The sequence below is a fragment of the Mesocricetus auratus genome, unplaced genomic scaffold (genome assembly GCF_017639785.1).
Source record: "Mesocricetus auratus isolate SY011 unplaced genomic scaffold, BCM_Maur_2.0 Super-Scaffold_100006, whole genome shotgun sequence".
In the NCBI taxonomy this organism is placed as follows: Eukaryota; Metazoa; Chordata; class Mammalia; order Rodentia; family Cricetidae; genus Mesocricetus; species Mesocricetus auratus.
The window spans coordinates 13,854,252-13,923,984 of NW_024429190.1; the positions used below are offsets into that span (position 1 = coordinate 13,854,252).

Below are 69,733 nucleotides of genomic sequence, written 5' to 3' on the forward strand. Positions count from 1 at the left end.
CACAGATACGGAAGCCGCTGCTCCACCAAGGAGCTGTGTCCCTTCCCATGACATCAAGCAGCAATTTCACCAGCCTGTTTTCTTCAATGTCTGACTTCAACTCCCTCTGAGAATGTTACATATAGCAATCTGGAAGAAGTCAAGTCCTCACTGGGCCGCGCTACCTAGGTTGAAGCCCTGCTGAGGGGAAGGACGGTGCTGGCCTAACCTCACACCTCCACTATCAGTAGCATACTGATAAAGTGTTGGGACAGCCCAGACCGTTCCAGTCTATAGGTTTGCTGACACAGCTTCAAGGATGGCTGGGTGCCAGAGGAGCACACCTGGATTATCATAGCCCACCTCAGCTCACCCCAACAAGCCCTAGCTCACCTTAGTCTACTTCAGCTCACCCCAGAACACCTCAGCAACCCCAATACATTAGACACCTTAATATGCCCCAGCACATCAGTCAAGCACATCCTGACATATGCCAGGACATCTCAAATCACCCCAATAGACTCCAGCATGCCCTAACATACTTAAGCACAGTGTAGGGTCTAGATGCCACAGAGCTTAGGATAAGATGGGTAGTCTAAAAGGCCTCAGGCTGCTGGACATTGCCCTTAGTGCCTCCTATCCTATCCTATCCTATCCTATCCTATCCTATCCTATCCTATCCTATCCAAGGCTGATCAAACCAGAGGGGGCATTAGAGAGCTGACAGGTACCCCAGATGTCTGGCATCTCGGAGTCAAACCAGCTAATCAATTGCTGTCATGGAGCATGATTACTGTCGTGCAGACTCCTGTCCAAAGGTGCTGAATACTCTACATGACAATAACTTTACTATTTTTCTGTGTTTGCCACATAATCTGCTACAAGTAGGTGTCTCTCAACAATAGAAACAATCACCAATGTGACGGTGACTTGGATTCCCTGCCTTCTAGAGGCTGAGGAAAGGGATAAGTTCAAGGCCAGCCTTAGCTATGGAACAAGATCCAATCTCAAAAAATTAAAACCTACAAAACTTCCAGAAACCTATTCTCCCATACTTCTGAGGTCAAGATTGTGAAATGTGGTGTCACCAGCTGTAAGGAGAAGCCTTCCCGCCAGCCTGGTTCCAGAGCAGCATCAGTCCCAAATTAATTATGAAGCTGTTGGCCTTGCTTGTTTCTTACTGGCTAGCTCTGACTTAAGTAATTACCCCATAATTGTTAATATAAGTATTTCTCTTACCGGAGAAGTTTCTGGGCTTCCTACCCCATGGCATTATATCTTGACTTCCTGTGTTTCTCCTACCCAGAGTCCTCCTAGATTCCTAGTCCCACCTATCTTGGTTCCCTATTGGCCAACAGTGCTCTATTGACATATACACAGGACTTCCCCCATCAACCAGCCCGCACTCCCTCCAAAGGTTCTGAGGAGGGTCCTTCTGTCCTTCCTGTTTCTTGAGTCCATGTCACACTCCAGGCTCTGGCTCCTTCCCTCTGTGACTCTGCTCCTCCTCTTTGGTATTGATTTCTTACTTTTGGGATATTTTTACTTTTTTAATTTATTATGTGCATGAGTGTTTTGCCTGCATGTATGTCTGTACACCCATGCATACAATGATCCTGCAAAGACCAGAAGAGGGTGTCAGAGCCTCTGGAACTGGAGTTACAGATGGTGGTGAGCCATCAAAATCTTATCTGGGTCCTCTGAAATAGAAACAAGTATTCTTAACTGTTGAGCCAACTCTCCAGTCCCTTTGGTATTTTTTAAAATAGTTTATTTATTTATGATTTTTTTTTGAGACAGGGTTTCTCTGTGTAGCTTTGGAGCCTATCCTGGCACTCGCTGTGTAGATCAGGCTGATCCTCCTGCCTCTGCCTCCCGAGTACTGGGATTAAAGGTGTGCGCCATCAACGCTTGGCATAAATTATTTTTAATTGGTGTTTTGCCTGCATGTATGTCTCTGTGAGGATGTCAGGTCTTGGAGTTACAGACAGTAGTTAGCTGCCATGTGGTGCTGGGAATTGAACCAGGGTCCTCTGGAAGAGCAGCCAGTGCTCTTAACCACTGAGAACTCTTTCCAGCCCCTCTTTGGTATTTTTTTTAAGGATACTGGTTATGAGATTTAGAGACCATTTGAGTAACTCAAGCTCCTTAACTACAGCTGCAGAATCCTCTTCCCCAAACACAATATGAATTTTAAAATGAGCCCTATAGGATTGTGTTTAGCATGTGATTCCCCAACTGATAATGCTATGTTGGGAGGCTGTGGAACCTTCAAAACATATGGCCCAGCTGGCAGATGTAGGCAATACTTGAAGAGTATACAGCCCAACTTCTAACCATAGTATCTTCTTCATGATCTGCAGAGACGTGAACATGCTGTTGCAAGTTCCAACTGACAGAGAGAGAACTAATTCAGTCACCATATCTACCCTGTCATCAAAGATTTTTTTTTTTTTTTTGGTTTTTCGAGACAGGGTTTCTCTGTGGCTTTGGAGGCTGTCCTGGAACTAGCTCTTGTAGACCAGGCTGGCCTTGAACTCACAGAGATCCACCTGCCTCTGCCTCCCAAGTGCTGGGATTAAAGGCATGCGTCACCAACGCCCGGCTGTCATCAAAGATTAACCTCTGAAATTGTGAGCCAAGATAAATCTTTCCCTTTTTTAAAGATTTATTTATGTGTTTCGCAGGTTGTGATGGCTATTCTTAGTTGTCAACTTGACTACATCTGTTATTAACTAAAACCCAAACAGCCGGGTATACCTATGAGGGAATTTAATCCAGATCTTTTAAGGTGAGAAGATCCACCATTAATCTGGGCCACACCTTCTTCTGGCAGCCTATATAAAGGACATGCCTGCTTACTTTCAATGGCAAGTCCATTCCTTCATGGGCATTAGAGCCTACTTCTTCTGGATTCTGGTGAATACCGACCAATTGAGTCATCCAGCCTCATGGACTGAACAGCACTGGATTCTACACCTTTCATTGATAAACAGCCATTTTTGAACTAGCTGAACTACAGCCTGTAAGCCATTCTAGTAAACCCCAGATAGAGAAACTGATGATATGGATTCATTCATTCACTCATTCATTCATTCTATCGGTTCTGTTCCTCTAGAGAACCCTGACTAATACAACGGTTATAAAACAGTTATGAGCCACCATGTGGAGGCTGGGAATTGAACTCCAGTTCTCTGCAAGAACAGCCAGTGTTTTTAACCATTGAGCTATCTCTCCTCCTTTAAATTGTTTCTGTCAGGTATTTTGTCACAGTGACCAGAGGAGTATCATACCAAATAAGGCCTCAGTTACAAGATTCAGAGACTTTTGGATATCTTTTAGCATTTAACTAAAATTCTGAATATCCAAGAAAATCCAGGAGATAGGTCAGGCAGGGGTTATAGAGGCAGGCTCAGGGGATAGATAGAGCCCTCAGGACAGTTCACACAACATTCTCAACTGCAGGAGAAACCACAGGAGAGGCTCTGTGTCAGCTTGTTATTACCAGTTCCAAAGGGACTAGAGGCAAAATAGTTACCAGGCCCTGGTGAGAGACACCACCTCCACAGGAGGCCCTGCTTAGCCTTCCTCTCCTTCTTCCTTTAATATTCATTCCAGACCATTTAGGGATCAAAGAGACCCCTCATGCAGTCCCCAGGCTTCAGTAGAAGATTGATAAAGGTTAGCACAGAGCCGGGCATTGGTGGCGCACGACTTTAATCCCAGCACTCGGGAGGCAGAGACAGGCGGATCACTGTGAGTTCAAGACCAGCCTGGTCTACCGAGTGAGTTCCAGGACAGGCTCCAAAAAAATACAGAGAAACCCTGTCTCGAGTGAGTTCCAGGACAGGCTCCAAAACAATACAGAGAAACCCTGTCTCGAAAAACCAAAAAAAGAAAAAGGTTAGCACAGACCCACAGTAGTACAGGAAGGACTAGCACCCAGGACAGACATCACAGGTATGTCTGCTTCTTTAACATGAATAGAGAAAAGCTGAAATATGATCACCGAAATGTTTTGTTTTGAGAAAAGGACCTCACCATGTAGCCCCGCTGGCCTGGAACTTACTAGGTAGACCAGGCTGCCTTCAGGCTCAAGAGTCCAGCTGCCTTTGTTACCCAGTCTCACTCAGACACCTCTTTCTTTCTTTTTAACTTTTACTATGAATTTTCATCTGCACGTATGCATGTGCACTACATGCATGCCTGGTGTTCACGGTGGTCAGCAGAGGGCAACAGATCTTCTGGAACTGGAGTTAAGATGGTTGTGAGCCCTCATGTACACATGCTGGCTTTCTTCAAGCACCTGGAGATGGAGAAGTGGCCATGTGGTCCAGATCCCTGGTCTGGATGAAAACAGATGATTTGGGAGATTTAGGGTTCACAAGGCCTATTTACCCCCAACAAGGTGCTATCTGCTGGCAACAGGCCCAGGAAAAGCCTGTGTAGTGTCTTATGTGGCCTTCTGGGGCAACATCCTGGCAGTAGACTGGTGAGAAGTCAACCTGTCCCAGGGATTACTGGAGATGCTAGTCACCTCTCTATGAAGTCTTCCGTGGCAGACTTCATTGAGCTGTACTCTGGGTGTGAGCAGAAAAGTAGGGAGATTTCTAGAAAGCCAATGCATCTGACAACCAGCCCAGGGGGCTCTGGTGTAGGCTGACTTCTAGAGACACCTAACACCCTACCTCCTAGGACTCACAACTAGTCCATCCTTTTGGTGAACTACAAATGGTTTGCTACTAACTATAGAGATAACAGGCCACACAACATGTCTATCTTTTGGCATATTCTCTCCCCTACCTATGTGAGGATTGAAAGGGACCTCAGGCTGAAACAGTGAAGTTGAAGTAGTTCTTACTGTGGAACAGTCCTTTTCTACACTATGAATATGGACCACTCTCGGTGGTTAATAAAGAGCTGACAGGCCAGTAGCTGGGCAGGAAGTTAGGCAAGACAGACAGACAGAATGATGAGAAGGAGGGTGGAGTAGAGAGATTCTGGCCAGCTGCAAGGGAAGTAAGACATGCTAGAGGATAGGTAAAGCCAATAGGCATGTGGCAGTACATAGATTAATAGAAATGAGTTAATTTAAATGTAAGAGGTGGCTAGTAACAAGCCTGAGCTATTATAAGTACTATTAAGCCTCAGTGTCAGTTACTTGGGAGCAGGCAGTTGGGACAGGAAACATCCAATTACAGGTTCTCCCTTCAGACAAGAGTGTAGTCTCAGTCAACACCTGCACACAACCCAAGAAGCTACGAGAGACTCCTGACACAAATACTGAGAGGACCAATATTCCTGCAGGTCATTATGTATTATAATTTGCTACCCAAAGGTAGGTGGTTAATAGTCTCACACACTAGTTAGGTAACTTCTAGGCCAGATTTCATGCAGCACCACTGGAGGACATGTGTGTGCCCCAATATAGGCAGGAGATCATGTGAGGAAGCTGACAGTCTGGGTGGCCAGGTGCTCTCTGTGCAGACCTAGTCACTGCCCAGTCTCCACAAAGCAACTGAGATGTCTCTGCAATCAATTTCTCTCACTCTTTGCTGCTGTTACCCCTGGAGACCACCCTTATCCAGCTCTGCATGGGGCTGGGTGCTGGCTACAGGGGCATCCCCGACAATACAGCAATGCCGTGGTCCATAAAGGGTGTGGAGATAAACCACTCCAGAGACAGTTTCAGGGAACAGGCGTCTGTCTGCTGTATTGCACCTGAGCAACCCCTTATATCAACTGTGATTGGTTAGCACATTACCTCAGATTGGGCAGTGGAGTGCTCATACCTCTAGGGTCACTGTGAGGAACAGCACTTTAAAGGAGACATGGAGAGTGCAGACTCATCCATGGCCAGCTACCAGCATGCTACTTCAGAATTTAGGAGTACAGTGTGCCATGCTTCTTATTTAGACAAGCAGTGTGCCAAGTAGAATGGCCTCCAGGTCATGCCTGTATTCTTTCCTATATCTGGAGAATCAGGCTACACACAGGGTTTTCAGAGGCACCAATGTGCCTTTCTGGGTATTATCACCCCCTGGAGCCTCCCAGGAGAGTGGGATGTTATATTATCTTGATTTTATAAATATAGATCTGAAAGCAAGCCATGCAGTCACAAGGACACAGGGCTGGAAGGGAAAGAAAGGTCTCGCCACACTGAAAGCTCCCTTGTATGACAGGCCTAGGACACCAATTACAGCACAGTCAGCCAGTGTTGGAACCTCAGCCATCAAGTCCTTACAGACCCTATTTGAAGCTTGCCTTCTGAACTCAATCCTACCTAAAGGAAGCTTTTCCCCCTTGAAAATATCAAGGCATCTTTGTTGTTTTATTCAGATAGGGTCTCATGTATCTGAAACTGACCCAGACCTCTTGATCTCCTCCAGGTTCTCCTGCTGCCACCTCCCAAGTGCTGGGATTCCAGATATAAACCACTATGCCAGCTCTCTTATGCATCTTTGAAATATGACTTTTTGTAGCATGAGTTCTAATAGGTCTCAATAATAAAATCCCAGAGTCAGATATAGGGGTAAATGTTGAAAGATCAGAAAGACAAAAAAGCAAACCACAGCCACACCTTACCTCTATTTCCCAGCCATAAAGAGACTGAGCTCCAGTCTCCACCCCCCCCACACACACCTTATATCACTTCCTGTCTGTACAGACCTCCAGATCTCTATGGTTAGCTAGTGGCTAGCTCTGCCCTCTGATCTCAGGCAAGCTTTGTTAGAGCACAAACAAAATATCACAACTTTTTTTTTTTTTTTTGGTTTTTCGAGACAGGGTTTCTCTATGGCTTTGGATGCTGTCCTGGAACTAGCTCTTGTAGACCAGGCTGGCCTCGAACTCACAGAGATCCGCCTTCCTCTGCCTCCCAAGTGCTGGGATTAAAGGCGTGCGCCACCAACGCCCGGCTCACAACTTTTATAAAGTGACTTATGTCTGAAGTCTACATATTAAAAATGACAGTGGGGGCTAGGAAGATGGCTCAAGTTAAGAGCAGTGGCTGCTCTTGCAGAAGATCCTAGTTCCCAGCACCCACATGGCCCCTCACAACCATCTCTAGCTCCAGTTCCAGGGGGTCAATGTGTCTTCTGGCCTACACACACATTGCATCCACTTGGTACACATACATGCAGGCAAAACACCCATACACACGAAGTAATAAAAGTTTAAAACAAGCCGGGCGTTGGTGGCACACGCCTTTAATCCCAGCACTTGGGAGGCAGAGGCAGGCGGATCTCTGTGAGTTCGAGGCCAGCCTGGTCTACAAGAGCTAGTTCCAGGACAGCCTCCAAAGCCACAGAGAAACCCTGTCTCGAAAAACCAAAAAAAAAAAAGTTTAAAACAACAACAAAAATTTTTCTTTTATTTTTATTTTTATTTTTTTTTGGCAGGGTTTCTTTGTCTGTCCTGTAACTCACTCTGCAGACCAGGCTGGCCTAAACTCAGAGATCCACCTGCCTCTGCCTCCCAAGTGCTGGGATTAAAGGTGTGCACCACCACTGACCAGCTTCAACACTGTTAAATATAGAGTTATGCAAATTGCACCAGTGCATATTCAAAATATGATGGGGGAATGTTCTTCTGTATGTATGTTTCCTTTATTCGTTGATGAATAAAACAGATTGACCAATAGAGGCAGGCCTAGGAGACCAGAATTCTGGGGAGGGAAGGCAGAGAGAGGCTGCAGAAAGAGATGCCATGTAGCAGAGGAAGGACTAACAGGTCTAGACCCTTCTCCAGTAAGATAATACCAAGTGGAAATACTTAGATTAATAGAAATGGGTTAATAATTAAGACAGAACTAGACAATAAGGAGCCCTAGACATTGGCCAACAGTTTTATAATTAATGTAGCACCCGTGTGTTTATTTGAGGCAAAGCAGCTGTGGGACTGGGCTGGAAAGCAACTCCAGCAACAAAAGTAGACAAGTCCAAAAGCCAATTTACAAGGGATTTCATTTGCCCAGTAGTAATAATATGACTGTCTTGTAGACCAGTTAGATCCACTGATGATGTGGAGGACCCTGGATTCCATGACTAGCTAATCAGAAGAACTGCCCAGAGCTCAAAAACTCCTTAGGTTCCAGCAGAGTTGAGGACTCACCCAGGAGTCTGGACTGACAGCTTCCCACCAGAGACAAAGAGACAAAGACGTTAGCAACTCAGCAGCTGCTAAAAAGGCCGATCCTGACAGCAGTCAGAAACAAGAACAGCTTCACAACAAAGAAAGCCAGCCAGAGGCTGTGGGATGACAACCCCGATAAGCTGACCCATCTACCCCAGACACGAGAGAGACAAGATAGCAATCAGCCTGGGATTGTGAAGAACTAATCATGCTGGGACCAACTTAATTTAGTTCTGACACTTCTTGGCTCTGTGTTGAATTGTCAAGACAACTAGGGCCAGGGAGATGACTCAGCTGGTAATAGCACTTGCTGCTCAGGCCTGATGACCCCAGTTCTATCCCCAGAATCCAGAGTGGAAGGAGAGAACCAACTCCTGAAGTATTTCTCTGACCTCTACATACACACAATGGCACATGTTTTTGGAATACACACACACAAATAAATTAAAAACATAACTCAGGCCAAGCATTGGTAGTGCATGCCTTTAATCCTAGCACTTGGGAGGCAGAGGCAGTCAAATCTCTGTGAGTTTGAGTCCAGTCTGGTCTACAGAGCGAGTGCCAGGAGAGGCTTCAAAGCTACACAGAGAAACCCTGTCTGGAAAAAAACAAACAAACAAACAAATAAAAAATAATTCAGTCTCTAGTTTACTAGTTTTTTTTTTTTTGGTTTTTTTTTTTTTTTTTTGGTTTTTCGAGACAGGATTTCTCTGTAGCTTTGGAGGCTGTCCTGGAACTCACTTTGTAGACCAGGCTGGCCTCGAACTCACAGAGATCCGCCTGCCTCTGCCTCCCGAGTGCTGGGATTAAAGGCGTGCACCACCAACGCCCGGCTTAGTTTACTAGTTTTTCAAATAGAAAGTCATATAGAAAATACTAGACTATATTACCAGCATTGAAAGGCAAGACCTAAAGTCTAAAGATTGCTTTTTTTGAGACAGGGTTTCTTTGTAGCTTTGGAGCCCATCCTGGAACTCACTCTGTAGATCAGGCTGAACTCAAACTCACGAGAGATTGCCTGCCTCTGCTTCCCAAGTGCTGGCATTAAAGGTGTGTACCACCACTGCTGGGCATGAAGATTGATTTTCTTGCTGTGTAGGAGCATTCAAATAATTTAGAGTCAAATGTAGAGCCCCCAATGCCCTTTATGGAGTGGATTGCTGTGAGTTTGAGTAAGATCCAGACCAGCCAGAACTACTTAGGGAGATCCTGTCTCAGAAAAAAAAAAGGCATTTTTAGTCAGAACTACTTAGGGAGATCCTGTCTCAGAAAAAAAAGGCATTTTTAGTATCTAGTAGCTTCAGGCACTGCTAAACTTGAGTCTGAATCCGGCCCAGGCTCTAGCCTTCCCTGGCTGCCTATCCCACTTACAACAAACCAACTGTCGCACACAGGTATGAACTGATGTGCTCCTCTGCCAAGTAGGAAGGTCACAGCCTACCTGCTTCCACCTGCAGCTTGAATACTAGAAGAGGACATGCTGCAGTCATCCCAGGCATGCTACTGGATTCTTGAGCCTGCTTCTTGTTTGCAAGACCCCACTGGCCCAAAAGGCTGATTTCACTTCCACCGCCCATTCCTGTTCAGTCTATCATGTTTCTGCCTAACTCTCAAAAAAAAAAAAAAAAAAAAAGTATTTACCTCCGTGAGTACATGTATGTGCTCTTGAAAAGATGCCCTTTTTTGGGCTTCTGCTGGGGAACAAACAGGTTTGTATGATCAGTAGCACTACGGTTTAGAGAGTTCTCATCTTCCTAAATCTTTTTTTTTTGTTTTTTGTTTTTTCGAGACAGGGTTTCTCTATGGCTTTGGAGGCTGTCCTGGAACTCGCTCTGTAGACCAGGCTGGCCTCGAACTCACAGAGATCCACCTGCCTCTGCCTCCCGAGTGCTGGGATTAAAGGCGTGCACCACCAACGCCCGGCCATCTTCCTAAATCTTTTTTTTTTTTTTTTTTTTATTTATTGTGCATATAGCCTTTTGTCTGCAGGCCAGAAGAGGGCACCAGATCTCATTATGGATGGTTGTGAGCCACCATGTGGTTGCCGGGAATTGAACTCAGGTCCTCTGGAAGAACAGTCAGTGCTCTTAACCTCTGAGCCATCTCTCCAGCCCCATCTTCCTAAATCTTAAAGCCATAATCCTTGCCGATAATAGAAAATCTGTATTCTGGAATATATTTAACTTTAGTACCGTTGGCTATCAGGAAAGGAAGTTCCTCAAATCCCTCCTACCTTGAATGTATCTATCAGTAGCCATTCTGTCCAGAGCAGAAGCCAGGAGGTACTGTCCCCACACAACGCAGACAGCTTATCTATATCAGCCAGCACAAGGGAAGTAGGTATAAGGGCAGCTCTCTGGGTTTCCTCCAGCTTTCACTAATTGTTCCATGTTCTCCAAGCCTCCACATTTCAGGTTTAAGTCAGCTTATCCTCAGGGTCTTTGTACTTGCTGCCCTTCAAAGCATGACTCAAATGCCACCTATCAGGCCATCTCTAGACTCCCTGAAAGAGTAGCAATTCCCACATTCTTTTTTTTTTTTTTTTTTTTTTTTGGTTTTTCGAGACAGGGTTTCTCTGTATTGTTTTGGAGGCTGTCCTGGAACTCACTCTGTAGACCAGGCTGGCCTCGAACTCACAGAGATCCGCCTGCCTCTGCCTCCCAATTCCCACATTCTTTTTTTTTTTAATGCCTTCTTTATTTTTTTAAAGATTTACTTATTTATTACATATACAATGTTCTGCCTACATGCCAGAAGAGGCACCAGATTGAATTGTAGGTGGTTGTGAGCCATCATGTAGTTGCTGGGAATTGAACTCAGGACCCCTGGAAGAACAGTCAGTGCTCTTAACCTCCGAGCCATCTCTCCAGCCCAATTCCCACATTCTTAACCTCACCCTACTCATTTATCTCAACCTGACCATTAAACAGATGGTAACACACCCACTATAGAAAGGATACAGCCTTCAGGACCATCTACCATGGCTGTCATAGAACCTACAGGTAGGCAGATGTCAAGCATGCAAAGGAAGCTGCCAGAGTTACCCCTCTTGCTGTGTCAAGCCCATCATCATTTCCAATAAAGTTTAGGACATGGGGCTTTGAGCTAATGGCTATCAACAGAGATGCCAGGGTCGTGTTTAGTTTGTCCAGAGTTTAACACAGGAGACATGGAAGAGCCCTTGTGGTTTGAAAGCAAATGACTCTTAAAGGGAGCTGCACTATTAAGAAATGTGGCTTTGTTGGAGTAGGTATAGCCATGATGAAGTGTCATTGTGGGGGTGGGCCTTAGGTCTCCTTTGCTCAAGCTATGCTCAGTATGATAGTTTACACCCTGTTGCCTGCAGATCCAGATGCAGAACTCTTAGCCCCTTCTCCAGTACCATGCCTACCTATATGCCACCATGATGATAATGGACTAAATCTCTGAAACTGTAAGCCACCCCAATGAAATGGTTTCCTTCATAAGAGCTGTCATGGTCATGATGACTCTTCACAGCAACTGAAACCCTAAGACAGTCCTAACACCCCAAGTGCAGATGAGTAAGGTCAGATAGCATACTGGCTTCTTGGGTTTCATTGTGCTTAGGCACACGAGAATGGTGGGGATCTACACTGACATGTAACCAGGTCCCATGCCAGAGGATCATACCTATCAAGGGATAGGTGGGGACTTAACATATTAGTAGTGCCTGTACTTGGCAACTACTCACCAGATCTAGGCATGGGTCTCTCAAAGGGAGATGCCATTACCATGTCATGCAAATGCTTCAGGTACAAAAGAAAAGCTTACCCTGACCCTCCCAACACACAGTATAGGGCAACATTACAAATCAGTTAAAACATCTTTATTTTTGTAATTATCATTCCATACAAAAGCAATAGAAATGCAAATATTGACAAGTTTACAATTGAATACATGAACAGAATATCTGTACACATTATCATTTACAGAAATATTACATGGTAAATTAACGATCATTAAAAAAAGTTCTAAATCCCTCTCTTCTGCCTCAATTCCCAGAGCACATGCTAAGATACTACCTCACACTAGTGCTATTCCAAATTCCAAATTAACACTATATAACTTACATAAAGCCCATTAATATAACAGCCTAACATTTTTGTTCAGAGCTCTGTATCAGAGAAAACTACATTCACATTGATAAAGACCAGAAAATAAGTTTTTACAAAGTCACTGGAGCTGCTTGACTTAGAAGACATTATCAGTTACCTGTAAAGACAGCTGACTCTAGATTGATCCCATAAACACATGGTTAAAATTACTGTCAACCCATCTGAAAAAAGGCAACTGAAATCTCAAGTTCTTGTGGAAAACCACAAGTATCCTGTTGTCTAACTTGGGGCAGGTATATGGTTCAGTCTTCAGATTTTAGCTTCATTTACAATTCCAAACGTGTGTAACACTCACCGTACATAAAATAAGGCAAGAAAAACAATTTATCATGAGAAAATAAACTCTTAAAGGAAAAAACAAATACAAATGCACAGCAGCTCACGCTTAGCCAGCCTTCCTTCCAGATGGCCAGGCAGAGCCAAATATTTCCAACAGTTGCCACCAGGTGGCATTTAGCTCATGGCAGAGAAGTCTTTCAAGGGTTCAGTTAAACAAGCATCCAAATCAAACTCATCCTCCACTTGGCAGTCTACATGTCTGACTTTGGTGGGTGTGCCGGCATACATGTCCTAGGAAAAACAGAGGCAGTCACACCTACATCAACTGATCACAGTTACCCCCAGCACAAGTGGGCTTGCCAAGAAAACCAGCATCATTTTGCCATTTCTGTAGTGCACATTCATATTATGTCCAGCTTATCACTACCACAATGTATGGTGTAAAAAAGATCAATAAACCCGAGTGTACCTGGGATGACACAGCTGGGAACTAGGCTAAGGCAATGAATCTTTGTTTACAGATTCAAGTAAGAGCAGTTTATAACTGGGCGATGGTGGCACACACCTTTAATCCCAGGACTCGGGAGGCAGGTGGGCAGATCTCTTATGAGTTTGAGACCAGTCTGGTCTACAGGGTGAATTCTAGGACACTCAGGGTTGTTACACAGAGACACCTTGTCATAAAAAATAAAAACAAACAGCTTATAATAGCTTATATCTGAGTCTTTCATATTTTGCCACTTCAGAGCCTAAGTATTTACACTTGAACAATGGAAAGTGTCCACAAAAATAAAGGGATCTTTTTATTGTAAATTGTATAAATACAGACAAATCTGAATAAATGTATCAGGTCATTAGCTACTGAATCTGAGATAAGGCAAAGAGAGAACCAAAGGAAGCACTTACAAAGTTATCCTGTGAACTTGTCTGGGACTCAGAGCTGCTTTCTGTGAACTCTGTCTCCATTTCTCCAAGGTCTACAGGCTGTCTGAGAAATGAAATTTAACAAGCATGTCAATCACCTGCTACCATCAGAAAACGAGAATTCTAAGTTTGTTCACTAAAACCAAACACCACCCACATCACAGTATGTATGCTGTCCCCAAGGTCAGCCTTTAGTCACATTTACCAAAACCCGACCTCTCGCTCAACATAGAAAGCTGACAGCAACTACAAGTGAAAATCATGCCCGACTCACAGAAAACCAGAATCTGACAATCTGTGCTGTCATTCATACACATCTGTAAATGTCCTGTTTAGATGAAGTTTCTCTATGGAGCCCTGGTTGTCCTGGAACTCACTCCTGGTCCTGTAAACATTCTTGCTAGCAAGACCAATTTTCTTCTGGGGTGAGCAGAATGGAACCCTACTAAGCCAAGTATGGTAGTACCTCAATACCTTCTGAGGCAGCACTTCAAGTTGAGCCTATGCTACAGAGTTAAGACCCTGGTTAAGGGGCTGGAGAGATGGCTCAGAGGTTAAGAGCACTGACTGCTCTTCCAGAGGTCCTGAGTTCAATCCCCAGCAACCACATGGTGGCTCACAACCATCTATAATGAGATCTGGTGCCCTGTCTGACCTGCAGGCATATATGCTGTATACATAGTAAATAAATCTTAAAAAAAAAAAAAAAAGACCCTGGTTAAAACAGCAAAAATGCAGCTAAGGACATGTCTCAGTCTGTAGAGTGCTTACACAGCATGCATTAGGAACCTAGACTACCCAAGAACCTTTCAGAATCAAATAGGGGGCAGGCCATGGTGGCACACACCTTTAATCCCAGCAATCAGAAGAACCTGTAAGTTCAAGACCTGCCTGGTCTAACCTCAAGCTTGACAGAAGTACACAGAAAACCTACCTCAAAAATCCAAACCAAACCCCCTCAAATAGGGTTGGGGAGATGGCTCAGTGGGAAATGCCTATGTGGCACAAGGTCCTAATTATGGATTCCCAAAACCTACATCAAAGAAAGCTCATAAGACACCTGGTCCGCAAAGTGACAAATATAAACACGAGACCCTGTCTCAAACAATGTAGAAAGGACTGACACCCTAGATTGTCCTCTGACCTGCACATACAGACAGCTGTCCTAGACTGTTTTCTAGCTCCAAAAGACTAAACCCAGCACGGGGAGTGAGCTCTTCCTTGGCATCCACAACCCTGTGCAATATAACAAAGCCTGAACGCTAGTACGCATGTTCTCTTGACAATTTCCAGAATAATCTGTCACTGTGACAGAGAAAAAGAAAGCAAAAAAAGACATACATTTCTTGCAAATCACATCCTTCTTCAGCAGGAGGATCCCAAAAATGTAGAGCCACCTTCCAGAGTTTGATCTGTTGATCCCATGACCGCCGACTATACTTCTTAAATTTGTTTGGAGTCCTGGGATGGATTCCAGGTTGTCGAAGGTGTCTGTAGGACATAAGATTACTTCAGTACAAGGCATTCATACCTGCACCTTAGATAAGACTAAGCATACTTTGAGGTTAACATTTAATAACTAAGATTCTTTTTGTTTGTTTGTTTTAGAGACAGGGTCTCTCTATGTAGGCCTGGCACTCACTATGTAGACCAGACTGGTATCAAACTCAGAGATCCTCCTGTCTCTGCATCCTGAGTGCTGTGATTAAAGGCATGGACCACAACACCCAGTAGTAACTGAGATTCTATAAGATGAGCACAGAAATGCATTAAAAGCAGTATCTCAGTCAGGCATGAACCTGTATTCCCAGCACTTGGAAGGTGGGGGCAAAAGAATGGTAAATGAGGCCACCCAGAAAGACCCTTTCTTCAAATCTTACTATTCCTTTGGAGTCCACACTTTACATATTTATCTATTTATTTACTTATTTTGTTTTTTATGAGACAGGGTTTCTCTGTGGCTTTGGAGGCTGTCCTGGAACTCGCTCTTGTAGACCAGGCTGGTCTTGAACTCACAGAGATCCGCCTGCTTCTGCTTCCCAAGGGCTGGGATTAAAGATGTGAGTCACCAAAGCCCAGCTGGAGTCCACACTTTAGAAAAAGCATGTTTTGCCGGGCACACGTAGGCCTTTAATCCCAGCACTTGGGAGGCGGAGGCACGTGGATCTCAGTGACTTCAAGGACAGCCAGGACTACTACACAGAGAAACCCTGTTTTGAAAAAACAAAGAAAGAAAAATTATGTTTGAATCCTAATGCTGCCCAAATGACTCCAGAAGATAAAATAAAACTTTATCAGTATGTGCTGCTTACATTAAACAGAGTAATGGCATTTTTTTTTCTCCAATTAGGAACTGAAAGAGATGGCTCAATGGTTAAGAGCACTTGTTACTCTTGCAGAAGACCCTCTCAGTACCCACATGGTGGCTCAAAACCATCAAACTATAGTTCCAGGGGATCCAACAACCTCATCTGGCTTCTGCAGGGACCAGGTATGCACATGGTATATATACTGTACATACATGCAGATAAAACATTCATACACACCATCTTTTTCTTTTTCCTTCCCCAGACAGAATTTCTCTGTGTAACCCTGGCTGGCCTATAACTCAAGAGATCTGCCTATCTCTACCCGCCCTCCAAGTACTGGGATTAAAAGCATGAACCAAGCACTACCTGACCTCATACACATAATCTTAGTTTAAAAAGATGAAAACAAACAAAAAAACCCACCACATCCAGCCCGTCCAATTGAATACTTACACATTCTTTAATTTGACTTTTATTTTTCTATTGTGTATTTTAATAACTACTACTTATAAAAACCATGTACTTTATAAGTCCTGAGGATAAAATGCTGTCTAATAGTCAAAGCCATGAAAACGATTACTTGTTAATCTTCCTGTTCCCAGCCTTTCAAATGACAATCTATCCTTGTACTTAAGTTCTTATGAGCTGCTAATCTAATAAACACTTCCTAGACGGTATATCTAATGAGCAACAGGCACACAGTTGTTGGGCAGGATAAGACAGGCCTATGTGACAACACTACCTGGGGACCTCTTTAATATATCGATCATAGGCAATAGTGTTCTTCCCATAGTTGATCTGCTTCTGTCTTCTCATCAAGACACTTTCATCCGTCTCCACATCAGCGGGCACTGAATACATAGACTCCTTTGAATCAGAGCTGAAAAGAATGAAAGATTAACTAAACAAACCTTGGATTTTAAGATCGCTGTGTGCCAAGAAAACACTGTAGTAGTCCCCCTCTTCACTCAAATGATGAGTCCTACAAAAACAATCTATACTATAGGAATTTCCAGTACACACAATGAAGAACAAATCATCAATAAATGCTACTGGGACAACAAGCCCCTCAAAATTTTTCATTATAACAAATTAGAAATGTTTCAGCATGTACCTTCCTGATGATGATTTTCTCTCTCTTCCAAAGTCATTTATGAGTAGTTTTCTCTTGTATCTGAGAACAAAATAAAATACCGTTTTCAAAAGCATAAAACAAAAAACAATTCAGGAACAGGAGAATCTTGAGTCTCAGAGGTTAGCCTGAACTTATTACATTAGCCCTTGACTAAAATTTTAAGAGGGTCGGGTAGGAACAGGAGATGAACTTTTTTTTGGCTCAGCAGTTAGGATTACCCAGCACCCACATGGTGGCGAACTCCAGTACAAGGGAGATTTGATGCCCTCCTCTAGCTTCTATGGACACCAGGCACACACACAGACACACACACACAGGCAAAACATCCACATACGAAAGATTTATGAGCTACATGCAGCTGTTGAGTCTCCATGTGGGTGTTAGAAACTAAACCTAGTTCCTCTGCAACAACAGTAAGTACTCAGTAACCACTGAGCCATCACGTTAGCCCTGTTTAAAAAATTTTTTCTTTTAAATTGTGAGAGCCAAACTTAGGGCATCAGGTTTAGACACATTTTACCTACTGAACCATCTCACTGGTCTGGCATTATTTCTCTTGGGTCTATTCCCTTGCAATTCATGTTCCAAGTAATTTTTAACCCTAGCCCTCAAAAAAAAAAAAAAAAAAAGCTTTAAAAATTTGTCTTTCCTTTCCTATGTTTAATTAAGTTCCTGCTCATGGGCCGGGTGGTGGTGGCACACACCTTCAATCCCAGCACTCGGGAGGCAGAGGCAGGTGGATCTCTGTGAATTCGAGACCAGCCTGGTCTACAAGAGCTAGTTCCAGGACAGTCTCCAAAGCCACAGAGAAACCCTGGCTGGAAAAAACAAAACAAAACAAAAAACAACAAAAGTTCCTGCTCATGTATGTGTATGCTCATAAAGGTCATTCAAGCTTTATCAGGCTGGAGAAAAGGCTCAGTGGTTAACAGCACTATCGGCTCTTCCAGAGGACTGGGGGGGTTCAACTCCCAGCACCCACATGACAGCTCATAGCTGTCTGTAACTCCAGTTCCTGCGGATCTGACACCACCACACCAATGCACATAAAAAAGTTAAAATAAAATTTAAAAGAAATAAAAATAAATGTAACTAAAAAAAAATCTTTATCATTCCTCAGAGCCAATCCCACTTTGTCTTGGCATAAGGTCTATGTCGTAGCCCTTGTTCGTGCCCAAGAGGAGGGAGAATGGATTAAGAAATGACAGATCAAAAAATTATAGATACTAAAGACAGAGACACTGGATGAGAGTCAGGAGGGTACACCAGCGAATACTGGGGGAAAATGCCCCAAGATTATTACACACAGACTTTATATATCCCTATCAAAAGTGGGGGAAGGCAAACAGACTTCCTTGCCAAGATACAAGCAATTGTAATTTCCTTCTCAATACCAAAACAAACAACCACACCCTAAATCAAGTATTCTATTATCAAGACAAGACAATGGCCACACCTTAGGCTAAATATCCTGTTGCTAAAGACAACCATTAGTTACTCCTTAGGCCAAATATTCTGTAGTTGAACCTTGAGAGAACAATAGTGAGTTTGAACTCTCTGACTTTAAGTCAAGATGAAGAGAATTCATCTCTGTGGGCCCCAAGAGGCCTAGGGCTTGCCAACTCAGCTAGACTTCTGGGATTTTCCTACCTCTGCCTCCTAAGTACTGGATTACAAGACATACCACCTCACATGGCTTCTTTACATGGGTTCTGGGAACCTAATTCATGCCCTACGCACAAGGCAAGCACTTTATTAAACTCTTAGTCCTGCCTTTTTTCTTTTTTTTAAAGGTAATGTCTAAATTGCCTAGACTGACTTCGATGCCAGCTGGTCTATTTTCAACATCTCTCAGTTACATCATTTCAGAAGATAGATTATTTGTCAAGAGCCTACTCTGTTATTTAAGGCAATCCGAATATAAGAAAACATTGTTCTTATGTCCTCAAGTACACCCTTTGCAGAGGTTCTTGACAAGGTGACTAGCAAAACCCAAACATCATCTACTGCCAAGATGGAGACAGGAAGCCCTGTCACACAGAATTGGCTAACAAATCCCACCTGACCTCCTAGCTACTTGGTTTACATCTTTTGTTCCAACAACGTATTTCAACTAATCATGAACTATTCATTTGATTGGAGACCAAAACAAACAAAAATAATGAAATGAAGGGAAATTAGTAGTACCCCAAAGTTTGAGGCCAGTCTAGTTTTACATAGTGAAATTGTCTCAAAAAGCACTGTAACACAGGCCTTTAATCCCATCTCTTGGCAGAGGAAGTTGGGCCTCTTGAATCTGAGGCTAGCCCTCTACAGAGAAGAGTTCCGAGGCTATAAAGAGAAATCCTGTCTCAAAAAGGAAAAAAAAAAAAAAAAAAAAAAAAAAAGAACCTGGAAACCTGGAGATCTAGCTTAGTTGGAAAGTAGTTGTTTAGCATGCATAAAGCCTTGAACTTGACTGATTTTCTAGCGCCACATAATTATGACATGGTGACATTACTATAATCCCAGCATTCAGGAGGCAGAGGCAGGAAGATCACGAGTTTAAGGCCAAACTTCATGGGGGGGGGCAAGAAATTGGGATTAAGAGCTGGGCACATGCCTTTAACACTAGCACTTGAGAGGCAGCATAGGCAGGCGGATCTCTGTGAGTTAGAGATCAGCCTGGTCTACAAGAGCTAGTTCCAGGACAGACTCCAAAGCCACAGAGAAACCCTGTCTCAAAAAACAAAAAGGGGGGAAAAAAAAAAAGAGGGAGAAAGAAAAAAATTGGGATTAAGGTTTACTATGTGCTAAACCTTCATTAGGTTCTCAATCTCCCAGATATTATCCTGGATTTTTTTGTTGCTGTTGACAACAGGACATCTAGGTGTAGTCCTGGCTTTCTTGGAACTTACTATGCAGATCAAACTGGCCTTGAATTCAAGATATTCACCTGCTTCCCCAGTGCTGGGTTAACAGTGTGTGCAACTAGACCCATCTATTTTCTGGGAATCTTGTTAAGGCCAAGCCAGAGAATCTATCAGCTGTCTTTCAAAGGTGAAGATGGAACACATCCACACAACGAATATTGGGGGGGGTCTAAGATATTTATTTAGAGACAGCAATCACTTACTGAGAAGCCCAGAACCGGGGTCAGCACTCTCTGATCTCTGACCACAACAGGAATCCAAGAGACTTTCCCTTTCTTCTTCCCTTTTATCCTTGGCCTTTAGGCATGCATCACAACCACCTGATGTGAACTGGTTTCTTTATGCCAACCAAGTAAAGTAAGTACTCTTCTCAGAGAGCATACCAAGACCTTGGATTCAAGCTCCAGCCTTGCCCAAAAACAAAAATAGAAACCTTCTAGAGCTGTGGAGGTAAACCCATGGATAAGGAATTTTTTTCACCCCAATGGCAACCTCGGATGGTGTGTATGCACTTGCAATCTCTCTATCTCTCTCTTTCAATCCCTAAAGAACAGATTTTTAAGAACCATGATCCTAAGACATTCTATAAAAACATAGTGATTGAAAAAAAAAACACAAAATATTACAAAGTATGTACCTTGCAATCTCTTTGTTAACTCTGGTCCTCATTTCATCTTCTTCAACTGCACTTGCCCAGTCAGAACATCTAGAACGGGGCTTAGGGCCTTCAGGAGTTGTAAAACTACAATAAAGGGAAAATACATTTAAATGAGTACTTTATCTCAGTTTTTTGAGGAAATATGGCACTGCTTTAACACAATGACAAAGAAATAGGTAAGTTTAGGCAATCTCTCAAAGTCTTATGGACATCATTAAACAACTACCAATCCACTACGAGTCAGTGCTAGACTATGGGAAGTCTAAGGGGAGGGGGCGGCAAAAATGTTGTCAGTACCACAAAGAGCACCTACTATGGAACTTGGCTTCATGTTTTTTCTTTTTCTTTTTTTTTTTTTTTTTGGTTTTTCAAGACAGGGGTTCTCGGTATTGCTTTGGAGCCTATTCTGGAACTCGCTCTGTAGACCAGGCTGGCTTTGAACTCTGCCTCCCAGAATGCTGGGATTAAAGTCATGTGCCATCAATGCTCAGTGACTTTGTTTTCAAACAGTCTCACCATATAGTCTTGAGAACTCTCCTCCCTCAAGCTACCTCGTTAAGTGCTAGCAATACAGGTGTTAGCCAGTATACCTGGCTTCAATGTGCTGGCTGTAAAAAAGGTGGTATAGGGTTTTTTTTTTTAAAAAAAAGTTATTTACATGTATAGTGTTCTGCTTGCATGAATGCCTACATGCCAGAAGAGGGCAGCAGATCTCATTACAGATGGTTGTGTGCCACCATATGCTTGCTGGGAGTTGAACTCAGGCAGGACCTCTGCAAGAGCAGTTTGTGCTCTTATTAACCTCTGAGGCATCAATCCAGCCAATATTATAGGATTTTTTTTTAGACTCCACAACAAAATTTGTCGTTCTAAACACTGACAAACCCACAGTGAGAGGTCAGTAAGACAGATGAGGTTTACCTTTCAGATGCACAAGACATAACATTTAATAGGCACAATTACATGGAAAAGGTAACAAATCTCATGAATCTAAAGTTTTTTCTTGTTTTTGAGACAGAATCTCACTCTATAGACCAGGCTGGCCTTGATCTCAAGAGAGCCTTCTGCCTCAGCCTCTCAAGTGCTGGCATTAAGGCATGTGATACCATGCCTGGCACATGTAACTTTTACCTCACTAAGAATTAATCTCCCGCCGGGCGGTGGTGGAGCACGCCTTTAATCCCAGCACTCAGGAGGCAGAGGCAGGCAGATCTCTGTGAGTTCGAGGCCGGGCTGGACCGACAGCCTCCAAAACAATAGAGAAATAAAAATAACCTCCTGTGCATTGATTGGGGTGGTGGTGGTAGCGCATACCTTTAATCCCAGCACTTGGGAGGCAAAGGCAGGTGGATCTCTGTGAGTTCAAGGCCAAGGCCAGCCTGGTTTACACTGTGAGTTCCAGGACAGCCAGGGCTGGGTTTTTTTTTCTGTCTGAAAGAAAAAACAAACAAACCAACCACACATAAAAAGAGCTCTCGACTGTTCTTCCAGAGGTCTTGAGTTCAATTCCCAGCAAGTATATGATGACCCACAACCATCTGTAAAGGGATCAGATTCCTTTCTGGTGTGCATGAAGACAGATGTGAATAAACAAGTTTCTTAAGAAAAAAAAAGTAAAGCCGGGCGTTGGTGGCGCACGCCTTTAATCCCAGCACTCGGGAGGCAGAGGCAGGCGGATCTCTGTGAGTTCGAGGCCAGCCTGGTCTACAGAGTGAGTTCCAGGACAGCCTCCAAAGCTACAGAGAAACCCTGTCTCGAAAAACCAAAAAACAGAAAAAAAAGTAAAACGCCAACGCACAGAAGCATCCTGTTATTGTTAAAAATGAATTGGTTATGGAGCAGTATATGAACCAGGGCTCCAGATACCAAGACCCGGAGAACTTAGGCTTCTAACATTTGGGGCTGGAGAGATGGCTCAGCACCCATATGGCAACTCACAATCACCCATAAATCCAATGCCCTCTTCTGGTCTACCTAGTAAGTTCCATGACAGCCCTGTCTTTAAAATCAAAACCCCCACCTCCCAAAACCAACCTAACATTTCATCTTCAGACAACTGAGACCATGACTGTTCAGATCTTCATCTCAATAAGGTTTTCTGTTTGGTTGGTTTTGTTTCCATTGAGACAGGATAGCCCAGGCTAGTCTCAAACTCACTAGGAGCAAAGAAAGGCCTTGAACTTCCGATACTCTGGCTTCTAATTCCTGAGCATTACTGGGATTATCGATACATACAATATCACCTCCTCGTTTACCTACCTTAGGGCTGTCCTTTGGCCTCCCCTGTACCCCCATAACTAGTCGAAAGCCTTCAAATATGTGCTGATAAATCACATTTACACTTGACAGCCTCCCTCCCATGACAGCTATAGCTACCATGGGGATTGACTCTAAACAGAGATAATCAAAGGATTGAATCAGTCTGACTTTTCTATCTTCGATCAGCACAAGCCTGAGTTCCCTAAGCTACATCACCGTTTCCCTTCACTGGGCTTAGCAGCCCTGTCCTTATCTTCCCTCCTAGTCACCTGGCTAGGAGACCACATATCCCCATTGAAAGGCATGGTCACGATATTGAGATCACTCTTCTCTTGGCAGTCACTACACAAAGGTTCCCAGAGAGCACTTCCCTGAGCAGCCCACATCACCAGCTTACTCTTTAGACACTCCTGGTCTCTCTGAATTACTGTTTTACCTGCTGGCACACCTCCACGAGGCTACCAAAAGATCTCACTGACTCCAGCACCGAGCCTCATCTTAAAACAACAACAAAAACTAAACACTGTGGCAAAAGCTGATCAGATGGAAGGGGCTCAGGCACATCACGGATTTCTGAGAGGCCTGGGAATTCAACTTTTGCATCTGGATTTCACTCAGGTAATTAAGCCTAATCTCTCCGTCCGTCCGTCGGTGTCCCCCCCCCCCCGTCTGTGTGTCTGTCTCTCACACACACACATCTAGATTTCACTCAGATAATTAAACTTAATCTCTCTCTCTCACACACACACACGGCGGGGGAGGGAGTTGTCAAAACATTGTAGCAAGGTGTTCAAAGCAGTAGTCCCTGACATTATGCGTGAAGAACACAAAGGCTCCCCCACTCTGGATAAAACCAGTTTTGCTTCCCCCTATCAGTCGCTGGTAAGACGCTTCTAAGACTGAGCAAAACTGAAGGGAATCCAGAGTCACCTAATTTATTCCAATGGCTCCTAAAAAGCGAGTGCAAAGGGACGAGGGTCCCTTGGCCCTCCTCCAGACCCACCAAGTGACCAACCCGTTTCCATTCGGCCAGCGCCCACCTTTCAGGTCGACGGTCCGCAATCTGGCGCTCGCTTTCCTCGGAGTCCTCGGGCTTCCGGTCCCTTCCGTCCGCTCTGCGTTTGCGTCCGAGGCTCCATCTCGCAGGGGACCGCGGGCTGAGGACACAGACTGCGGTCAGTGGGCGGGGCCCTGCACGCCCGGGTTGTTCAGGGACCCCTACCTCAGACAGCTAGACACGGAAGACTTGTAGACCGCATGGCCCACTTACCTTTCATCGGCGTCGCGGCGGCTCCCGTACCGGGGTGGGCTCCTAGGTCTGCAGGCCATGGCGGCACAAGAGTGAATGGAGGTGCAGCAGCGACAACCTCTCCCAGCGACAGCGCTGACGAGGTCTGAGCTCGCCGCACACCAACCGCCCTTAAAGGCGCAGCGGCCCCGCCCCTCAGCAACTCCCGCGCGCGCGGGATCGGACGAAACCATCGGGCGTCCACCTGGAGGGGAGACCTCTCGGCTCTGCGCGCCCCGCTGGCGGCCCCACTGCGGAGCTAAGCCTCGGAACTGCAGGCAGTCGCCAAACTCCAACGCCTGATGCAGCCGCCCAGAAGGGCAGGGAAAAAGCGACGGCCCGACGAAAGTGAAAAGGAACTGGCGGCCCCCGACCGCCTCACAGGAGGCTGGCGCTGTGGCTGCCTGGTCTCTGATTGGTCGCGTCTTCGCGGGCCTGAGGAGTATTGGCGGGAGAGTGGGCAGTGTGCGCCGCTGTCACTCAAAGTAGGTAGGCGTGGCCACGTCGCTGTTGCGGGCCGGACACGGAAGGGACAGTCCAGGTCCCGGCCTGCCCCTTCCTTCCTACCCGCCTCCGCAATACTCCGGGAGCGCCCGCCCATAGTGTAAACCCGTGATTTGAAGCCGTGCTGTCTGCACGGTTTCTGGTGATGTCCTCTCTGCTTGAGTCACTGATCCCACCTGTCCTAGTCGCAGATAGTGTGAGCGACCGCGACACTACCTTGAAGGTGGATCTGGCCCAGAACAGCGCGAAAGAGGGTTGATTATGGCGGGAGTGGCAAAATAACTATGTAGAGCCCATGGAAGGGCACCGTGCCCAACCATTTATCACTGTCTGGAATGCTAGCCCCATTCCCCTAATTTGTTTTTTCCCCCGAGACAGGGTTTCTCTGTGTAGCTTTGTAGACAGGCTAGCCTGCCTCTGCCTCCCAAGTGCTGGAACTAAAGGCATGCACCACCACCGCTTAGTTTTCTTTCTTTCAAGATTTATTATGTATACAGCACTTTCCTTGCATATATGCCTGCAGGCCAGACAGGGTACCAGATCTCATTACAGATGTGAGCCACCATATGGTTGCTGGGAATTGAACTCAGGACCTCTAGAAGAGCAGTCAGTGCTCCTAACCTCTAAGCCATCTCTCCAGACCCACTGCCTAGCTTTCTGGTCTACAGCCAGTCATCTCACTTTCCCAACATCCCCCAGCCACTACCCCAAGTGTTGGAAAAGTTTGGTTCCTACTACCAGGCAAATAAAATTAAGTACATCACTTGGAAAGTAACACTTTATTAAATACTGTGTCATTTTGTGACATTTACATTTCTTTTTATAAAATTAACTCCTCTGTGGTTAAAAACAATAAAATAACCTCAAACCATTTGGCCTCTGCTAGGCAACCCTTGAAACTGGCTGACTCCTGGCCATGTTTCAAGGACAGGCAGAACTGGGCTTGCTCTGTTAGCAAATCCCTGGGGTTAGGTGCAGTATTGGATGGGGAAGGGGCTGGCTTGGTCTGTCACTACTGCTGGAAACAGCCAAATGTAGGAGCTTCAGGGCCACAAGTTGAAGGAGAGGTCTTCCCCCTAGCAGCTACTTGTATCAGAGATGGAGGGTAAAGGGCAACCTCTTCCCCTCCCATCTGCACCATAGATAAGCCAATAGTATGCCCATCAGAACCTTAACCACTGAGGTGCCATCTCCTTATCCAAGCTACCCACAAGGGCCCTAGCTAACCATGTACTGCAGCCCTGGAGGGTTTCTTTCTGGATAGTGCTGTGGTTCTCTGGTCCTTATCTCTCTAGGGCCAGGAGAGTGAGATGTTGGTCTCCCCTGGACTAAAGCAAGAGAAGAGAACAAAAGACTGTGGGCCTCTAAAGCATATGCAACCTCATGAGTTACTTGGGAGAGCACTCTGGCCTGTCCTAGGGTGCTGCCCCTGACTCCCTACCTAGAAGTGTCCCTTGGCTGGCTGTAGCCAGCAGGATACCCTAGAAAAGGACTTCACACATTAGAGTGGCACCCCAGTGACCCTCAACTGTCAGCCTCCACCCAACACCACAGGCCCTGGGGCAGACTGAGGTCTGGCTTGTAAATGTTCTGAGGGGCAGATACGATCTGTAATAGAATTAAGGCAAACTGGCCAAATGAAAGCTCTTGGGCCAAAATCCAACATCTTGGGGCTTTGGAGCATTCTATGCGAAATATCAGCCCCATCTGGAGGTAAGTAGGAAGGAAGATGCTGAAGGTGCAGGATAGGGTGTTCCCATGAGACTTTCTTCTAAATCAAAATCCTCAACCTACCACAGACTCAAGACAGAGTGGCTGTAGATAAGTGTGTGCTTTGACTAGAATCTTTTGTCAAGGTCAAGGAGCTTTAGCTCATAAGTGGCTAGTAGAGACAAAGACTGTGTTGTGATGCTCAGCGTACACAACACACATCCAGGATACAGAAGCGGGCACGGCATGTGGGACAGGGCACACGGCTGGCCAGCCAAGTGTCCGGGCGCTGGGGATCCTGGCGGCTGGCAAACCACTTGCCCATGCAAGTGAGACACCACATGGGACGGCAGTAACACTGCTGGCATTCGCCCACGGCTGGCTCCTGGCAGGTCTTCACCAGCTTCACACTGGCCTGTGTCTGCATGCAGCCTATACAGGCCTCAAGCTCCTACAGAGAGGTAGTTGGAACAAAAGGAGTTACAAAAAGGCCTACAAAGTGGTCCTGGGAGGAAGGAGGGGTACCCCCCACACTTGGGTCAGCCCCCACCTGGTTGCTGGGCACTGAATAGGCTGGATTGACCTCCACAAGGGAGGCAAATGTTTCTAGGAAGAGGTCACCCAGGCTCTGGCGAATAACCACATTGGCTGCACTTCGGATTGGGGCGTGGAGCTTCTCACATAGTTCGCCATATTCCGCTGAGTTCAGCCTGGAAGAGGCATGGTTTGATGAGCTGGCCAATCTGCCCTTGGGTCTACAACCTAACGCCACCCAGAACCAAAAGCAGGCAAGGCCAGGGAAAACAAGCCACCTTAGTAAAGTAGTCACTAAAGATAGTCCTAAAGGCAGAATATATAGACTCAGTCGTCACTCATTCCCAATAGAGAGGACAGAAGAGCCTGGAGCTGAGGTGCCCCCAATCTACATTCCTAGGCTATCTCAAGAAGTTGTAGTGACAGCTCAGTGATAGAGCAGAAGGAGCAACAAAAAGAAAGCAGAAGGCAAGAGGTACCTTGAAGGAAGGTGACAGTAAAGTAGTCAACTGACTGATGTCATAGGCCCCAGGAGTGCCCCAGTCCTCCCTACCCTCAGCACTTCCTAAGAGGGATATGAAGTAGACAGGATAAGTCTTGTGCCCTCCAAAACCTGCACGCACTTACCGAATATCAAAGGGCTGCATAGCAGGGCTGCTGCTTGCCACACGTATGGTAAGAAGCTGCACGGGTAGGTTTGAGTCTGGTGAGAGGTCATGCTGCCGAGACTCTGTCACAGTCAAGTGAACATCCTGTTGCTGAGCCACATGCACACGGTATGTTGTCACCTTCATTACCCATGTGTCTGTCACAATCACTCTAGCACCAGGTGCCCCGGTAGCAAACTTGTCAATCCGCCGGAACTCCGTGTTGATGGAAGAGGCAACTGCTTGCCACCCTGACTGTGGAAGGGCATAGAGGGCCAGGGTTTGGGCCAGCGGGTGTCGGGTCCATTTGTCCCAGGACCAGTAGTAGATCAGGGTACAGGAGACAAGGGGAAGGGTCACAGCCAGGAGAAGGAAGAGCTGCCAGGCCTCTGAGGCCTGACCAGGGGAGTAGAGCTGCTTCTCTGAAGCTGCAAAGCACATGCCCATGTAGTAGCCTGCAGAAGAGGAGACATCTCAGGGGAAGTCCAGGCTGCTGGGTACTACCTCCCTCCCATGACAACCTACTCAAAGACCACCTGTGCTCGAGGAAAGAGAGGAGCTACCTCCTGTGTATTGCCAACCCTGAGTCTTGCCCTGGCACCTAAGGCATGGTTAGCTTCCAGAACATATTATCCTTACGCCTATACCTCCATAGCAGGCCTGCCTCAGCCCTTAGTCACAGCAGGGGTACCACACACTACAGGACAATGCTTTCAATTTACTACTATAATTTCACAGAAATAGCCAAGTAGGGGGAAAAAATCTAAAGTTTCTAGGTGGTGGTGGTGTACACCTTCAGTCCTACCACTAGGGAGGCAGAGACAGGTAGATCTCTGTGAGTTTGAGGCCAGCCTGGTATACAGAGCAAGTTCCAGAAGAGCCAGAGCTACACAAAGAAACCCTGTCTGGATAAACTACCCACCCCCCCCAAAAAAAAAAAACAAAAGGAAACACAGTGACTGCATAGAACTGACCACTGGTCTACCTGAGGCAGTTCACCAGGGTGCATCTTGGTCTCTCCTCTCTGAGGAGGCAGATCTCAGAACCAGGACACTGCACAGGAAGTAAGCAAGTGCTCAATGATAGGGCATGTGGTAAGAATAAAGAACCAGTTTTAGGGCCCTAATAGCCCAACAGGGAAAAACTCAAAATGAATTACAAAGTAGATGGTAAGGTACTGTTTAGGCAGTCTCCAATCTGCAAAACCCAATAGTAAATGTTTACTTTTAGCCAACTCATTACATGTCAAAATAACTTGTTATGGTTATAGAGCAACAAAAGGCAGCTCCGCTGTCTGACAGGTCTCCCCACTGTCTGACAGGTCTCCGTATAACCTCTATGAGTTAGTGACTTTGGGTTCCTTGTCCAGGCATGGGAGTGCCTAAGAAATGAACACAGCTAGGGGGCGTCCAAAAACCAGCTGGACAGCCCTTGTCCCAGAGTCCCATCTTCTTTATCTGCCTTACAGGGCTCTAGGTTCTCAAGGCAGACAATGGCATAGGCATGCCAGCTCCATGTCCAGTTCTCCAACGGAGTCTCCTCAACCCACCTTCCTCTCAAAACAGGCCTTCCATTACCACACCTGCCTCCACCCCCCTGGAGCCTGGCTGCCGCACCCTCAGCCCAATCATCCCTGAGCTCCTTCATCTGGGTCCTAGCGTCCAATCATACTGCTCTATCCAGGCCGTTCCCCGGGGCATCCTCCGAACAGCTGACAGACGGACCCGTCAGAGGTCCCACCAGCACACGGGGCGCCACATACCGCTCTCCCTGGGGCAGGACCACAAACCTAGCCTGGCAAAGAAGACTGCATCCGTGTACCCAACCTTGCCAGTCCTCATCTCCGCCTGCTGGCTCCACACCCCTTTCCCGGGTAGCCCTCCGCCCCCTGTAGTAACGAGTCAAGTCAACAAGAGCCCTTTCTTATAAATCGCCCAACATCGCAAACAGGGCTCAACGAGTCTGCACTCCAGCCACAGTGAAGTCAGGCTAGAGCCCGGCCCCGCCCGAGCATCACTCAAAGGCCAGCGCCTGCGAAGAGCACAGGGTACCCTGGAGCGCTCAGCTTACGGACTGGACGGCAGGGACCCCGCTCGCTTGCGCCTGCGCTGACCGGTCACGGCGGGGAGCCTCCTGAGTCTCCAGGCGCCCTGTCCAGCGCTAACCACCGGCCCTCGCCCGGGAGGCTCACCCAACGGCAGCAGTGAGTGACAGAGTAGCGTGGCGGAGGTGCGACGAAGGTGGTAGGGCACGAAAGCGGCGTCCTCGCTGCCCAGCCAGCCCGACAACAGGTTCTGCACAGTGAGACCGGCCGAGTAAAACTCGTTGGGCGTGAATACGAAGCATACTGTGAAGACCAAGTAGGCCAGCGTAAAGGTCACCTCAGGGCTGTCCATCGGGACGAGGCGCGCCGCGCCGGGAGGACACCGGGGCATCGAGTCCCGGACAGTTGGTGGGTTGTCGCGGCCACCGCAAAACCGCCCGCGAGGCACTCGGGAAGACCGAGTCAAGGTGCCCGCGGGGCATTCTGGGAGGCTGGGGACCTCCTGTCAAGGGACCCGCAAAGCATTCTAGGAGATGGAGTACGGCCTTCTACTGCCCGCGGGGCACTGTGGGAGACAATTCACCGTCGGGTGACCCAAAGGGAACTCTGGGAGACGGAGTCTCGTGAGGCCGCTCGGGGCACTCTGGGAGGACTCTCGGAACCTCACGCCGCCCCACGGGGCGTGGGCCACCCAGGGACCCCCTCATGGGTGCAGCTCGGGGAAGACACTACAGCTGGGTCCATATGGCAGCGGAGATGGTGGACCCTACGGTACCTGGCTGCCGACTAGCCGACTCGGCCGGCCAGGCAAGCCTAACGAACCCACACGCCCGACACGCCCCACTGTGTCCTCAGCCCCGGAAGCGGAACTGCCTGCGCGTGGAGGGCGGGACCAGCACCGCCTACTATTGGCCGCCCGCGGTTGTGGCGTTCTTCTCCTGCCGCGCGTTGATTGGCCGCGGAACGTCAACGCTCGGTATTTGAATCTGGGGCGGGCTCAGCGGACGGCAGTCACGAACTGCGAAAGCAGAGTTTGTTGGGATTCCTACGCCTCGGTTTCTCCAGCTCGGAGACCCAGCGTAGAGCAGGGGCGGTGCGGGCCCAGGGCCCCTCAGCAGTAGGCAGGTAAGCGGCGACTTCCCATTCCTGTGGGCGAGCGGTGGGGATCAGCCCGGGCTGGGTTGCGACTCCTTTCCTCCTCCGCTTCGCTCTCTCCCTTTGTTGAGGGCCCACTCCTGGCTCAAGGGTCCTCTTTTCTGGGATAACGGGTGTACCAAGTCTCCTAGGCAGGACTGGCGCCGCGGACTGCAGTTCGGGTTGGGCGGTGCAGGCCGGCCTGCCAGTGATCTCGGTCTGACCCAGCTGGTATCCATACCTCCAAAGAGGCCGCGCGTGGCGTGTTTATCTCGCCAGGCTCCTGTTCTTGTCGAGTGTGTCTTGTGTGAGACACGCGTCTCGGAGCCAGAACATCCCAGGTCTCTTTCTTCCACCTTTTCTGAAAACCTGCCCTGTTGTCTGTCGTCCTGAACACACTGTCCCAGGGACAGCTTCTTGTTCCTGAGCCAATGCATCTCAGTCGTCCTTCTATACAGCCTGGCCACAATCTCATAATACATGGCTTCAGTTGGAGGCGCTTTCTTCTCAACTACAGATGGCCCAGTCAGATGGGTTTCCTTCTTTACAGCATCCCTCTCTGAACAGGGTCCTTCAGGGCCAAGGCTTTTCCCTCAACTCTAGTATCAGGATGACTTCATGCCTATACCTATTTGATTCATAATTATCAGGCATGATCCCTTGATTTCACACACCTGCCAACTCACTGCTCCAGGTCAGAGTTGCTTCATTCTCCTCCCACTCCCAATACGCCACCTGGGGGAACCATCATCTACTTCACCTGTGTCATCTCCCATAGGCACCCTGACTCCATGCTTATTTTATTCTCACAAAGAAAAGTGCAGCACACAGCAACATCCAGAGCTTGTGTACGCTCCCTCTCCCATCAGTAGTCAATGCTGCACCAAGACAGCACAACCCAAGCCTGGCCTGTCAGTCTTTGTACCCAAGAACTCCCTCCAGGGGCTGGGACATGGCTCGTTCAGTAACGTGCTTGCCAAACAAGCATGAGGACCTGACTTCAGGACCTCAGAACCCACCTAAAAATTGTGTGGCATGGCCGCACCTGCCTGTAATCCCAGCACTGGGCAGGCAGACTGGAGGATTCCTGGAGTTCACTGGCTAGATAGTCTTGCTGAATCGGTGAGCTCCAGGTGCAGTTAAAGATTCCAATATGGTGGAAAGCAATTGAAGAAAACACTTCATGTCAACCTTTGGCCTCCCGTTCACATGCACCCCTCTCTCCCCCCCAAAAAAACAACACAAAATCCCATCTTAAGTAGAAGCTGGACCAGCTGTCCTTCCACCTTGCCTGAAAGACTTCATCTAAGGCCATACAGCCCAGAGGCCTATACTTATGATTCCACAGCCATTCCAGTGCCCTTTCCCTGTGCTTTCTGATAACCAGATTTTAGGCCCCAAATCCTAAACATTGCTCTTGATTTCTTTTCTCCTTACCCCATATCCTGTGTACCTGGCTGAGCAACCTAGTCTACCTCTCTTTAGCTATAGGAACTGGTTCTGTCCTTTCTCTCCTCTGCCTTTCCTCATGGGCTCCCAAAACAGAGTCAGCAGCAGCCTCACTCTGTGATGACCTCTCTCCCCAGTACTTCTCCTTGCTCTTCAACCAGAAAGCTCCCAGGGGCTCACCCCCAAGAACCTATGGTCCCCTGCCTCTGCCTCACCAGTGCTGGGATTAAAGGCATGCACCACTACCACCCAGCTCTTTGATTTCCTCAAAGCCAGGATTACATCCTCTAGCTCTTGCCCTGAAGTGTAATACATTAATGCAAGTCATTCTATAAACACCTGGTTCTTTGTTTCTCAACCAGAACCCTATTAGCAATTAGCTCAGGAGGTGACAGTATAGCTAATATAATACAAGGGACTCTTGAGGCTTTCTCTGGCAAGTGACACCTACATGAAGTACTAACTATACCTATGAAGGCCACTAGCTTTTACCTATTCTGGAAGAGGTATCTCCCTGATGTATTTGTGGGGCATTTCTGTACATAGGCTGCAGCATCGTTGATTTCCTAGTGACTAAAATATATTCTGGTTTTGTTTTGTTTTGTTTCCCCAGAATGAGCCTGCATATCTTAAATGATGAAAATGTCCCCAGTGAAGAGAGTTCAGAAAGCTGTAACTTCCTGTTTTCACAACCGGAACTTACCGGAAGATCCTCTATTCTTCGTCCATCACAGAAAGAAAATGTGCCACCCAAGAACCAGACTAAAGCTGCAAAAGTAAGTGAACTGTAATGTATGTGCTTATCAGGTGCTTTGGGATTGGCTTTCTGAGACCCTTACGCTGTAGCACGTTGGCTTGCTTGTGAGGGCTTATATCATGGCGCATGTACACTCTCCTCATCTTTCACTAGGTGACTTTTCATACACCTCTTCGGGATCCACAGACACACAGGATCCTAAGTCCTAATACGACCAGCAAACTTGAGACTCCTTTTGCTCTGGACAATATTGGATTAGAAAACAATAGCTTCGTCTGCTTACAAAAGAAGTAAGTGTTGATTCCATCTAATGTCCTGTGATTCTGTCCTCTTCTGGTGGTTGTTGCAAAAAGCCTTCAATCCTCTCATAGCTGGACTTTTTTTTTCCCTCTGATCACTGCCCTTAAGTGCAGAATCTGGCAGTTGTTAGTGGAGGGTTAATCATCAGGTAATTGGACTGTTTTAATTCCATACTCCACTCTTTTGCTGTGCCCCTACCATCCAGTCTTTACTTTTATAACTTGGTGGAATAGCTAGATCTCATTTCCAGGAAAGATTGCTTATAGTTTCCTTCCTATTGAGTTCTGTTCATCCCTCCCTTCTGCTTGAAATTGGTGCTTGCCTTCCCACACTCAACACTTGGAGAGAGCAGATAGAACTCATATGTAGAAAAATTATCATATGATCAATTAGTCGGAGCTTGGGAGATGACTCCCTTGGTACTGTTTGCTACACAAGCATGAGAACCTGAGTTCAGTCTTCAGTATCTACATTTTAAAAACCCCAGAACATAGGCTAGAGAGATGGCTCAGCATTTAAGAGCACTGACTGCTCTTTCAGAGGTTCTGAGTTCAATTCCCAGCAACCACATGGTGGCTCACAACCATCTGATGCCCTCTTCTGGTGTTCACGAAGACAGATCTTCATGTCTGTAAAGTACATAAATAAATCTTTAGGTTTTTTTGTTTTGTTTTTCCAGACAGGGTTTCTCTGTGGCTTTGGAGGCTGTCCTGGAACTAGCTTTTGTAGACCAGGCTGGCCTCGAACTCACAGAGATCCACCTGCCTCTGCCCCCCAAGTGCTGGGATTAAAGGCGTGCGCCACTAACGCCAGGCCCAATCTTTTGGTTTTTTGAGCCAAGGTTTCTCTGTGGCTTTGGAGACTGTCCTGGAACTATCTCTTGTAAACCAGACTGGTCTCAAACTCAGAGAGATCTGCCTGCCTCTGCCTCCCGAGTGCTGGGATTAAAGGCATATGCCACCACCATGGCCATAAAGTACATAAATAAATCTTATAAAAAATTAATAAATAGGGGCTGGAGAGATGGCTCAGAGGTTAAGAGCACTGACTGCTCTTCCAGGGGTCCTGAGTTCAATTCCCAGCAACCACATGGTGGCTCACAACCATCTACAGTTCAATCTGGTGCCCTCCTCTGGCATGTAGGCAGAACACTGTGTATGTGATAAATAAATCTTAAAAAAAATTTCAAAAAAATTAATAAATAACAACAAAAAAATACAAAACTATACACCTTTAATTCCAGCCCTAGTGAGGTGGACGTTGGAGAACCTGGGGCTTTCTGGCCAAATCATTGATCTCCAAGATTTAAAGTGGAGAATGCTTGAGAAAAATATATCAAATATTGACTTCTGGCAGCTTAGGCACACATACGTATGTATGTATGTACATATACAACACATGCACAATGTGCACACGCATCCACATATCTTCATGTAAATATCCACAAAAGAACTAGTAAAAACAGATGGAGAGAGAAAGAGAGAGATGGCTAAAAGGATGGGGAGAAGCTTCATCCATAGGTACATTAAGGCATTTCCCTAGCAGAAATCCTACTAAAATGGCAAACAGATACTAAGACTGTGCATGGAAAGGAGGGCCTTGGAATTATTACTTCACCAATCTGATACCAAGAATACATCTTTATCCAGAGCAGGAGGGATCTCTGGTATGATTCTGGTCTATTTTTGCTGATTCCACTGTTTGAAGCATATATATAAACATGAGGAATAAAACATTCTTGTGCTCTTTAAAGACACGACATCTCTGTCCCTTTTTTTTTTAAGATTTATTTATTATGTATACAGTGTTCTGCCCCCAGGTCAGAAGAGGACACCAGATCTTATTACAGATGGTTGTGAGCCACCATGTGGTTGCTGAGAATTGAACTCAGGACCTCTGGAAGAGCAGTCAGTGCTCTTAACCTCTGAGCCATCTCTCCAGCCCCCCACATCTCTGTCCTTTCAAAGCACCTCTAAATCTGTCGCTCTTTTTAGGTGTCCTTGTTAATTTACAATTTCATTTTGTATTCTGAAATTCAGCCAGATGAGATTAGTTGAACACTGTTGGCATTTAACAATTTCAAACAGAGCAAGCAATCAGCACTTGGTTGCTGTGAATCTAGCCTACTTTGAGACCAAGGAAGTCCTTGTCTCTATATTTGTCTTGTTGGAAAGGCATATCTGAGTAGTACCTGTTAAGAGTGTCACTTGTTAGCTTATCCTTGGTGGCCTAGGCATGCATGTGTCATATTGCCATTCATTATTTTAAGGTATTCATCTGAGCCTGCATACTAAAGACAGCATGATACCCAGATGGTAGCTCATGGAGCTCGTTTGGTGGGAGGTGGGGGAATGACCAGAGTGGTCAGCTAGGTATTTGATTTTTCAGGGATTATCTTCTAATACGACTAAGATCTCAACCTAGGAGGTGGTGTGGCAGCCTTTCAGTTCTTACCTTATGAAAGAATGGGTCCAATCAAGAGAGACATAGGCAGTTTAAATAGGAGTTCATTTAGTGTAGAACCAGTTTAGTTAGTAAAGATAAGCAAAACACTCCAAACTGATTTATGAGGCCTCAGCTTGCCCCAGGATTATAGGCACCCTTGAGCCAGCAGCAGGCACCCAGACCCCTTTCCATTTTTGTTCATTAGTTCTAAGAACTCAATTCCAACTGGCCCTCTTTAGGCAGATGGGGCCACAGACCCTCCCCCCAAAGTCTTCAAGAAGAAGCCATTGGCCAAATGGTCATCCATTCAAGTCATGACTCTATAAGGCTAGAATTTGACTCCTCTGATGATACCATCAACACAAAGGTGTCTTCACCTAGGAGACTGGCAGAGAGAACTGGCCTCCAGCCTCTCCTGAAGAAATCAGAAGCCAGCCAGGAGCAGGCCCCCAAAGAAGCAGAAGAAAGAGATGGGACAAGAGAGAGAAATGAATGTCCCCAGCCTGCTTCTTGGGGCTCTTACCACCTTAACCAGGAAAAACTGGATGACCCAAACTTCACCCTATTTGGAGGTGACTCCAAGTATAATGTCAAAATGACCAAGCTTCCACAAAGTTCCAAGAGCAGGTTGGCCTTGCAGCTAAGTGCTAGGCCTACAGATGTGGAGAACTCTCCAAGCCAGTAAGTAGGAAAGGGGACATCCTATCAGGAGCAACTTCTTAAGGGTGTGTGTAACCTAAAGATACCACTCCTTTCTTATAGTTTTGGGGGTTTTTGTTTGTTTGTTTTTCTATTCATTGGTGTTTTGCCTGCATGTATATCTGTGTGAGGGTGTCAGAAGTCCTGGAACTGGAGTCACAGACGGATGTGAGCTGCCATGTGGGTACTGGGAATTGAACCCATGTCCTCTGGAAGAGCAACCAGTGCTCTTAATCTCAATGTGACTTCTTTATGTACCCAGCATACTGGTTCCCTTCCATAGTCTCAAGACAGATTTCAGGTTTGTTCAGAACTAGAGCGGCACAGCTTCATAGTCCATGTCCCAAGACCTTGAGAGAGGTGCTCCTGTGTTGTCTTACTTGAAGCACAACAGCACACGTACAGCTTAACTAACAATCGGTGCAAGTAGTTGACCTCTAACCCTAGCGTTGTAGCTGAGAAAGTCAAATCAAGAGTTTGAAGCCAGACTTGTTTATGTGGTAAGACCATCTCTCTACAAAAAAAAAAAAGGAAAAGGAAAAGCATAGGCTACCACTCAAGTGAGAGAAAGCAAGCCCCTATCCTTAGGTGTTCTCCAGGAGGCAGCTAGGATATGAAATTAGGTGCTAAGGTGTCAGCAGCCAGGTAGTCTGTTACCTCCAGAGAAACCTCATAACTTTCATGTATCTTTTAGCATGAGCAGCTTTTCAAGTGAACCAACATAAGAGGGAGGTAAATAATAGTTTAATGCCAGAGTAGGGAACATGGGGAAGACCCAGCTCTGATGACTCTCTCTCTCTCCAGTCAGCTGCCTTTAGCTCCAGTGGATGATGCACCTGTGGTTCAGATGGCAGCTGAGATCCTAAGAGCAGAAGGTGAGGTCCAGGTATGTATGTGTGCACATTTGATTTCAGCACTCCGGAGGCAGAGGCAGGCACATCTCTAAGTTCAAGGCTAGCCTGGTCTACAGAGTGAGTTCTAGGACAGCCAGAGCTATAGAGTATGATCCTGTCTCAAAACAAAGAAAAATAGCATGGCAGATGGGGCCACCAGCAATCTTCTAGGGACAGGGTGGGATACAACATTACTATTTCCCCTGTGCGAGGTGATGCTGACTTTCTCTCTAGGAGGTAATCTTGAATTCCTCAAGCACTTCAGCTTCTACAAGTTTTCTGGACAATGTACTGGTCGAACCTCCTGTTGGGCCAGTTCTGGAGCCTTCTCATCAGGGACCAGAGCCTATCATGGGTCGTGACCTCACCCCTCCTACTGGGCCAGTGCTGGAGCCTGCTCATCAGGAACCAGAGCCTATCATGGATCATGACCTCACCCCTCCTACTGGGCCAGTTCTGGAGCCTTCTCATCAGGAACCAGAGCCTATCATGGGTGGTGACCTCACCCCTCCTACTGGGCCAGTGCTGGAGCCTGCTCATCAGGAACCAGAGCCTATCATGGGTCGTGACCTCACCCCTCCTACTGGGCCAGTGCTGGAGCCTTCTCATCAGGGACCAGAGCCTATCATAGGTAGTGACCTCACCCCTCCTACTGGGCCAGTGCTGGAGCCTGCTCATCAGGGACCAGAGCCTATCATAGGTGGTGACCTCACCCCTCCTACTGGGCCAGTGCTGGAGCCTGCTCATCAGGAACCAGAGCCTATCATGGGTCGTGACCTCACCCCTCCTACTGGGCCAGTGCTGGAGCCTTCTCATCAGGGACCAGAGCCTATCATGGATTGTGACCTCACCCCTCCTACTGGGCCAGTGCTGGGACCTGCTCATCAGGGACCAGAGCCTATCTTAGACCCAGAGAAAGAGATTTTCAGAGACCCAGCAGAAGGTATGTGGCCCCAATATTTTACCATCAGTTTTCCTTAAAGTCCTTGGGGACAGTTACATTCCTGCAGGTCGTAGGTAGTTATTCCAGAGGCTATGTTCTGGCTAATTCACATGCAAACTTTTGGTCCTTAAAAATAATGAAGTATTGGCCGGGTGTTGGTGGCACACGCCTTTAATCCCAGCACTCAGGAGGCAGAGGCAGGCAGATCTGAGTTCAAGGCCAGCCTGGTTTACAACGTGAGTTGCAGGACAGCCAGAGCTGTTACACAATGAAGCCCTGTCTCAAATACACACATACCCCACGCCCCCAAATAAATGAACAGTGATCCCACTATGTTAAGTATGTGGGTGTGCATCCCTCAAGGCCTGCAGCTTTGAGGTAAATGACTACTATTATTCACTGTTTCAGTTCTAGGTACTGGTGCTGAAGTGGATTATCTGGAGCAGTTTGGAACTTCCTCGGTAGGTACTTAGCACTTGATGGCAGCCTGAACTCATCAGGTTGTGTTGTGGTCTCCCTAGCCCCCTTTGCTCAATAAGATCACCCTGGCTCCTGGGATTGTATCTGTTAAAGCAATGGTGAATCTTATTTTCCTTGTCTCGTCTCTCCAACTCTCAGTTTAAGGAGTCAGCCTGGAGGAAGCAATCTTTGTACTTGAAATTTGATCCCCTCTTGAAAGAGAGCCCTCTGCAGCCAATGACAGTGGTCCCAGTGACAAATAGGTATGTCCCTCCTTTGAAGATTTTCACATGAACCAGGCAGACTAGTGGCTGTTACTGAGTATACTAACTGATTCAAAATTTCTAGAAAAGGGCTAACTGAACTAGAATCAGTAATGGTGTCAGACAAACAGAACATGTATCATGTAGTCCATGTTTTAGTAAGGAGCTTGCCATGTTCTCTTCACACAGGCCACCTAAGAGACAAAAGCATTAAATACACAATAGGTTACCAAACTAAGCCAAGTCAGACATTACTTGTTTTTATGAGTGGAATTCTAGTTCCACAGTCATGCCTGTTCCTTCATGAATCACCTATGACAATTTGTACTATAAAAGCAGGTTTGAATACTTGTGACAGAAGCCATAGGGCCTTCAAATCTGAGATTTATGGGAAAATTCCAGGCTAGTGTCTACTACTTTGGAAGAAAATTTAATCAAGTAATATTGAGAATTACTTGGTAAATCTCACATAAGACCCCTGAAAACCAGAGAAGAGTTGACATCTCTTAACTAGGTATTCACCCTGTACACTGAAGACACCACAGTAAGGTATCTACTGCATCTGCACAGCTTGCTATGAGCCAAGGCATGGTTCATCGGGACAGTAAGTACACAGATGGGAAAAGGGGGTCATGAGCCAGTAACTGCCAGGTCCAGTTCTACAGTCTGGATTTCTAGCCTTTGTTTTTAAACTAAGACCCTACACAGGTTGGGCGTCAGTGGTGCACGCCTTTAATCCCAGCACTTGGGAGGCAGAGGCAGGTGGATCTCTGAGTTCGAAGCCAGCCTTGTCTACAGGAGCAAGTTCCAGGACAGCCTCTAAAACAATACAGAGAAACCCTGTCTCGGGAAAAAAAAGCTTGTTAAAACAACTGACTTTTATGCCCTATTCAATACTCAGAGCATGAGGTGATCATGTTGCCTGTTTGGTTTCAGTATACAGAATGCAGATGAGGCTGGCTCAGGAAATCCAATGGAAGGCAATCTTGTGGACTTAGATTTCTTGGGAGCTCTGGATGTTCCTGTAAGTACTTTATCATTGGAGCACTTTTTGTGGTCTAAAGTGCTGAGTGAGGTCTTGAAGGCCCATGTTTTACCCCTACAGGTGCCAGGCTCACCCTTGGGTGGCCTTGAGCCAAGAGGTCTCCTTCCTGCTGAGCCTATTGTGGATGTGCTACGGTACAGCCAGAAAGACCTGGACACATTGGTGAGAACAGGCTGGTGGCTGCCTTGTGAAAAATTGGAGGCTGTTTTGGAGGAATAGCTGAGAGCTAGGTACAGGTTATTATAAGTGCAGTTTGTACTTTGACCACATACACACAGACTGTCTACAGGGATTTCCTGGATGCTTCTGTCTCAGAAATCAATGGACAACAGCACCAGGACAGGCCTGAGGGTTCCACACTGAACTTGGGCATGTGGTGCCTGCTTATGCACAGCCAAGGGGGTTGTGGTGCCCCCTTGTGGCTAATTGGTTAACACCGAAAAATACTCCCTGCTGGTTTCTACCACAGCAGGTTGCCCTCATGAGCATGGCCCAACTTTTTTTTTTTTTTTTTGGTTTTTCGAGACAGGGTTTCTCTGTGGCTTTGGAGGCTGTCCTTGAACTCGCTTGGTAGTCCAGGCTGGTCTCTAACTCACAGAGATCCACCTGCCTCTGCCTCCCGAGTACTGGGATTAAAGGCGTGCGCCACCAATGCCCGGCCCGATGGCCCAACTTCTTGTCTTCATGAATGGAGTTCCCATAACTCGGTGGCATAGCTCCAGAGACCTTGGGTGTGAATGAAACAGTCCCTGATAAGAAAGGCACCCACAGACCTGTGATTGTGGTCTACCTGCCAACCCAGTGTGTGGCTTTTGTAGGTGAATGCGACACAACAGGAGAACTTGGAGCTGAGAAAGAAGTATGAGGACCTCAACACAAAGTACTTGGAGATGGGGTAAGACTTCAGGCACCAATGCTGACTTAGATCTATTTGTATGAAGAGCCATAGGCACTCATCTTCTCTCCTTCTATAGGAAGATCGTGGATGAGTTTGAGAAGATCGTATACAATTCAATAGGTGAGTGTTCTGAGGTAACAATGTGCTGTCCATTTCTTCTCCTAACCTGTGTGTGGAGCCACTAAGGGTGAGGGTTAATGAAGGGAGGAGATACCCAGACATTCACTGAACAGCTGGTGGCCAGAGCTCTAATGAGGGACAGATGCCATGAAACTTGTCACACGATGTCCTGTCCTGCCTTCCCCTCCCCAGAGATAATTGAAAGTATCTGAGTGGGAACCCAGGTGTCCCCGTAGGGATCTCTCAAGTCAACGGTGGCCAGGACAGGTCTTCTGCTCCCCTCCCCAAGCCCGATCAAGCACGTGAGCCTTAGTCCACCACATTGCCGCTTGCCTCTCCCAGTCTCACTGCTGTGTCCTGGGCCATGCTCCTCAGGCTGACATGGAAGAAGCAGCTGTGTCCTATGTTCCATCCCAGAGAACATGGGGGAAGGGCACTTACTGTGTTATGGACAGTTAGTAGTGTCCATACCTGTTGCACCCTGCTCCGGGCTACCCATCTCTCCTGCTACTCCTCCTCACCCTTTGCTTTGGGACTGTTTCTGGCATCCAGTGTAGAGGCTGCTTCCTAATCCCAGATACTTAAACTTTTTAAAGTGGAGGCTGAGAAACAGAAGGAACTTGCAGAGGACAAAATCAAAAAGGTTCTAAAAGAGAGAGACCAACTTACCACAGACCTGAGCTCCCTGGAAAAGTCCTTCTATGACCTTTTCAAGAGATTTGAGAAGCAGAAAGAAGTGATTGAAGGCTACCGCAAGGTACGTTGTATCCCTCTTTGATCCTCCTTTAACAGGACATAGCCCATAAGAGTGGGACGATGAGGCCAGGCGGTGGTGTCACAAGCCTTTAATCCCAGCACTCGGGAGGCAGAGGCAGGCAGATCTCTGTGAGTTGGAGACCAGCCTGGTCTACAAGAGCAAGTTCCAGGACAGCCTCCAAAGCCACAGAGAAACCCTGTCTCGAAAAAACAAACAAACAAAAAAGAGTAAGACGATGAACTGTTATGTGTGCCTGGGTCCTTGACTACTTTTCATTGGCACCAGACCAGTGATGTCCTATCAACAAGACAAGCTGTACCCAATAGATTCTGGCATAGGAGCACCAGGTCTGTGAAGCATAGGTTTTAGAGTCTGTAAGCATGGAGCCTCAGAGGAGACTGGGGTTTCTCCATTTAGTATTAGTATGCCTGGCATACATGAGGCCCTTGGGTCAGTCTCCAGCAACACCACAACACACACACACACACACACACACACACACATCCTCTTGCAAGAAAAGGCAAAGTGAGCTGGGTGGTGGTAGCGCATACCTTTAATCCCAGTACTCGGGCAACTGAGGCAGGCAGATCTCTTGAGTTCAAGGCCAGCCTGGTCTACAGAGTGCGTTCCAAGACAACCAGGGCTACACAGAGAAACCGTGTCTCAAAAACAAGAAGAAAAGGTCTGGTGGTGAGCAAACTGGACTTTGCCTATGGTGTCTGTGAAGAAAACAAGTCATTTTGGGAACAGGCTACTGAGCTCTAGTATCTCCTGCTACATGACCCTCAGTAGTCAACTTTTCACTGTGGGCATGAGAGGCCCAAAGAGTGCTGTGGGGAACAAGGCTGCATATTCACTCCCTCATGATTGTGCTGTCGACAGCCCTCAGTGTGCAGTGGTTCTACACCTGTCTTGCATTCTTAGTTACTACAGGGTCTGGGGATCACCCCCTGGTCCCAGAGGTGCAAGTCCAGAAACTGTCTGCACCTTTAAGGTGGTCTAGACATAATGTACATCAAGAGGGTTTTCCTAAAGGGAAAATGCAAAGTTCTCTATCACTAATGTCCCCAAAAGCCTTAAGTGTCTACAGTAAGCACCTGACTCTGGGACTCTCCATAGCCAAGCCTGGACAGGTTCTGGCTCTGATGGAACAGTGCACCATTAGTGTTTCCTATCTGCTCATTCTCAAGAATGAAGATTCACTGAAGAAATGTATCGAGCAATACATAGAAAAGATTGAAAAGGAAGGCCAGAGGTACCAGGCACTGAAGGCCCATGCAGAAGAAAAGCTCAAGCTGTGAGTACCAGATACCCATCCTGGGAGGGAGGGCTAGCTAGCTTGTTGCTGGGCCAGGCCTAGCCTGTGTCTCTGTCTCTGTCCCTCAAGAGCAAACGAGGAGATCGCCCAAGCACATAGCAAGGCGCTAGCTTTCCAGGCAAGCCTGAAGAAGGCACAGATGCAAATCCATTCACTGGAGAAGACTGTGGAATGCAAGGTAGGGCACAGACAGGAACCTCAGGTCCTGTTCTGGAGCTTACTTTGATAAAGGGATTGCCTGGCCATATCTTTACATCTCTACTGGCCTTTTCTTTACAGAAGTCCAGGGCCAGCCTTTTCCTTTCCAGTCTCCTTTCCTACTTAAGAAGGGTGGGCCCTTCCTAGTCAGTTGCCACTTCCTCTGAGACGCTACAGAAACTCACCATATCTTTTCTCCTTCAGACTAAAGAAAATGATGAGCTGACCCAGCTCTGTGATGACCTCATCTCTAAGGTGAAGAACTGACTGCAGCCAGCCACCACCAACCCACTGTCCGCCCATTTCTGTGTCTGTCTGATTTGTCTTTTGTGTGTGGTCTTTAACCCCTGTTCATTTCTAAGTTACATTACTTTGAAGACTAAAGTTTCTTAATTTCAAATTCAAAGTCAGCCCGGGTCCTGTTGTTTATAATAAGCTCACCTGTTTTTCCAGGTAGTTCAGCTTGTTTGAAAGTGTCTTTTCTGCAGTTCTTACATAACAGTGGTTCTCAACCTTCCTAATGCTATAACCCTTTAATTTAGTTCCTCATGCTGTGGTGACCCCCAACCATGAAAAATTATTTTTTTTAGGGGGGTGGGTTTTTTGTGTGTTTGTGTGTTGTTTGGTTTTTCAAGACAGGGTTTCTCTGTATTGTTTTGGAGCCTGTCCTGGAACTAGCTTTTGTAGACTAGGCTGGCCTTGAACTCACAGAGGTGTGCGCCACCAACACCCAGTGAAAAATTATTTTCATTGCTACTCCATAACTGTAATTTTGCTACTGTTAAGAATTGTAATGTAGTCGGGTGTTGGTGGTGCACGCTTTTAATCCCAGCACTCGGGAGGCAGAGGCAGGCGGATCTCTGTGAGTTTGACGCTGGTCTGGTCTGACAGCCTCCAAAACAATAGAGAGAAACCCTGTCTCGAAAAACCAAAAAAAAAAAAAAAAATGTAAATATCTGTGTTTTCCAATGGTTTTAGGCAACCACTGTAAAAGGGTCATTCAACCAGCCAAGCTGAGAACCACTGTTACAGAAACATGGTATGGAGGTGGGGTCTAGTGAATCTGGTTAGTTTCAAAGACTTCCTGATGCTGTTGAGTTCTTTACTTCCTGGATGTTCTCTTCAGAATGGAATGTTTTGCCTCCCTTTAGATCATACTGTATCTTAAGGAGTTTTCCTCCAAGACATAAAGTTTTCTCTTGGGCCGGGTGGTGGTGGTGCACGCTTTTAATCCCACCAGGCAGAGGCAGGCAGATCTCTGAGTTTGAGACCAGTCTGGTTTACAAGAGCTAGTTCCAGGACAGTTCTGTGAGTTCTAGGCCGGGCTGGACCGACAGCCTCCAAAACAATACAGAGAAACCCTGTCTCGTAAAACCAAAAAAAAAAGTTTTCTCTTGGAAGAAATGGCTACACAAAGCCCAGCTCTGACCTGAGACTAGAAAGCCATTACCTATTCCTATCGGTCATCCTGTTCTCTGGCTGGGAGAAAACACCTCTTGAGCCTACTTATTTGTATCCCCCTGGGGAATGAGCAGATAGGAGATGTTGGGTTTAAGTCCTGCCCAATTTTCAGACATATAGTCAGCCACATGGAGAGAAAGGTACCCTGTCTTAGTTTGAGTTTCTGTTGCTGTGAAGAGGCACCATGACCACAACACTTTTTTTTTTTTTTTTTTTTTTTTTTTTTTTTTGGTTTTTACGAGACAGGGTTTCTCTGTATTGTTTCGGAGACTGTCGGTCCAGCCCGGCCTCGAACTCACAGATATCTGCCTGCCTCTGCCTCCCGAGTGCTGGGATTAAAGGCGTGCGCCACCACCGCCCGGCGACCACAGCACTTCTTATAAAGCATAGCAGCATGCAGGCACACTTGGTGCTGGGGAAGGAGCTGAGAGTTCCACATCTTAATTCTCAGGTAGTGTGAGACCTCAAGCCCTCCACAATGACACACTTCCTCCAAGGCCACACATACTCCAACAAGGCCTAATGATGCCACTGCCCATGTGCCAAGCATTTAAACACATGAGTCTATGGGGCCATTCCTATTCAAACCACCACACACCCTATCCCAGAGACCTTGGGACTATATAGATCAAAAGCCAAACAGACCCAAGTGTCTACATAAAACCAAAAGCTAAGCAGGCAGGGTTTGGTGAGGTATCTACATCAGTGGCTGCTAAGGCAAATAGTCTAGAGACTTCTTCCATGGAGCAAGGAGCCCAAACAGACTTCTGAAAAAGTGCTGTGGTCTCCAGCTTTCCACCATTCTGCAGATAATGAAAGAAAGCTATGGATACCAGGACAGACACTCAGTGTCTAAAGCTAAGGATAAATAGACCATCTCAAGTCAGGAAGCAAACCATGGTTAGCCTCTCAAAAGACAGACCCCACTGTATGCTACCCTGGTCCTGTAGTTCAGGAGTGGCACTGGGCACATGTGTCAAGGACTCCTGAACAGACCCAACTGTGACCTAGTCAGTCCCCAGAACTATCAAGCAGGCAGAGGAGGTTTGCATGTGTAGGTAGGACTGAGAATCGGTACTGCTCCTGTACTCCCAGAAGACTTGCTGTAGAGGCTAAAACGCAGCATACAGGGAGGGACAGGTACCCAGGCCTGTGGCTGAACCTGAGGTCCCACCCAGCAAGAGACCCAGGCTAAGCCCCAGCCACTCCTGAAGTAAGTGGACCTCAGTGAGTGACCCTCAACCAGGGCCTGCTGTGGAGACTGCCTGCTGCTCTGCAGCTGGAGGTCCCCAGATAGCCACTACCAGGAGTTAAAGCCAGTCATGGGCCAAAAGAATCCAGGTGAGCTACCATAGAGATAAATGGGGGCCTTTATGGAGAACACTCAGATGCCCAGTAGCCTGGGGTTCCCTGGAGGCCTGTGTTGAAGCTATTTGGTAGATAGTGTCTTGCTAAGGCAGAAAGCCAGTAGAGGTATTAGGTATTACTGAGACAGATACCTAACCAGCTTTGTGGAGCCAGCTATTCCTGAGCCTCTCCTCAGCCCAAGTCTCCCAAATGCACTACCATGTTGTTCCAGATCTATAGGACTAGTCTCTTAGAACCCACAGCAGCCCTTATACAGATAAAGATGGGGCAAACACACTTTCACCTGGGGGGGTTCTTTTTTATTATTACTATTATATTTTTTTATAATTTACATTTCAACCAGTTTCCCCTCTCTTCCCCTTGACTTAGGGTTTTATTTTGTTTTGTTTTTTGGTTTTACGAGACAGGGTTTCTCTGTATTGTTTTGGAGGCTGTCGGTCCAGCCTGGCCTGGAACTCAGAGATCCGTCTGCCTCTACCTCCCGAGTGCTGGGATTAAAGGCGTGCGCCACCACTGCCCGGCAACTTAGTGGGTTCTTAATCGTTGAACATGACAAAGCCTGCCAGGCTCACTTCACAGACAAGGGTGCTGAGGCCCCGAGAAACAGGGCACTCACTCACTGAGCACTTACTAGCCAGATGCAGGACATGGCAGCACTTCTCAGCTTGGTTTAAGGGTTCAGCAGGGCCTGAAGCCTTGGAGCTGACTAGCTAGCTACCCACAAACAGGGCAGCAATATGGTTGCAAGTGTTTCCTGTTGCTTGGAGCATTATTAAAGAGGCCTTGAGAGGTAGAAGGTTGTAGTCAGGACTCCTCACTGGCTCTGTCTGCCTGGCTTCTCCAGTCCTTCTGAGAGCTGCCCTATCCCCTGCTGGGGCCTCTCCCAGCCAAGCCAGAGTCTGTCCAGAGAAAGTCCTGTAGGGCAGCTGGATGCCTTAGGGTAGCCAGCCTGGCCTGGGGCCATGCTGAGGACACTGGCCGCCCAGCAGCAGCCTGGACAGAGCCACTTCAGGACAAAGGAGCCTTGTATGGCTGAAGGGGACTCTGGCACTGGTCCTCCATGAGTAAACATGACCCTAGCTGGGCACACAGCATCAGGGCCAGACTTCCGTAGCACTGTATCCCTTGATATTACACAGTGGGTGCTTGTGGGCCTCCTGCCAGGCAGAACATGGGAACAGGGAATGCCCTACAGGCAACTGGAAGGAGGAGGGGCTATTACAGTTACAGAAGTAAAGCATCACAGAAACTCTTCCCACAGTGCCACAGCCCTGCCAGCTTCCAGTCAAACTCCACTGGTGAAATGTGAGTCTCTCTAAAAATGTGCTGACACCCAAGTTCCCAACAGGACGGTATGAGACCTTAGTAGTTAGTATCTGTGAGGTCAGGAAAGTAGAAAAGCCTGATAGGATTATTAACCTGGCATAGTGGTGCACACCTTTAATCCCAGCACTTGGGAGGCAGAGTGAGGCCGATCGATCTCCGAGTTTGAGACCAACCTGGTCTACAGAGTAAGCATCAGGACAGCCAGGGCTACAAAATGAGAGCTTCTCAAACTACCCCCTGCTATATGACCATGGATAGTACAGGTCTGCTTCCCCAAACACTGAATGGGCTGTACCTACCCTCCAGCCTCAGGATCACTGTTTTGTTTAGGTCCCTTCTCCCACTTGTGGTGACTTTATTTTCATGGGCCTGGTAAAATTCACCATCAGAGGACTGGTCTGGCTACAGCCCACCCTTTAATCAGTAGTCACAGGCCAGAGTGGTGCTCCTGGGAGCTTGAGTCCACCAGAAGAAGCCTAGTCACCTCTGGGTTCCAAGACCATGTAGAAGTGATAGGGCCCAAGCTGCTTCCCTGGGCCAAACAAGACCCTTTAGAGAGGGCTAAGTGGACCCTGCAAGTGGATCTCTAAACTGACCATCACATCCACAGCCCTGGTTTGCTCCAGCACTGCCACCTCCCAAGCCTTGCATTTATCAGCCATCAGGTCAGGCAGCCTGCAGGGGGCACCATTGGACAGGCCTGAGCCACTTAGGGTAGTACATGAGAGCTGTCTCCACCAAGTTAGTCCTATACTTCCAGGCTTCTGCACCCGGGCCTCTAGTCACATAGCTTGGGGTGCTAAGGACCCTTCTGGCCCCTCTCATGAGATCTTAACCAGCTAGCTATAGCTGTGATCATTAATGCCCTCACAAACTCACACCTCCCCTTAGTCAGGAGGAACCCCATGCCAGGCCACAGCAAGGAGATTCCAGGCCCCCAAGGGTAGGAACTAGTCATAGCAGTTACCATCACATGCTGTAGGACAGGAGTCCATAGCTAAATAAAACTTTCCCCAGGACTCAGTGGTGAGCAGATGCGGATCCTGCATCCCAATACCATGAACCACTAAGTCCCCCAAATTCCCGCGTACCATCATCCATGCAGGGCTTGCTACCCCATATCCCTTCACATTAAAGGAGCAGGCCAGAACCCCTGTAGACAGTTTTTCTGTGTTTCAGCAGCCACTTTCCAAATAGACAACACAGAGGCATAATATGAATTACAAATGCTTGGCCAGGCCGGGCGTTGGTGGCGCACGCCTTTAATCCCAGCACTCGGGAGGCAGAGGCAGGCAGATCTCTGTGAGTTCGAGGCCAGCCTGGTCTACAAAGTGAGTTCCAGGACAGCCTCCAAAACCACAGAGAAACCCTGTCTCGAAAAAAAAACAAAAACAAAAAACAAATGCTCGGCCAACCAGTTAGCTAGTTTAAATCTATTTCTATTAATCTATGTATTGCCACGTGGCTTGTGGCTTTACCTGTTCTCCAGCATGTCTTGTCTCTGTCTTCGAGCAACTCCTCTCTGCCCCGCTCCTTCCCAGCATTCTCAGTTTGGCATTCCTGCCTAACTTTATCCTGCTCAGCTATTGGCCAATCATAGTGACGTATATTCACACATTTTACAGGATTATTCCACAGCATTTCCCTCTTTTTTGTCAAGTTAAAAAGGAAGGTTTTAACTCCAACATAGTAAGATTATATGCAGCAAAAATGACTATTAAGGAGCTGGGAAGATGGCTCAGAGGTTAATAGCACTGACAGCTCTTCCAGAGATCCTGAGTTCAATTCCCAGTAACCACATGGTGGCTCACAACCATCTGTAGTAAGACCTGGTGCCGGCTTCTGGCCAGCAGGCATCTATGTAGAACACTGTATAAATAATAAATAAATAAATCCTTAAAAAATAAAGAAGTAAAAATAAAATTGAGGTTTAAAAAAAATTAAAAATGACTATTAAGTAACAATTACAGTTACAATATCCAGTCCATTTGTATTTGACAAAATTAAAGGAAATATTCTATTTCTTACCTTTGTGACTCCAAAGTTTTGTAGCTAATTTACCTTCTATCATAACTAAGGAAAACTGTAATTATCTAGTGTTCAGCTTCATCAAAGACCCCAGAAGGATGAGCTGTTAGCTAATGACAGGGATATCAGGTTGCCCAGACAGTCAACCAAAGTTCCTTTGCAATGTTGGGGCATCCATCTTTGGTTTACAGGCCTAGAATATCTGACAGATTTTTTTTTCAGAAGCAGGAAATTTTGAAGGACTGTCCTGTCTTGGCCAAGTTCAGAAGTAACCTTTCTTTGTGTACAGCTTGTCCAATTTGGATAAGCACGTACTGTCAGCAGTTGAGGCAAGAGCAGTTTCTTGCCCTACTGGCTAGCTTTTGCCACAAAGAAAGCAAACTCTATGTGGAATTTCTTTAATGCTCATGATCCTCTCTGAAGTAGATTGGTGCTGCTGCCAGGAGCAGACATGTCTCACTGTCATGAAAAGCCTTAGGTTATTAAACATATTAAATGCCATATTCTGGAGGTCTTTGAAGTGTTTGAAGATCATCTGTCTAAATATAACTGTTTATGACCTTGAAAATATATTTTACACGGCTTTGGTGGCCCACGCCTTTAATCCCAGCACTCGGGAGGCAGAGGCAGGTGGATCTCTGTGAGTTCGAGACCAGCCTGGACTACCAAGCGAGTTCCAGGACAGCCTCCAAAGCCACAGCGAAACCCTGTTTCGGAAAAAAAAAAAAAGACTATTGATCTGTGTTTTTAATTATACTTTACATTTTAAAATGAGTTGAATAAGCACAATAACCCAACAAGAGTAGAAACATACAGTATAACAAATTAAATTTATATCAATATACAAAAATCCATACCAATGTAAAATATTAAAAACTAAGTAGTTGCTTTACTTTGGGAAGTGGTTCGAGACAAGGTTTTTCTGTGGCTTTGGAAGCTGTCCTGGAACTAACTCTTGTAGACTAGGAGGTCTTATAGACCGCCTGCCTCTGCCTCTGGAGCACTGGAATTAAAGGCATATGCCACCACCACCTGGATTAGTAGTTGCTTTTTTTGTTTTAAAAGTAGATTCAACGATCTACCCTTTTTTTTTTAAGATTTATTTATTTATTACATATACAGTGTTCTGCCTACATGCCAGAAGAGGGCACCAAATTGAATTGTAGATGGTTGTGAGCCACCATGTGGTTGCTGGGAATTGACCTCAGGACCTCTGGAAGAGCAGCCAGTGCTCTTAACCTCTGAGCCATCTCTCCAGCCCCATGATCTACCCTTTTATCCTATCATTTCTATATCAAACCTCCAGAAAATCTGGCACCAAGCTCCAAACTGAAAGATCACAAATATAGGTGGGATGAACTGAGTGAATTATATACATTAAGGCACTCACACACATGCTTGTCTCTTCTATTCAGGCCAGCAAGGCTAAACGTAGCCCCCTGAAGGTCATCATCCCTGTATTTTAAGGGCCCTCTGTTGATAGCATGACGTTCCTTGCACCTACAGACATCCAGGAGAACGAGAAATGTTAATCTTGCAGGGGTATCTCCTCAATGGGGGAAATGAAATAAAATACCTGCATTCCATCCAGAAAGCAGAGAGTAAATACTGTTAACTACCTGGTGACCTTTTTGCTATCTGTGGAGGCACCTTACCTACCTTTTGTTACAGAGGCAGACCTCACCCAAATTCCCCAGAATGTTTATTTCAGATTCTCCCTCCCTAGTTCCCAGTTAATGGAATCCACCCTTAGGGGAGAAGTCACAAGTACTGCTGATCTCTGTACTATTGGTCAGAGACCATACTAGATTCTAGGTTTTGGCTATAGAACCCATCCTCATGATCACATATACTTTGTAAGGAGTTTCTAAGTACTCACACCTCAAGCTTTGCTGCACACCTGGAATGGGAATGATTGTTGCTTAGAAACTTTTCTCCAAATTGTACTGTGTTTTAGATATACTGACAATGAACCACCTGGCATTAGGCTCCCTGAAGTCTGATTCATGTTCACGAAGTCAGTCTGAACTTGCGTTTTCATTCTCATCTCTTCGAAGGTCACTTCCTTACTGTGATCACCTGCAGAGTCTCCCACACCTTCTGCTCACCCTTCAAACCCTCCTGGTGTGAACAGCCCCAATCAGGGCTGGACTTGGGGACTAGGGGCTGCTTTCACATGAAGAGGTGGCAGGGGTGCAGCGAGAGCTGTGGAAGATCAATTCATGGGAGGGTTAGTCCACAGCGAGGGGACAAGAGCAAGAAGAGCTGTTTGCTAGCTGAGTGTGACAGTCACTAGGGGTCTTGTAGAAAAGAAAGGGCCCCCATGAGGTAGACAAGCCATCTGCGAGTTGCCTGTGTGCGCTGCTGGTGGCAGCCCTGTCATCTGGTCCCCAGTTCTCTAAGGTACATTACTCCTGGAGCACTGGAGGATTTGTGGGAAGTCATGGAGGATTATGCCTGAAGGGCTGTTCTGTCAAGAACTTCAGTGCAGATAGAACTCCAGGCTCCCTACGGCAGGGCTAGCTAGCCCTTCTGCCTGGGGTATCTGTCTGATGGCCTTGGAACTGTCTGCCCACAGTGTCTCCCAAGCCCTGAGCAACTTACCTACAGTCACATAAGGGTGGGACCCCATGTGACAGGGACTGCTGAGTCTTCTAGTCTCCCAGTGCCTGTCCATCAGGTACATAACAGCTAGTCTTAGCTTTAGCTAACTGCCTTGGCCTAGGGGACCTGGGCCTAGAGACTTCAGGAAGTCTCCCCACCCTGTGCTCACTCCTAAGCATTTTTTTAAGGGACCCCTGCCACTCTACACTAGAGATGAAATACCAAAGGCAGAGACCAGGCCTGTTCCTTATCCCCCTCCACAGAAGCCACTATGAGCCAGACTAGTGTGTGTAGGGCTGGGGCAGTACCCTTTTACCACATCAGGGGCTTCCCAGAGCAGAGAGACGGAGGCCTACAGGGTTAGGGTCTTTCTTCCAGGAGAGGCTCTCACTTGTCCAATCTCTGAGTTTCCAAGGGACCTACTATGTCTCTGGGAGGCCCTGCCTGGTCCCAGGACTGCCCAAGGCAGGAGGGCTGGGCTGGGCCAGATCTGTGCTGCCCCAACGTGCCTGCCTGCTCCCTCAGGAGGCTTGCTGCCCAGGTGCTACTGCTCTGCCAAGAACATGAGCTCACCTCGACCCTGGGGCAGGATGGGAGAGGCGTCCCCACCCTACAGGCAGGCAGCGTGACTGCCCGAGGTCACAAAGCCATCGTTGGCTCCCCACCCTGCCCTAACTGCCCACCCCACCACTTCCTGGAACACTCCAGGGGGCCTGAACCTGTTAGTTTCTCATAGAAGTCCAGCTCTCACACGCATGGCATGGTGACATTGCCAGTACACTCTGACAGGGAGCCAGGGAGAGGGGAGGGTCCTGCAGGCTAACTAGATGGGTTCTGTGTTCAGTAAACCAAGCCCTGGCAACTGGCTCAAGACACCAAAAGATGTGAAGGTTGGATGTCCCATCTGAGGCAGGGAATGCCAGAGCCCCTTGGAGGATCAGGCTTCATAAGAAGGGAGCCTAGGCCCCCCAAAACCACTCCAGGTCAAGGGCAGAGGGGGCTCTGTACAAGCACAAGCCGGCAGTTGTGGTGGTGGTTGTTGTTGTTGACAGGTTTCGCCTCTGTTCTTGCTAGCCAAGCAGGAAGTGCCAGGGGCTCTCCCTGCGGGCTGACAGCCAGGTCTCCTTAGCATTTCTGGGAACCCCCTCCCCACACACCCAAAAAACAGGAATGTACCCTTGCCCTGAGCCTAGGCTTGTCTGGCTCCAGGTGCCCCACCAGGCCCCGCTGCAGTGTCCCCTCCTTTAGCTAGGGATCACTGGGTGAGGCCAGAGCAGCCAGAAGAAAAGGCTTCCTGTAGCAGGAAGGATCTTGAGCCTCAGAAGGTATAGGACTTGGGCCAAGGAGAGGTGTGGGCTGGGCTGCTAAAGGATGCTCCAGGGGGGAGGGGCTCATCTCAAGGAAAGGTGAGGAAGCCAAAGAAATGGACCAGGTGGTAGTAGGTGTGTGGCCTTGGCTGGAGGCACTCCCTATTTTCCCTAGCAGTTCTTCCTGTATAGATATCCATGCTCTGGACCCCATCTGCCTAAAAACCCCAAACCTGTACCTCAAAACCCAAACTCCTAACCTTACCCACAAAGAGAATATGCAACAACAGTACGTGGAGAGAAGAGCCATGCTGGGAGGTGTACATGTCTTTAACCCTAGCACTCAGGAGGCAAAGGTCATGTATCTTTGTGAGTTTGAGGCCAGCCTGTCTACAATGCCAGTTCCAGGGCGGTCAGGGCTGCACAGAGGAGAGCAAGGGAGGGATAGAGGGAGGGAAGGAAGGGAGCAAACACAGTGACAATTGCTGTTATGTGAGGCTGGGCCCACCCCTGGTCACCAGCTTCCATGGGGAAGAGGAAGGAGCCCCCTCTGCCTGCACATCCAATACAGTGAGAGGTCTCAAGCCCTTTGTTGCCCAGCCCTGCAACTACCTGTAGAGTAGGGGGTCCTGGAGTGAGCCTGAGCCCAGAAATTCCTCTCTCACTGAGTTCACAGCTTCAGGCCCTGCACTCTAAGAGCACTTCCTGCTCAGGAATCATAGGCTCCACCTGGCCATGGACAGGCACTTTTCCACAGGGGGACCAGAAACTGAGACAGGCTCAGGAATAGGCCACAGCTGGGACTTGGACTTGAAAGTGGAAGAGGGTGGTCCGCTTTCTGGCTGCAGGTAACAGATTACTGTGACTTTGGGGATGTCCAAACAGGGAGACTCAAGTCCAAAAAAGTGGCAGCCCTCAGGGAGCTCCCAGGATGGGGTAAAGGTGTGCTGGGCGCCAACCATCTGGGGTGGCTACCTAGTTTCTGATACTTGGACTGGTTGGTATTGGAGATGGGGGTTCCTTTTGGCCTTCTTTTCTTTGTTTTTCCAGACAGGCTTTCTTTGTTGTAACAGCTGTGGCTGTCCTGGAACTCACTTTTAGACCAGGCAGGCCTCGAACTCACAGAGATCCATTTGCCTCTGCCTCCCAAGTGCTGGGATTAAAGGCCCTTTGTGCCCTTTTAAAGGAGACATGGTGGGAGTCTTAGAGCAGCAGCTGCCAAGTCGGGAGTGAGGGTGGGGGCAGGTGGGGGGGTGGGGGAGTGGGTAGTTATGATTACCAAGCTGAGTCTCACACACTAGGTGGAGCCACTCTCCTGGCCACACAAAGTAGTCACCCCAACCCTAGGGGAGGTGGGTGTCCCTGCCTCGGTCAGCAGGTCCTTCTAATAGTTAGAAAGCACCTACAAGAGGAGCCAGCAAAGGGCAGGCATAGACGTCCCTCCTGATGCTCATGGTGGCTGCCTCTGTGGATGTCCCAGCTATGAATCCTTGCCCTAGTCCTTGCCCATGAACACCAGTTTGCTGGGACAGGGACTTTTGTCACCAAGAAGCTGTGGCCTCATCTCCCGGGGGGACACCATAATAGAAGAAAGCCATGAAGCCAGCTGAGCCAGAAAAGCTCTCTATGCCCGCATGCCCCCAAGCTCGATGTCAGCATGATCTGATTTCATAACTAGTCTGGATTCTGCCCCAGTGGAGAATGGAGAATACAACTCGATATATTTTAATTATATCTTTGAACACCACCACTGCAATTGTTTCCAGATGGGGACCCTGAATGGGCACTCTTCCCAGCCAACTAGGGTAGAGGAGGGGACATAGACCACAGACCCACCCCATGCTGACCATGGCCCCTGGCACAGGGCTTGGCCCAGTGTTTGCCAAGAAGGCTATGCTGGCTAGGAGTGTCTGTTATTCTCCAACATACTTTCCATTTGACAGATGTGGAAACTGAGGCTCGGGGAATCAGGTTTGGAGGAGGTGACCTGTCTGAGCAGCACAGTAAGATGTGACAGTTTGGTGGTCTCACCTCAGACTGGGAGATTGCTGGGGTGACTGGCAGAGTTCAAGATGGTATGTCATGCAACCTGCTTGGAAGAACTGACCCAAGAGTCCCACACACAGGATGGATGGCTCCAAGGAAGCAAGGAAGAGGGTCACTAGACAATCATGATGGAGACCTCAGGAGTCTGCCAGCTAATGAGATTTGCCCACTTTGTCTTCCTGTAACTTCCCATGGAGGGTCTTCCTGGACAGTCAGTCTAGAGACACTTTATCTTGCCTGGCTGCTCTCCACTTCACCTTGGCAGGTCTGTACACAGGGGACCAATGGGCGGCAAGGGACCAGAAGAGCTTCCAGGAGACCCCATCCAAACTCCATTCTCACCCTGTCCCACAGAGGCTGGCTAGCTAGGCTAGGGAGGACAAGACAGCTTTGAAGAATAGAGAGGAAGCCAGGCAGTAGTGGTACACGCCTTTAATCCCAGCAATCAGGAGGCAGGCGCAGGAGGATCTCTGTAAGTTTGAGGTCAGCCTGGTCTGCAGAGCGAGTTCCAGGACAGCCTCCAAAACAATACAGAGAAACCCTGTCTCGAAAAGCAAACAAAGAAGTAAAGTGGAATTGGAGTCACGAGGCTTTGGAGGTAGGACCGGCCTAGCCTCCAGGTGTGATTGCAATGCACCAGGGTAGTAGAAGAGCCCTAAGCTTAGCCTTGGCCCGATCCTAGTGATGCTTACCCGGATAGGGTGGACCAGCTCAGGGTTCAGAGTCAGGGCTGCAGACAGTCCTGGCTCACTTCACCCAGTGGTCCTGTGAAATGAACACCTAGAAGTGAAGAGACAGGTGACCCAGTGGTACCCTAAGGTTAAAGACACATGGGTCACCAACAATAACATCAGGTCAGGACCTTACTCGTGGAACAAGCTCTGCTGCCCATGTCTGACCAAAGCCAGCAATACAGAAGTAACCCCAGCCCCAGCCTGGCTTCTACCAGGAGGCTAGAGGAGAGAGGAACATTGGGACACACTAGGCAGGACAGCCCAATACTGAATGTGAAGAGCTCAGAAGTGCCTAGAGCCCACAGAGGGACTCCCAGCCTAAAGGTCACTGGTTAGCTTGTTGGGGGAAGGGGTACACAGACACTATTCTATCTCCTTCACAGTTCTCTGCCTTCCTTGTGACCCCAAAATGACCTGGGTGAATATAGGCTGCCAGGGTCAAGGTACAGGCTCCTGGTGCTCCTGGTGCTCTGGGCTACAGGCCAGTTCACTCTCTAACTGCCAGGCCTGGGGCACCCACAGCAGACATGACTTCATCCTCCTTTAGCCTCATGCCTGCTGGGTGCAGAAGAGGTGGGGGCACCCACTGGGCCCACCAAGGCAAGTGCCGGTGCTTGTTCACATGGGCTTTCCAAGGCAATGACTCATCTCTCTCTGCCCACTGAAGGCCCCCAGCTCTCTGTTCTAGGCAGGGGGAGACAGAAGCAATTTTGTCTGTGCCAGGTATCTTCAGGCCAGATCCTCGCTGAGTCTAAGTGCTCTTTGTGGCTTCACTGGGACCCTACTCTTCTAATGCCAACAGCACCGGAGATGGGCTAACCTGGACTGATGGGCTGTCTGCCTGTCCTTCGAGATTCATTTCTCCCATGGCAGGCAGCTCAGAACCACATATACCTGCAGTGCCAGGATCTCTGGAGACGCCAACTCAATTTCCACTCTCTATACTCCACACCCCTATCTTCTTACCCCTGTCACACCTGCAAGTGCCAGCTCCCAGGGTCCCCCAAGATATCAATCCCATTTCCACACAGTTCTCCCACCTTCATCACTCCTTACTATACGGCTCCTCTCTCCACATAGAGTTCCTAATGGGTGCTCACCCCCTTCCCCCCCTCTGCCTCCTACATCTTCCCTCTCCACATATATGACCCCTGCCAAGAGTTCACCCCACCACTTCATATGCTTCACTCTAGAGCCCACACTTAGGGACAGTGGAGCCGCCCTCAAACTATGGCTCCTCCAGATTTCTGGCCACCACAGCTGCACCCTCCAAACCCCCTATGGAGCCTACCCATCATACAGTCCCCTTGTCCCCAGAGTCCTAGCCAGCCTCGTGCGTGTCCATCCTTCTCGTCCCACCTCCAGATCACTCTGTCCATCTGCTGGTGGTCCCTCCATTTATCTGCTGGCAAACATTTACCAACTGTGTGTACTGTCCCTGTGTTGTTGGGGAGAAGCCAAGTTCTCATGGAGCTTGCTCCCTGCCTGGGTTATCAATAAATAAGCCAAATGGAGTGGCCACCAGCTGGTACTGATGGGTGTCCTGGTGATCATTATGGGTGGGTATGATGGGAGAGTTAGAGAGGACAGCAGGTGTAGGGGGAGGGAGTCCATGAAGGAAAGCACTTGGAGAGACAGTCCCAGAGTAGAACTCCTGAGCACCCACTGTGTACCTAAAGTTAGGGATCCCAGGAAGGAGGCTGGGGGCCCATTGGAGAGCTTCTGGATCTGTGGGAGAAACACTGAGCAGAACTCAGGGGACCTTGCACCATGTCTGAGTATTGGGGCCGCCTGGGAGGCTTCACTGAATTGAAGGAACACAGGAGCCCTTTGCCCGGGACTGTACAGGTGGCGTGGCAGGTCACATCCACACTCTGCCACCTCCATCTGCCTTGGCCTTCAGAGCCAAGCAATCAGGAGGCAGGGACAGGCGGGTCTCTGTGAGTTCCAGGCCAGCCTGATCTACAGAGGGAGTTCCAGGACAGTAAGGGCTACACAGAGAAACCCTGTCTCAAAAAGAGGAAGGAATGAAGAAAGGAAGGAATGAAAAAAGGAAGGAAGGAAGGAAAGAAGGGAGGAAGGAAAGAAGGGAGAGAAAGTGACAGCACTGGCACCGCCACGGCAGCCCTTCTTCCCCTGTTGCTGGCCTCCAGCCTGGCACCTTTTCTTGGCAGGAAACTTCAGGGTCCTTACCACCTTCCTCCCTAAAAAGCTCATGACACTTAGAGCCTGCTACTGGTGGATTTCTGGCTTGGCCACGAAGAACAGGTTTGTATTGATTCAGAAAGCCCCCATCCCTTAGGGGCCATGTACCTCTGGTGGCTATGTCCTCCCAGGACATCAGCACTGGCTAAGTATGTCTCCCTTGCACTAGCCCTGTGCCCTCTGCAGAGTGTGAATATAGTTCTGCATATTCATGTCCATGTCCGTCTCCCGCCTGGGATGGCAAGTGGGGTCTAGCTTGACAAGTTCTCTTCCCTCGGTGAGCCTGGAGTGGGGCAAGAACATCTTCCCTCATCTCATTTTCTCTGGGCAACTCAGCCATGTTCACCTGTCACTCAGACCCTCTAGGTAAGTCACTAAGGAGAAGGTCAAGCTAAGTGGGGATCCTGGGGGCTCCACCACTGGACTCCAGGGGCTAACTCACCTGTTAAGGAGTTGCTGGGCCCCAGATTCACTACTGGAAGGGAAGAAAGGTTGATTCAGTCCCACAGAGAGGCTGGAGGCCCTAGAGCCCCATCCACACCCCTGCCCACCCTACTCCCTTCCCCAACTCCCAAGACTCTTGCCAGAAGACAGGCTCAGAGATAAGGTCTGAGGGAGAAAATACAAAATACAACCGGTATCCTGCCCTGGGCCTGATTAGTTGCAAATCCCAGGAAGTTTCCACCCCATCCTGAAACCCCATCTCTTTAACTCACTGCCATAATCCCGTTGTCACCATCCATATCAACACCCTTCAGTTTCTAGCACCCACCTCCTCTCCAGGGGCTTCACAGCCTTACTTTAGAGGCGACCAAAGTGAGGCGGGAACTGACCTGTCCCAAATACACCTTAAAACACACAAGACGGTCCCCATATCTCAACTCTGGCCAGTTCCGCATGGCTGATGCCCAAAGAGCTCATGGTGCAGACAGCTGTCCCTGCCACAACTTGTTTCCCACCCTGCCAGGCTCCGAGTGACGCAGGGCCTGCAGGAAAGAATCTGCCTGAGCAGATTGGGGAAACGAGATTCCCCCAGGTCCCAGAGGTAGACAGGCAGGACTACAGATGGGGCCAGACACCTGTTGTGCCCCCCAGCCGCTCTGTTCAGCCCTCCAACTCTGGGAACTGACAGCCATGGAGATAACAGGCTACAGAGCACAAAAGTTGCAGACACTTCAGACTTTGGGGATGGTCTGATACTTCCCCAGTCCAAGGCATAATGTGGGGTCTGGTCACCTACAGATCAACAGCAATGCTGAAGGGCAGGAGAAAAACAGGCATTGGTAGGACACCATGGGGCACTGGAGCATAGAGCCACATGGGCACTGCTGAGGCAGATACCCCAGAGAAGGGGACAGAGCTGAAGACCCTGCCCAAGGCAGGCCCAGCTCTCAGTTGGCTACATGGTCTGTGTGGTGCTGTCCGGCAGATGACTTAATCACAGGCGGGCTTTGTCCCTGGGCACCAGCCCCCACTACCCGGATCCTCCGCCTGGCCTGGCGGCAGGCCGCACCCCCCCCATCAGGCTCCTAGCAACCTGCAGCCAAGCATGGGCAAATCAGAAGGGCTGGGGGCTCTCACCAGGCCTGGGAAAGACGCGGGGGTGGCCATGCGGTTCGGCCAGGGTGGATCCATCCAGGACTGGACTCTGGGGACTCCCTCCCAGCCTGGCCCGTGCCAGCCCCTGAGGAGGGCATCCTGGGAGTGGCTATAGCTGGCATTTTGGCAGACAAGGCACCAGGGCCAGGGGCCGGGGGCTTTGTATGCTGCGGCCCCCTTCTCCTCCTGGGGCCCCCACCCGCCTGATCCTGTCAGAGCCTTAGAAAGAGAGACAAAGGCCCTGGGAGGCCCTGGGAGGACTGGGACTGAGGCAGGAGATGGGGTTTTAATGACCATGCTATAACGGTGGGAGCAGAGGCAGCTCATTAACCCTGTCGGGCCCTCACACTGGGCCCACCTGATGCTGGCCAGGCCCGGACCCAGCCCTTCTGCTGTACCCATCGCTAACTAAATGAGACTCAGGAAACAAGGTGCGAATTTCACCTCCAGAAACAGGGCCAGGGTCCCACCCTTTATTACCCAGCTGCTGCCCAGTACAGAGTAGGCTGTGAAGTGGGTGGGTCACGGTTGGACCCAGGCCCAGAGCACCGCACGCCCATCCGCCATCATTTCCTTCTACACTTGAGACTTTCCCGTTTCCTGACTCTGGAACACAAGTCCAGCCTGCGTGTCTCCTGTATATGAGAACCTGCCCTCCTCCAGACTAAAAGCCCTGGCAGAGCCTGCCTGGGTGGGACTCTGAATGCTGTCCCCCTCCCCCATCCCTGGAAGATCTGACTCTGGAAGGTAGAAGACATTCAGAGTCAGTTGTGAACTGGATTTCTTACCAGTTCCAGCCACCAGTTTATACCCCTAGGAGGACTTCAGGTCCTGCCTCACTTTCCCTCCCCTAATAGAGATGTGTGGCCATGGAGCGGGCAACTGTCTTAAGGGATAAATGAGAATAGTCCACCTCAAGTGTAGGGTTAGTGGTACAGGAGACAGGGTGAGGTCTTGGGTAGAAGCAGCACTGGTGACCCCGAAGCCCTGAGCAAGGGAGGAGCAGCCTGAAGGCCATCAGGGGCACAAGGTGGTATACTGCCAGCATTCAGGGACGCGAGGCTAGTGGGCGTAGCCCTTCCCTGGAGAAAGTGGGTATGCTGGCAGAATTCACGGGAGCGTTTTGGGGAAAGGAGTATAAACTGTTCAGTGGGCAAAAGCCTTTAGGACTGCTGATCTCCCCATCCCCAGGAATACACCCAGCAGCCTTGAAATCAACACTGGACAAGGAGATTAAAGCCCAGACAGGGCTGTGTGTCCCCAGGTCTTCTGCATTTGCTCCAGGCACAGGTCCCTGTTCAGGAGGTCTGCTAACTCTGCCTGCCCCCTGTAGGCATGCATTCACACAGACTCAGAATGCAGGGAGAGCTTCGATTCCTGGTCCTTCTGGTCAACAGCCTCTCCAAAGCGGCTTGAGGATCAGAACCCTGTAGCAATAAAGCCTGAGCAGAAAGCAGAAGGCAGAACTATGGAGAGCCCAGGACCCTAACAGGGAAGCTAGGAGAGTGCCAAGGACAGGAGAGTGAGCCCTACCTAGGTCTCCTGGGAGACCAGACCACGGGCAGTCAGGGTAGACAGAGGTAAGTGGAGGACGCCTGTGATGGCTCAATAGGGTGGAGGAGGCCAGCCGGAGGAGGGAGGCCTGGAAGTCTGGGTGGGCAGGGTTGGACCTGAACAGCTGGGAGAACAGATCTATCAGTGGCTGAGTTTGGGTTGGTATAGTGGAAGTGTGTATGGCTCTGCTCCTGTAGAGTTTCAGAGGCATAGTCAATATGCCTATTAGGGGCCAGAGAGATGGCTCAGAGGTTAAGAGTACTTGCTGCTCTCGAAAAGGATCTAGGTTCAATTCCCAGCACCCATATGGCAGCCCACAACCATCTGTAACTCCAGTTCCAGCAATTCAACACCTTCTTCTGACCTCTGTGGACAATGGGCACACATTTGGTGCGCACACAAAAATGTAGGCAAGACACATAGAGTAAAATAAATTAATCTAAAATAAGATTTTCTTTTTCTTGTTCTTTTTTTTTGGTTTTTTGGGAGACAGGGTTTCTCTGTATTGTTTTGTGTATTGTTTTGGAGGCTGTTGGTCCACCCTGGCCTCGAACTCACAGAGACCCGCCTGCCTCTGCCTCCTGAGTGCTGGGATTAAAGGTGTGCGCCTTTTTTAAAGATTTTATTTATTATATACACAGTGTTCTGTCTGCTTGTATGCCTGAAGGTCAGAAGAGGGCACAGATCTCATTACAGATGGTTGTGAGCCACCATGTGGTTGCTGGGAATTGAACTCAGGACCTCTGGAAGAGCAGTCAGTGCTCTTAACCTAAGCCAGCTCTCCAGCCCCTTAAAATAAGATTTTCAAAACTGATGCCCTTTACTTGGGTCCAAGTGCAGATATTGCGTGGACATGCTTGTCTGCACCAAAGGGGGGGGCCTACATGTGTCTATGTTTAACGAAGGTTGTGTGCCCAAAGTGACATGGAACTGAGTTCTATCAGGATAGGTTTGGATGACACGTACAATATCCAGCCACGCCTTCTGGGTATTTGTTAGGTGAGCAACTGCCACCAAAAGATGACAATGCTGGTTTTCCTCGGAGCTTCCTCAAGTTCTGCAAACCACTGCGCCCCCATTTCCAGGTTTCCCCCTCTGAAAGGAGGTCTTGCCCTAAGACAGGCATTTCACCCCTTCCTCTTTGGGGTGGGAGGTCATGAAATAGAGTGTGATGTGCCCCCCCCAGGGGTCCCAGCCTGCATAACCACTCAAACAGCTTAATTCAGGATTTCCCACTATTGGAAGCAGTACTTCAATGCTGAGCCCCCTCACCTGTGGAACAGGCCAGGGGCACCCACGTCACTAGAAAGGGGTAACATGGGGCCTGTAGGCTCAGGGGTGTGGCTGACTGCTGCCAAGGCACAAACAGCCAGGTTTGTTTTCACCCACGGGGTTCCGAGGGGTTTCCAATGCCTGAATAAGGAACCTGGCCCGGGAGGGAGTGTTCTGCTGTGAATGGAGCCTGTGAGCTATCCTGGGGCTGGCTGGGGGGCCAGGATAAAGGGCCCCAGTCATGCTGCCGGGCTGGCCCAGCGCGAGTGTGCTAAGTTGAAGCTATAAATTACCCACGGCCTCAGCCAGCGCCACCGCAGGGCGGGCGGGGTAGCCGGGAGGGGGCTCAAGCTCTGTAAATCGGCCCTTTCACCGCTGGAGGCCTCGCACGAAAGAAAAACTTTGTTTTATTAAAGCAACATCAGGGTTGTGGCCGCCAGGCCGAGAGGCGCCGACAGTAAGACTGGGCACCAGGCAGGCGGGGGCTCCTGCCCCACCGGGGCCTCACAGAAAGGCCCCTTCAGGAGTGGCAGGAGGGCCAGTGAGGGGCTCCCTGTTGCACCACAGCCCCACAAGCCCATGGCCTCACCCTTGCCCCAACAGGGGAGACTTTCTTTGAGTCTTTCGGTATTTCAAGCCAACCTATGTTTGGTCAGGACATCAGGACCCAGAGCTGGGGGTCCCAGGACAATCACATCGCCCATGGGAGCTAGCTGCTGCGTCTTTCCTTCTGTCTTCAATAAATGCTAGAAAGAATGAAGAGAGGCATGAGGGTGGGGGAGCCCAGAGCTCTGCCTAGTGGGTTCAGGCTCTGCTGGGTACAGTAAGGGTTTGCTGGTCCCAGCATCTGGAGGGACCAAAGGGGCCAGAGGAGGGAAAGCGAGGGTTGGTTGCTTAGACGATTTAGACAATTGAAGTGGAAATGAATGAAAACTAGATTTATCCCCACTCCTCCGTGGTGACCATGGAGACCTAGAGAGCAAGTGGGTGGAGACCCAGGTTAGAGCATGGGCTAGGGCCATGACAAGAAGGTCCATCCATGTCCCAACCCCAGCATTTCCTTCTCCTGCAGCTCCCTCTTCTGCCTACTGCCCTCTGCCCTCAGCCTCTGTGTCCCACAAGCTACAGTGGGGTTACTGCCTGCAGCTGATCCCTCTGTGGGTGGCATTCATTTGCACCCCCTCTCCCCTGCTTCGGCCACTGCAGGAGCGGAAGCCAAAGCCTATTCTCCTGACATAGCAAATGACACAAACTTGGCACAAATGGGGACCAGGACACCAGGACCTCTCTGTCAAAGATGCTGTTGGCTTTGTGTCCTCTAAGTGTGACCTTCTGCTTGCTCCCTCATGGCTCAGAGTTCATGGAATGATAACTATATCTCCCGCCAGGCTTCAGGGTGTCTTGGCAAAGCACTGTCCCTGGGCTTTGGGCCACTCTCCTAAGGAGCACAAACTATAAAATAAGCTGCTACCGTAACTCGGGTGGGGAGAGTATGGAGCCAGGAGGGGGTGGAAAATGTCCAGAAGGGCTTCTGGGAAGAGGAGGCTCTTGGCTGAGCCATCAGTGATTCGAATCTAGGCCTGGCTGGCTCTTAGGTACTCAGGTGCTCCACCAGCCCTGGTGAGGAAATAAGAGAAGTTGCTCCATGACAGGTACAGAGTGGTGTCGTGGAAAGGGCAGTCCTGTCACTGCGGGCCTGTATGACACAGATCAGGGTACCTGCCAGAGAGAAGCAAGTTCTTCTGCAGAGTTGGTTTAGGGTCCCACACTAGGAGGTGAGGCGTCTCAGGCCTTTAGCAGGCTAGTTCTGGAGTACAGTCTGCTACTCTGTCTTAAAGCCTCTTCCTAATAGGGTAGGCAGAACTCATGTGGGCTGCAGGGGTGGGGGCAGGTCCTACCAGGACACTACAAGGTCCTGTGCCCATGGGGATCTTCCAGTCCTAGTTGCCACCCAGGAGATGAAAGTCTGCCCCACAGTGCCCTTTGAAGGCTGTGGGAATGTCCACAGGGCAGACCGTGCTGGGCACAGGGAGGGGCAGCTGCTGGGCCTGTAAGCCATCTGAGATGCCAGCAGGCAGAGGAGGGCAGAGAGTGTCATCCTTCTTGACTCAGCTACAAAGGCAAACCCCATAACCAATGCTTCTGTCTCCAAATTCCATAGGCTGGTAGAGACCTTAGGAATGTGTCAGTAGATGGTTGGTCCCCTCCATGGGCTTAAGACCCAGCCAAAACCACAGGGCCCAGAAGGCTAGCCTTAGAGGTTTCACCCTATTTACAGATCCAGGGTACTGTTCCTACCTACTTACTGGCCAGGCCGTATGTATGGGGATGTCCTTGCCTGGGAACCATCGCCCTGCCTCTAGCTTTGTCCTGGCTCTGAGCCCACTGAGGGCTTGAACCCTGGATGCCTCTAGGGATGGGGTGGGCACCGGCTCCCGAAGACCTGAGGACAGGGGCGGGTCTGTCGTTCCTGGGGTGGGGCTGGTATTGGAATGTTTGCGTTCAATGTTTGTCCTGGAGGGGGGGTGCAGGGTTGTTCAGGGCACGGAGGCCCAGCTGGGTCTACAGCTCGGTCAGCCAGAGTTAGACAGAGGGACCCTCAGCAGCTGGAATGGGGAATTCCAGGGCCAAAGACCAGGACACAAAAGGGTTCTTCCTGCCTCCACCCGACCGCTTGTGGGCCCTGGCTGGGAGGCCCGCACACAGCCCACACGGACTTGCCCAGCCCGCTCCGCCCCTGTTAGTCGCCCCCTCCTGGGGCTTCCCAGCCCGGCGCGGAGATTATGCAAATCCCCGGCGGCTCCTTAATTAAATCCCTAACGAGGCGCTGGGGCCGGGCCAGGGGCGGCGCTGAAAGCTGGGGTCACGCTCCGAAGGGGCCGCCGTCTGTGCCGCGAGGGGCCAGCGCTGGGCCAGGCCTGAGCGCAGCGCGCGGAGGGGCGGTCCAGTCCGGGTCCCGCGGCCTCGTGTGCGCGCCGCTTCGCGCCGAGTCTCCGCGCATCGCGCCGAGGTCGGTCCCCGGCGGGGAGGCCGTGGGCGGAGCGGCCGTCGGGGCCGGGGCCCCTCGCGCCCTGTGCTAGCCCTTTCAGCCGCCTGTTGTTGGGCCAACAGCTCGGGCCGCGGCCGCCTGAAAGGCCGGGATTAGCGAACATTAGCGGCCTTTGAGCGGCGCCCGGGGCGCCCCTTCCCGGCCACGCCCCACGCGGCCTAGCCCGCGCCCCCTGGGACTCTGCGCTCGCGGCCGCTGGGGCGTGGCAGGCACGGAGCTGCAGCCAACTCCGCGACCTGGCTGCCTACCCGGCAGAGCAACCCTTAGAGGCACGCTACACCTCGATCATCCGTGGCTGCCAGGGGGAGGTCGCAGTCCCTTGACCTCCAGGTTGGGGAAGATGTGTGCTCCCCACCCGGCCTCTGGCTTCCTAGCTTCCTCACCCTGAGAAGCACTGTTTCCTCCAGGCAGCCAGCTGGATTTCCTCAAGCTCAGCCCCAGGCACTGTCATTTATTTGTCCTTCTTTCCCTCCCAGCCAGCCTGGACTCAGGGGTACTTGGGCAGGTTAGCCCGGCTTTCACTGGGTCTCAGTCCCTGGGCTCGGTGGCAGTGGCTCCTAAGAGAGGACACTTCCCCAGACAGAATTCAGGGGAAATTCCCTTTTTCTGAGTGCTGTCTGCATCCTGGACACAGGTCTTGGATTAAAGTAGGAAACAGAGGTGCTCTTATAGTCATTTTTAGAAATAGGGAGAGTGCCAGGATCACTGTCCAGCACAGCTACAGCAGGGGCCAAACAATGAACCCCCATACCATGGGAGCTTCTACTTCTACTAAGCTACATCTGACCCATTTCCCTCCATCTTTTGAGGAGTAGGGGCCTGGGCCCGCGTTGATCTCACAGTGGTCCTGCAGCTTCCTCTGCAGGCTTTTGAAAGCCCACCTGCCTTTTGGGACCTGTTGAACCACCCAGACTCAGACCTGGGCACACATGCCCCCACACGCAGCCCACACACACCTGCAGCTCCAAGTGCCCCCGCCCCAGGAGAGTAAACATCTTCACCTGAGGAAACACTAGTCTCTGAGAGAAAAAAATGTGGCCAAACCTGACCCAGATCAGGCCTGGAGAGAGCTGGCAGCCCCCACTTTTTGTACCAACACAGGGTTATGTTGGCTTCTCAAGTTTGGTTGTAAGACACTGAAAACCCTTCCACCTCCCACCCAAGGACCGGCACAGTGGTAGGTGGGCATCCTGTTCAGGGTAGCACTTGGAGGTGGTGTGTGGACACAAAGTGAGTTGTTTCTAGTCCTGGAGATTTTCTCTTGGAGCTTGGGGGGATCCCAAGGCCACCTCCTCATTTGCCCTGCAATTTTACCAAGAGAAGTCAGGCTTGCCCTACCTGTACACTCAATGTAAAATTTGCCACCTGTGCTGGCTGCTTTGTGTCTCTACAGAAGGGTTAGGGTCATAGGAGGAGGACCTGACTGGGGCTTAGAGAAATCTGGCTATGGTGCCTCTCACAGGACCTACTGATGCCTCAGCAGAAACAGGCCTTCTGCCCTGGCCCCACCAGGACAACCCTGAACCAGAAAGCTTGCCTTTACCAACAGGCAAGAATCTGTAACTAACTCTGACCCCTTCAACTTCTGGAATGGCAGAGTGAGGAAGGGTAGATCCCCACTGGCCCCCACTACTTTAGCTATGACAAGAACAGGCCTGGCCAGATCATATGGCTCCGGGGAAAACCACAGGAGCCTGGGGTTTCTTCTGGAAACCTGATCAAGTAATGATAGGGTTGGTGTGGGGCAGCTGGCTGAGGGAGCCACCCTCCCACCCGACAACGACCCATCAGCAGCTCAGGACCCTCATATCCTTGCCTGAACTGCTTTCACCCCCCAAATTCTCATCTTCAGTCTGACTGGATGGCCTCAGCTTGCTTTCCAAACAGAACTTTCTGAAGGTCCTGGGTCAGCTGAGACTGCTCTTGCTGGTCTTCTGGGATGGGATGTCTGGTCAAAGAGGCTGTGCCCCAGGCATGATCAGCCTGTAGGCCCTGACCTAGACTCCTCTTGCATGGTCTAGGTGAGGACCAGGAGTAGCAGCAGATCAGCTAAGGGGGAGAAAAACCACAGGTCCAAGAGACCTAGTGCTGAAGGGTTGCTCATTCATTCCTCTTGGAGCTCCAGGGTGTCACCCTTTGGGCCTAGTGTCTACCTCCTAGCCAGTCAATTCAGCAGTCCTGGAAGACCCAGCACAAAGGTGTTCCCATGGGGCTCTGGAGTGGTTGCCCATACCCTATCACCCATCATGAACTAGTTTGGGTACATTGTTAATCCCACTACCCCCAAGCACCCTGAGACGGGGCCCTGTGAACCCAGTTTTCAAAAGGGAGCATTGAGGAAGGCACCAGTATGCACGGATAGTCTATCTGTCATTTTGGCATGGAGGATGGGGGAGGCAGATGTGGTCATATAGGACTCCGAGGCGGCAGGGTACACACCATGCAAGACAAGCCAGCGACAGAGTGTGCCCCCCCCCAAACTGCTTCAGCCCAGGCGGGCAGTTTTAATTACCCTTCTCGCTGGGCTCATTGAGCTCTTGCTAATCTGAGGCCTCCTCTGTGGGCAGCTCAGGCGGGCGCCCCTTCCCCCTGCGGGCCGGGCACAGGGTCCCCGGGTTCTCACGTCCAGCCAGCCCCAATTAAAGTGAGCTCGGCAGGGCTGCTGTTGCGCTAATGAGCTCTGTGGGCTGCTGGGCTCAGCGCCAGGGGGCGCAGAGCGGGGGTGGGGTGGGGGGTTGGAGCTGGCCCTGGAAGGGTGACTTGGGTCCATTCCCAGGGAGAGGCTCAAAAGACACCCCCCACTTAGCCCACCTGGCAGGATGGGCAAGCAAGATGAGCCTTTTGCCGCTCCCCAAGAGAAAGGCCTGTCTGGGTGAGGCCTTGGGAACTGCACTTGGGAGTCAGAGTGGGCCCAGCAGAGTAGGGGCCCAGTTTCCTGAAGGTCATGCAGCCAGCTAGTGGGAGCAAAGCAGAGTGACAGGCTGGACTCTGAGCCCCTTCAGCAGCCGTAGAGAGAGGGACAAGACCAGGGATTTGCCAAAGGATTTTAGACCCACCTGGGGTGCCATCCGAGTCTGGGAGTCTCCTGAGGGCCTTGGTAGGTTTTGTAAACTTCACTCTAGTTCAAGATCTTCTGCCCACTTGGAGGCTATGGTCTGGGCAAGGGACCAGACCCGGGCTTGAGACTCCATGGTAAAGCCCAGCATTCATGACTCATATAGGGAAGAGGACATTGGAGGGTCTCTTGAACTGGTCACATTGGGTACTGGCAGGCTAGGATAGATGGCTGATGGTGGCTGGCTGTGTGTACATGAAGAGGGACTGCCGCTACTAGGAGAACTCTTCCACCAAACTTTCCCAGCCTACCCTACTGTGCTGTATTGTACTGTGTGGTCTTGAAATGCCACCTTTTGGGGGCTGATATCTAGAGGCTGAGTCCTGAGGAGCCAGCACTGGGACCAGAGAGTCTTCTCTTTGCCGAGTCCAGAACTAGGGCCCCATAGTTTCATTGGGACCTCCAAGTCTGAGCTGTGGTGCATCCTGTAGCCCCTCCCTACTTATGTACTACAACTTTGGGCTCTAGACTTTCAAAAAGAGTGATCCAGAGCCTTGGAAAGCAGAGGAGCAACAGACAGCCTTTGGGGGGCCTCCAGGCAGTCTAGGTCATGGCTGGAAACACAGACCTCATCTTTTAAGTGCCAGCAACACGTATCAAAACCCTGACCTTGCTAACCTTGAGTGTGCTTGGGGCCCACTGTCTGACTGACGGGGGCACTGCTGACTGTGGACATGGAAGCTCACATGATTGCATAGCCCTTGGGAAAGCACAGGCCTCATGCTTTGGGCAGAGGGGGTGTCTTGGCCCAGCCCTGGCTTGGTTGGGGCTCAGTAAATATCTGTGGTGTGTGGCAGTGGAGACCAAATTTGTGTGCTGGGATTTGGAGGCCACAGGATGACCCAGTTTACTGAGAAAGCCAGAGCTGTACAGGCAAAGGCAGGGGGTTGACAGAAGCCAGCACCAGGCCACACAGACTTGTAGGTACTTGTCACA

The 69,733-nt window shown here is 48.9% G+C and overlaps 3 protein-coding genes across 6 annotated transcripts; 1 reads left to right on the forward strand and 2 right to left on the reverse strand.

Annotated features, from left to right (window-relative positions):
- Window positions 1-11,944: 11,944 nt before the first annotated feature.
- LOC101827917 (stem-loop binding protein) lies at window positions 11,945-24,361 on the reverse strand. 2 transcript variants are annotated; one of them, XM_005068894.4, is made up of 8 exons: window positions 23,995-24,356; window positions 23,765-23,881; window positions 20,445-20,549; window positions 16,875-16,934; window positions 16,503-16,640; window positions 14,793-14,942; window positions 13,434-13,515; window positions 11,945-12,818 (listed from the first exon to the last, which is right to left on the reverse strand). In XM_005068894.4, the coding sequence occupies exons 1-8, from the start codon at window positions 24,204-24,206 to the stop codon at window positions 12,702-12,704; spliced, it is 981 nt and encodes a 326-aa protein (XP_005068951.2). In that variant the 5' UTR covers window positions 24,207-24,356; the 3' UTR covers window positions 11,945-12,701. The 2 variants fall into 2 exon arrangements, with proteins under 2 accessions (XP_005068951.2, XP_012967887.2); XM_013112433.3 differs by lacking the exon at window positions 20,445-20,549 and having other exon boundaries at window positions 23,995-24,361.
- Window positions 24,362-25,280: 919 nt separating this feature from the next.
- Tmem129 (transmembrane protein 129, E3 ubiquitin ligase) lies at window positions 25,281-29,984 on the reverse strand. Its single transcript, XM_005068893.4, has 4 exons — window positions 29,599-29,984; window positions 27,388-27,862; window positions 26,777-26,936; window positions 25,281-26,677 (listed from the first exon to the last, which is right to left on the reverse strand). Exons 1-4 carry the CDS (start codon window positions 29,840-29,842, stop codon window positions 26,429-26,431), a joined length of 1,128 nt encoding a protein of 375 aa, XP_005068950.1. The 5' UTR covers window positions 29,843-29,984; the 3' UTR covers window positions 25,281-26,428.
- A 148-nt stretch (window positions 29,985-30,132) lies between these two features.
- Window positions 30,133-43,535, forward strand: Tacc3 (transforming acidic coiled-coil containing protein 3). Of its 3 annotated transcripts, XM_040746899.1 has the most exons (17): window positions 30,133-30,576; window positions 32,648-32,810; window positions 32,945-33,081; window positions 35,918-36,217; window positions 37,040-37,121; window positions 37,363-37,759; window positions 37,859-38,071; window positions 38,480-38,532; window positions 38,690-38,793; window positions 39,730-39,817; window positions 39,899-40,000; window positions 40,657-40,733; window positions 40,813-40,856; window positions 41,453-41,613; window positions 42,804-42,910; window positions 43,001-43,109; window positions 43,334-43,535. In XM_040746899.1, the coding sequence occupies exons 2-17, from the start codon at window positions 32,649-32,651 to the stop codon at window positions 43,394-43,396; spliced, it is 2,199 nt and encodes a 732-aa protein (XP_040602833.1). In that variant the 5' UTR covers window positions 30,133-30,576; window position 32,648; the 3' UTR covers window positions 43,397-43,535. The 3 variants fall into 3 exon arrangements, with proteins under 3 accessions (XP_040602833.1, XP_040602832.1, XP_040602834.1); XM_040746898.1 differs by having other exon boundaries at window positions 37,363-38,071; XM_040746900.1 differs by lacking the exon at window positions 35,918-36,217 and having other exon boundaries at window positions 37,363-38,071.
- The last annotated feature ends 26,198 nt before the right edge of the window (window positions 43,536-69,733 follow it).

Coding starts and splice junctions, on each gene's coding strand:
- LOC101827917 (XM_005068894.4), bottom strand. CDS start 24,206: ATGGTTTCGTCCGATCCCGCGCGCGCGGGAGTTGCTGAGGGGCGGGGC. Junction 14,943..16,502: donor TATATTAAAGAGGTCCCCAG/GTAGTGTTGTCA, acceptor TATGTCCTACAG/ACACCTTCGACAACCTGGAA. Junction 13,516..14,792: donor GGATGTGATTTGCAAGAAAT/GTATGTCTTTTT, acceptor TTCATTTCTCAG/ACAGCCTGTAGACCTTGGAG.
- Tmem129 (XM_005068893.4), bottom strand. CDS start 29,842: ATGCCCCGGTGTCCTCCCGGCGCGGCGCGCCTCGTCCCGATGGACAGC. Junction 27,863..29,598: donor TCACTCACTGCTGCCGTTGG/GTGAGCCTCCCG, acceptor CCTCTTCTGCAG/GCTACTACATGGGCATGTGC. Junction 26,678..26,776: donor ATTCAGTGCCCAGCAACCAG/GTGGGGGCTGAC, acceptor ACCTCTCTGTAG/GAGCTTGAGGCCTGTATAGG.
- Tacc3 (XM_040746898.1), top strand. CDS start 32,649: ATGAGCCTGCATATCTTAAATGATGAAAATGTCCCCAGTGAAGAGAGT. Junction 32,811..32,944: donor ACCAGACTAAAGCTGCAAAA/GTAAGTGAACTG, acceptor ATCTTTCACTAG/GTGACTTTTCATACACCTCT. Junction 41,614..42,803: donor TGATTGAAGGCTACCGCAAG/GTACGTTGTATC, acceptor CTCATTCTCAAG/AATGAAGATTCACTGAAGAA.